Source organism: Daphnia pulicaria, chromosome 1, assembly GCF_021234035.1.
Source record: "Daphnia pulicaria isolate SC F1-1A chromosome 1, SC_F0-13Bv2, whole genome shotgun sequence".
NCBI lineage: Eukaryota > Metazoa > Arthropoda > Branchiopoda > Diplostraca > Daphniidae > Daphnia > Daphnia pulicaria.
Window position 1 is genome coordinate 35,974,648 of NC_060913.1, and position 66,543 is coordinate 36,041,190.

General features: G+C 40.0%; 10 protein-coding genes and 9 long non-coding RNA genes across 25 annotated transcripts; 10 read left to right on the forward strand and 9 right to left on the reverse strand.

Moving 5' to 3' along the window:
• Nucleotides 1–676: 676 nt before the first annotated feature.
• Nucleotides 677–1,442, reverse strand: LOC124312306. The gene is made up of 3 exons (XR_006910466.1): nucleotides 1,401–1,442; nucleotides 1,202–1,332; nucleotides 677–1,126 (listed from the first exon to the last, which is right to left on the reverse strand). It is a non-coding gene; the product is annotated as an uncharacterized LOC124312306 (long non-coding RNA).
• An 804-nt stretch (nucleotides 1,443–2,246) lies between these two features.
• Nucleotides 2,247–2,778, reverse strand: LOC124312443. The gene is made up of 3 exons (XR_006910500.1): nucleotides 2,583–2,778; nucleotides 2,392–2,511; nucleotides 2,247–2,323 (listed from the first exon to the last, which is right to left on the reverse strand). It is a non-coding gene; the product is annotated as an uncharacterized LOC124312443 (long non-coding RNA).
• A 1,249-nt stretch (nucleotides 2,779–4,027) lies between these two features.
• Nucleotides 4,028–4,738, forward strand: LOC124312289. Its single transcript, XR_006910463.1, has 3 exons — nucleotides 4,028–4,260; nucleotides 4,340–4,619; nucleotides 4,701–4,738. It is a non-coding gene; the product is annotated as an uncharacterized LOC124312289 (long non-coding RNA).
• A 286-nt stretch (nucleotides 4,739–5,024) lies between these two features.
• On the forward strand, nucleotides 5,025–5,729 carry LOC124323297. Its single transcript, XM_046784325.1, has 3 exons — nucleotides 5,025–5,091; nucleotides 5,164–5,415; nucleotides 5,479–5,729. Exons 1-3 carry the CDS (start codon nucleotides 5,025–5,027, stop codon nucleotides 5,727–5,729), a joined length of 570 nt encoding a protein of 189 aa, XP_046640281.1.
• Nucleotides 5,730–8,221: 2,492 nt separating this feature from the next.
• Nucleotides 8,222–9,773, forward strand: LOC124323313. The gene is made up of 5 exons (XM_046784326.1): nucleotides 8,222–8,389; nucleotides 8,507–8,661; nucleotides 8,732–8,933; nucleotides 9,014–9,265; nucleotides 9,331–9,773. The coding sequence occupies exons 1-5, from the start codon at nucleotides 8,380–8,382 to the stop codon at nucleotides 9,771–9,773; spliced, it is 1,062 nt and encodes a 353-aa protein (XP_046640282.1). The 5' UTR covers nucleotides 8,222–8,379.
• A 2,568-nt stretch (nucleotides 9,774–12,341) lies between these two features.
• On the forward strand, nucleotides 12,342–14,190 carry LOC124312082. Its single transcript, XR_006910284.1, has 8 exons — nucleotides 12,342–12,462; nucleotides 12,539–12,723; nucleotides 12,795–12,954; nucleotides 13,026–13,184; nucleotides 13,311–13,398; nucleotides 13,535–13,686; nucleotides 13,745–13,910; nucleotides 13,984–14,190. It is a non-coding gene; the product is annotated as an uncharacterized LOC124312082 (long non-coding RNA).
• A 278-nt stretch (nucleotides 14,191–14,468) lies between these two features.
• On the reverse strand, nucleotides 14,469–15,879 carry LOC124312087. Its single transcript, XR_006910285.1, has 6 exons — nucleotides 15,759–15,879; nucleotides 15,498–15,682; nucleotides 15,267–15,426; nucleotides 15,037–15,195; nucleotides 14,689–14,910; nucleotides 14,469–14,625 (listed from the first exon to the last, which is right to left on the reverse strand). It is a non-coding gene; the product is annotated as an uncharacterized LOC124312087 (long non-coding RNA).
• A 1,334-nt stretch (nucleotides 15,880–17,213) lies between these two features.
• On the forward strand, nucleotides 17,214–19,987 carry LOC124312194. 3 transcript variants are annotated; one of them, XR_006910335.1, is made up of 6 exons: nucleotides 17,214–17,446; nucleotides 17,528–17,696; nucleotides 17,779–17,881; nucleotides 17,958–18,346; nucleotides 18,410–18,577; nucleotides 18,645–19,987. It is a non-coding gene; the product is annotated as an uncharacterized LOC124312194 (long non-coding RNA). The 3 variants fall into 3 exon arrangements; XR_006910344.1 differs by having other exon boundaries at nucleotides 17,783–17,881; XR_006910330.1 differs by lacking the exons at nucleotides 17,214–17,446; nucleotides 17,528–17,696 and having other exon boundaries at nucleotides 17,770–17,881.
• A 10-nt stretch (nucleotides 19,988–19,997) lies between these two features.
• Nucleotides 19,998–20,931, forward strand: LOC124312219. The gene is made up of 2 exons (XR_006910411.1): nucleotides 19,998–20,398; nucleotides 20,460–20,931. It is a non-coding gene; the product is annotated as an uncharacterized LOC124312219 (long non-coding RNA).
• Nucleotides 20,922–23,064, reverse strand: LOC124312027. Its single transcript, XM_046776424.1, has 5 exons — nucleotides 22,891–23,064; nucleotides 22,197–22,810; nucleotides 22,055–22,138; nucleotides 21,633–21,992; nucleotides 20,922–21,575 (listed from the first exon to the last, which is right to left on the reverse strand). Exons 4-5 carry the CDS (start codon nucleotides 21,963–21,965, stop codon nucleotides 21,450–21,452), a joined length of 459 nt encoding a protein of 152 aa, XP_046632380.1. The 5' UTR covers nucleotides 21,966–21,992; nucleotides 22,055–22,138; nucleotides 22,197–22,810; nucleotides 22,891–23,064; the 3' UTR covers nucleotides 20,922–21,449.
• On the reverse strand, nucleotides 22,055–22,795 carry LOC124323329 (maternal protein exuperantia-2-like). Its single transcript, XM_046784327.1, has 3 exons — nucleotides 22,574–22,795; nucleotides 22,197–22,481; nucleotides 22,055–22,138 (listed from the first exon to the last, which is right to left on the reverse strand). Exons 1-3 carry the CDS (start codon nucleotides 22,793–22,795, stop codon nucleotides 22,055–22,057), a joined length of 591 nt encoding a protein of 196 aa, XP_046640283.1.
• A 400-nt stretch (nucleotides 23,065–23,464) lies between the features above and the next one.
• Nucleotides 23,465–25,671, reverse strand: LOC124312205. Of its 3 annotated transcripts, none has more exons than XR_006910370.1 (5): nucleotides 25,349–25,671; nucleotides 25,108–25,268; nucleotides 24,857–25,023; nucleotides 24,608–24,766; nucleotides 23,465–23,550 (listed from the first exon to the last, which is right to left on the reverse strand). It is a non-coding gene; the product is annotated as an uncharacterized LOC124312205 (long non-coding RNA). The 3 variants fall into 3 exon arrangements; XR_006910362.1 differs by having other exon boundaries at nucleotides 24,608–24,772; XR_006910380.1 differs by lacking the exon at nucleotides 25,108–25,268 and having other exon boundaries at nucleotides 24,608–24,772; nucleotides 25,349–25,668.
• A 4,246-nt stretch (nucleotides 25,672–29,917) lies between these two features.
• On the reverse strand, nucleotides 29,918–33,898 carry LOC124312067. The gene is made up of 3 exons (XM_046776509.1): nucleotides 33,830–33,898; nucleotides 33,560–33,698; nucleotides 29,918–30,151 (listed from the first exon to the last, which is right to left on the reverse strand). Coding segments are annotated over exons 1-3 (327 nt in total). The 5' UTR covers nucleotides 33,832–33,898; the 3' UTR covers nucleotides 29,918–29,965.
• Nucleotides 33,899–42,916: 9,018 nt separating this feature from the next.
• Nucleotides 42,917–44,218, reverse strand: LOC124311752 (speckle-type POZ protein-like). Its single transcript, XM_046776105.1, has 2 exons — nucleotides 43,197–44,218; nucleotides 42,917–43,125 (listed from the first exon to the last, which is right to left on the reverse strand). The coding sequence occupies exons 1-2, from the start codon at nucleotides 44,132–44,134 to the stop codon at nucleotides 43,017–43,019; spliced, it is 1,047 nt and encodes a 348-aa protein (XP_046632061.1). The 5' UTR covers nucleotides 44,135–44,218; the 3' UTR covers nucleotides 42,917–43,016.
• Nucleotides 44,219–44,663: 445 nt separating this feature from the next.
• On the forward strand, nucleotides 44,664–48,286 carry LOC124311623 (collagen alpha-1(I) chain-like). 2 transcript variants are annotated; one of them, XM_046776095.1, is made up of 13 exons: nucleotides 44,664–44,872; nucleotides 44,935–45,157; nucleotides 45,224–45,344; nucleotides 45,410–46,259; nucleotides 46,333–46,789; nucleotides 46,912–46,980; nucleotides 47,061–47,141; nucleotides 47,215–47,313; nucleotides 47,385–47,447; nucleotides 47,547–47,618; nucleotides 47,681–47,761; nucleotides 47,892–48,023; nucleotides 48,108–48,286. In XM_046776095.1, exons 4-13 carry the CDS (start codon nucleotides 46,248–46,250, stop codon nucleotides 48,176–48,178), a joined length of 1,137 nt encoding a protein of 378 aa, XP_046632051.1. In that variant the 5' UTR covers nucleotides 44,664–44,872; nucleotides 44,935–45,157; nucleotides 45,224–45,344; nucleotides 45,410–46,247; the 3' UTR covers nucleotides 48,179–48,286. The 2 variants fall into 2 exon arrangements, with proteins under 2 accessions (XP_046632051.1, XP_046632050.1); XM_046776094.1 differs by having other exon boundaries at nucleotides 44,668–44,872; nucleotides 46,870–46,980.
• Nucleotides 44,721–45,552, forward strand: LOC124323345 (solute carrier family 66 member 3-like). Its single transcript, XM_046784328.1, has 4 exons — nucleotides 44,721–44,872; nucleotides 44,935–45,157; nucleotides 45,224–45,344; nucleotides 45,410–45,552. Exons 1-4 carry the CDS (start codon nucleotides 44,721–44,723, stop codon nucleotides 45,550–45,552), a joined length of 639 nt encoding a protein of 212 aa, XP_046640284.1.
• Nucleotides 48,287–50,836: 2,550 nt separating the features above from the next.
• Nucleotides 50,837–52,040, reverse strand: LOC124311942 (cold and drought-regulated protein CORA-like). 2 transcript variants are annotated; one of them, XM_046776319.1, is made up of 3 exons: nucleotides 51,956–52,040; nucleotides 51,253–51,808; nucleotides 50,837–51,070 (listed from the first exon to the last, which is right to left on the reverse strand). In XM_046776319.1, exons 1-3 carry the CDS (start codon nucleotides 51,965–51,967, stop codon nucleotides 51,054–51,056), a joined length of 585 nt encoding a protein of 194 aa, XP_046632275.1. In that variant the 5' UTR covers nucleotides 51,968–52,040; the 3' UTR covers nucleotides 50,837–51,053. The 2 variants fall into 2 exon arrangements, with proteins under 2 accessions (XP_046632275.1, XP_046632268.1); XM_046776312.1 differs by having other exon boundaries at nucleotides 50,837–51,808.
• A 4,763-nt stretch (nucleotides 52,041–56,803) lies between these two features.
• Nucleotides 56,804–58,410, forward strand: LOC124312126. Its single transcript, XR_006910306.1, has 6 exons — nucleotides 56,804–57,031; nucleotides 57,143–57,367; nucleotides 57,439–57,583; nucleotides 57,646–57,755; nucleotides 57,832–58,223; nucleotides 58,290–58,410. It is a non-coding gene; the product is annotated as an uncharacterized LOC124312126 (long non-coding RNA).
• A 7-nt stretch (nucleotides 58,411–58,417) lies between these two features.
• On the forward strand, nucleotides 58,418–59,398 carry LOC124323361 (FK506-binding protein 59-like). Its single transcript, XM_046784329.1, has 3 exons — nucleotides 58,418–58,459; nucleotides 58,523–59,025; nucleotides 59,212–59,398. The coding sequence occupies exons 1-3, from the start codon at nucleotides 58,418–58,420 to the stop codon at nucleotides 59,297–59,299; spliced, it is 633 nt and encodes a 210-aa protein (XP_046640285.1). The 3' UTR covers nucleotides 59,300–59,398.
• Nucleotides 59,399–66,543: the final 7,145 nt, after the last annotated feature.

Below are 66,543 nucleotides of genomic sequence, written 5' to 3' on the forward strand. Positions count from 1 at the left end.
GCCTAATCCAAGGGTAATAATAATTTGATGAAAAAATGGCTCACGATGTAGGCTACTCACGACTGAGCGGATGATTGATAGAAATGAACGAACGATGGGAACCAATAGGCCTATATGCTGCTGGAAACTTTGTTCAAGATAAACCTTTTTTTTTTTAATTCCAATGAAATAGCTCATATAGATTTCTGCCAGCATCTGGTTTTAACTCACAACAAACCTAATAAAAGTCGAAAAAACAACAACAATGTAATTTTAGAATCTTGGATACGCGTGCGCGGCTGCTGGATCTGGATGGCCGCTGAACCAGTATAACTTTGTATATAAAGTAGGCCTATAGCCTATATTTATTATATCTTGGAGGTGGCAGCGCACCAGCAGCAGCACCAGACATTGTGAGCAGCAACGACGATCCCTTGTCTTATTATAATACATGGACAAAGGAATAAATAAAACTACACCCTCAGTTACAATGCGGCAATAACACGATCAAAATTTCGTAAAAAATATAACTATAGCTAATAATTGAGAAAAAGAAACTATTTTGAAAGCACGACTTTGTCCACTGACAACATCATGCAGCCATCTGCCATCTATTTAGCTCATATATAGTCCATCAGACCATTATATAATATCGTCGTCGAATGAATCATTTAGGCTGTATAATGTACATCCGCGGCTTATTTAGGACCAACGACACGGACCAACTTCAAATCTTCAACGGCAGTTGAAAAATGTTAATCCACAGAGACACGGGCAAACTACAATTCAATAGTTCTTGATGTACTTCAGCTTCTTCCACATGAAACACGTACTCCGGAAACGGCACGGGGAAACACGATCGGTGGCTTGATCCGTCAGAAAAGCGAAAAGTCGCCCGTTTCGTCACTAATTCCGTCACTGTCCTCGTCAGCACTGCCGACGGCTTCGCGAAGTTTCCAACACGGGCGGAGATCGCTGCTCAATTTCCTCTTCTTCTTGGCCGTTTTATGAGTCAGCTGGACGACCGAGTAATGCTCCAAAAAGGCTGGAGCTTTAATTGTTTTCGTCTTACTTCGAGTATATCGCGCTGAAACAGCATCTGGTCGTGTTTCTCCTGCCAGTTGGCTGGCAGGGGTTGGTTTATGGCCTGTGGGCATCACATTACAATTTACAGTTAGACTTTTATTTGTTTTTAAGAAGTAGCCTTCAAACATGTTGATACCACGATATCTTCAAGAATCCAAGAGTATTTGGTGAAAAAAGGCTCTCGGCTGGGCGGAAGACTGGAAATGGACGAACCGAATGGTCGTTGTTGATGAATTGCTCGTCCAATTGCGGATTGAAATTCTGTTCCTAATAAAAGCAAAATTTCTTTTAGCTTTATGTTTGAAATTATTTTTCTAATTTTATCAAATACCGACACCAGACGATGTTTGGTGGAGCCTTCTTGGGCATCCTTCATGTCGAATGTTATCGGTTCCATCTGGAGAAATCTGAAAAAAAGAAAGAAAATGTTTTTGCTCATCAGCAGATTCCAATACTGAATTTCAAACCTCGAAATGGTTATGTGGTAGCTGGCGACATTTTCCACAGCCCACAAGAGTGGCGTTTCCTCGTTGTTGCGTTAGATGCAATTCTTGACGTGGAAAAAATCGAAAAAAGCTTCTCCATACTCTACAGAAACAAGGAGAAATTCAGATTCATTGTAAATAATAAAAAATGTTCCAGCGGTTCAATATACTGACCCAAATCAAGTATCTGTGAATTAAGGGCGTAGGTATAGTTGACGGCTCCGAGATTGTCGTGGAGTATGACGACGCAAAGAGAAGGTTGCCCTTTCTTGGACAGATGTCGATGGGTATAAATTTTGGTGGAGGAAGCTTTTATTTCAGCTGTCGGAGAAACTGTTAAAGAATATTCTGGAAAATAGCTAGTGAACAAAATAAAATACTTTTAAGGCCCAGTCGGAGCGAGGCTGAAGGAGGCCGTGGGATTATTCTGGTGGTGAAACTGGCGCAGAGGAAGAAAAACAACGGCGTCTTTTGCATGATGACGGACATCGATCCCTCGCCAACCAGCACGCAATACGAGCAAAATACTCGATTAATTATTTAACAAGAAATCACTTTGAGTTCTTGAAAGAAAAACTATTTAGAAAATAAAAAAGTTTTACCTGGAACATGAACTATTTTCGCATACCAGACAATCTCCTGTGGAACCACAGATAGCCTATTAAAATTGATGGAAGAAATTATTCTATTAAACAATTATTTTCAAAAAAAATGAAGCGCTTACGTGAATATCGGTCCTCGCCAATGCTGTAACTCGTTGTCAGAAGTTTATTCTGCAGAAGAAAAAAAAACCAACAGTCAGCACTCATAATTAATTGGGAAAAAGAGAATAGACTATCACCTTGCATTCGCGATTGCATAAACTTCCAGAGAAGAGCGGATGTTCCATACATACGGGCCCATAATTTCCAGATGACAACCGAGACAGAAGTAATCCATGTCCAAAGTTTCGGCCTTGATCCTGTCCACCACAACTGTTGGTTGAGTTTTCACGCAAAAATAAAAGATACAATTTGTTAGACGAAGATTTACCAATGACATAATCCCGCGGACCGTAAGTGAGATCATCTTCTCCGGAATGGTTTTTCTTCTTTTCCTTCTTGTTGTTGGTGCCCTGAAACACTGACAGGCTCTTTTTTCTTTTTAGCGATCCTCTTCAACTTGGTGTTGGTGTCTTTGATCCGGTGGTCGATGCTGGAACGTTGCAGCCATTCCGGGAACTCGTCCAAGACCAGCACTGGAATTATTTTAAAGACATACATATATGTTGTTAATAAAGGTTGACGTAGGCCTATTCCTAGAAAAATAATTAAGATCTCAACTGTTGTTGCTCTTTGACGACGCCAAGAGTTTGATAGCCCACGTCTTCAATTTGTCAGCCGTGCCTTTAACTAATTTCTTCTGATCTCTGTTAAAGGCGACTGCCTGTGGATTTAAAAAAAATAATAAAAACGTTTGATGTCAAGAATTGGCAATAAAAATTTGTAGTCGTTTAAAACCCGCAGGGCTTCCAAGACTCCTCTTTCATAGAGACTGCTGCAAGCTTGATTTAACAGACTGGCCAATGGGTCAACATCTGACACGGCTTGATGGCCGCCGAACCCAAAATATCCAGTAACTAGTCGGTTTTATCGGAGGTGGCAGCCCACAGTCATTGTGAGTAACAACGATTCCTTTATGGTGGTTATCGACAAATGTGAATAAATAAAATAACACGAATAACATTATAAAAATGGCAAGACGATCAGAATTTCTCAAATGATAATTAAAAATTCCGAAAAACAAAACAAAAAAAAAAAAAAACAATTTAATAGGCCCCTATAAAAGCGTGACTTTACCAGCCATCTAACTTAGTCCAGATGATTGTCCCCAGTCGAATGCAAAGGAGTTCCAGCATTTAAATTTTATCCACCCTGATCGGTCATTGTTACAGCGCCATAATATTTGTCATATCGGTTCATTATATTCTTAATAATAAATAAAAGTGGGCTCTATCCCTTAATTATATACTTGAACCAACAACCACTCGATCCATCACAATTTCTTAAATTAATAGTAAACCTTGAGTCCATGACCTTCTCATTATATTACCCTAAAACACGAATATAAACGACAAGGACTCAGAATTATTATAGGCTACACACGCTTGCCTTATGATTGGGATATATGAACAATTAGTATAATCTAAGCTATAATGTATATGGACAGTTATGTTGCAATTATAGTAGCCTCATGCATACATACATTTTTTATCTATACGTTATCAGTCTTTACGCGTCAGCCTTTGTTGCAACACAACAGAGGCAAACAGTGATTTGACTTTTATTAGTTGGTGCATTCATGTCGACATAATTGGTCACACAAAGAAAACTTTAAAATGTCATAAAAATAAAAAACCCGGGGGATTTTTTATTTTTGAATATCTTATTGATGAATTAGACAATTTGAAATTTTAAAAAAATCATATCGCTCACACGATACAAAGTTAGATTCGATTTCTCTATAGCTTCTTGTCCTATGTATAAATACGATACAACCACCAATGCAAAATAACAAAACCTATTCGATCTTTCGTCGATACAGTGGCTAAGTTGTACAACACCGAGACACTCGCGTCTTCTTCTGCGCTTTTTTGTTAAGCGTCACAAGTGGCCAACATCCGAATCACTTGCCGCAAACGAAAGACGACACTAATCTTCGTTTAGAATACGTATGAAATTTTGCATTATAATTTTTTTTAATAATTATTATATAGGCTACATTTCTTTTATGTTTGGTTTTGTTTTTAGGAAACTTTGAAAACTCGTTTTGAGGAGTTTGTTGGCGCCGTTGAGATTCAATTTGACCAACTGAAAGAGGAAATTCGACAGTTAAAAACGAAGGTCAGCGACAGCGAAAAAGATTTACATAATACGGGTGATGTCGCCTCATCTAAAGGTGGAATTCCAAGATCTTGTCATGAAGCCCGATTGGCTGACCCTTCATTGTCCACCGGCGTTTACTGGATCGATCCCGACGGCCAAGGTGTTGGAGACGACCCCATCCAAGTAAATTGCGACATGTCCTCAGGTATACGTTTGTGTTGATTGTTTCGTATACCGATAAAACTTTTTACTTACATTATTGCCTTCCATTTCTTAAATTCGACAGGAACGACAATTATTGGACACAACACCGAAGTAGCGACTAACGTTAGCCATTGCACGGAACCCGGGTGTTATACGACGAGACCAATCGTGTACGAAGCCTCACCAAAACAGATCGCAGCGGTAACCAAAATAAAGATAATTTTTGTGATCGAAATTATTTTATTTAGCAATCAATCTCATAAAATTACAGTACGAGTGCTACTCAGCTCCACTGCAGTTTGATGGCATCGAATATTCCTGGTGGAACGACCGGAACGGTAACGAGCAATATTACTGGCACGGTAACGATAACTCCACGCATATGTGTTCGTGCGGAATTGCAAAAATGTGTGTCGATCCTAGCAAAAACTGCAACTGTGACGCGATCGTTCCCGTTGACTTAGTCGACGAAGGTAATATTATGGAAAACAAAACAGAATTTATTTTATTGAACGCGTTTCAAATATTTTTTGGATTTTAAACAGGTGAGATAACTGCGAAGGAAAGTTTGCCCATTACACGTTTGAATTTTGGAAGAACGACCCCTGCAGCGTCGAGTGGGATTCACACTTTAGGAAAATTGAAATGCTCCGGCCAGAAGTTGGTCGACGGAATGCCAACCTCTTGCGTGGAATTGTGGCAGGTCGGTCATGTCCTTAACGGCTTATACTTGATCAAGGGCGCGTCTCAAGTAGAAACGGTTTACTGTGATTTTACCAAAGCTTCAACCGACGCAGGTTTGTTCAGACTTGAATTGAACTTAATCAGCCTGAAATAATTTCAATGGTTTTACGCAATAGGATTTGAAACGTGGATTGGTTTCGCTGATGTTAAATCATCATCTGTCTATTTTTATGTACAGAAGAATACGGTTTTCTCAACTATTAACTCTGTCATTCCATTCGAAATCACAAGAACTAATGTGGGGAATGCCATGAACCCTTCGACTGGAATATTCACAGCACCTAGACCGGGGAAATATTTTTCGGTTATTCTGGTATTGCTAATAACATTGAAGGGTCCCATGCTGCACGCGTTGATTTACTGTTGAAAGGTGTTAGAATGGGACAAGCATGTAGTGTAACCAGTCTCGATACATTTGCACTCCAATCCACTTTGGAGCTTAAAGAAGGAGACCAAATAACACTGTTCTTGGTAGTCGGAGGAATTTACGACAGCGCCGCTTACTATACAAATTTTGTCGGCTGGTTGGTTGAAGAAGATAATGTGTTCAATGTGAAGTGACAGACACAGCATATGCCGAAAATCCAATTGTGACGCGGAAATATAGTATAGCCTACATGTTTCGTGCGTTTCCGCTGCTAGGGTAAATTGAGTAGAAATTTGGCCGTCAATTAATTTTTAAATAGTTGCTTTAACTGATATTATTCGATTGAAAAATAATACATCAATAAATCAAGTGTTTCCGGTGGTAAATAGTTCTGATGATTTTTTAAGTTTGGGTAAAATATTGGGTCACAGTAGCCTAACCCACGGCAGTAAATGTAAAGTCGTGGTTCAACGGAATTAAGTTTCAATAAACTCTGAGATAATAAGAGTTCATTATTTATTTAATAAAATATATAAACCAATTGTGAATAAGGAACATCACGAAAGCGGCCATATTACGATCCCCAGCAGCTAAAAAAATAAGATATGATAATATATGAGATGATCACGCGCCACGACAATTAAAGTATATGCATCACCCACAATCGCAAGCGTCCACGATGAATTATTTCTCAGCAATTAAGTAAGCCATTTCAGCGTCCCGAGCGTGCCTAATAAAGTCGATTATCTTCATGCACTCCAAAGACAGACAAACTTTTGGCATATTTGGGTGGCGGACTCCTAATTTCTTATAATACAAAGTACAGGCTATGTAAGGTATTATTCTGTGATCTTTGAACATCATTGAACTGGAAATATAAGTATACATCACACTAAAAAAAAAACTGTAGCCGGTCTATAACCCACTATCAATTTATTCCGTTTAAGTGGCCAATAAACTCATTGCCGCGCATTGCCGTTTTTTTTTTCGGTAATAAAAATACCGGGATATATCATTTTCGAACCTGTTTTGCGGGGATTTTTCGTTAGATAATCGCGGGAACAATTTTTAATATTGTACAAAGAGCTTTCAGTAAACAAAGTCAAACAACATTTTTCAGTTGTTGGCGTGCTGAGTTCCCATTTTTCCTGGCCGATAAAGTTAGTTAGTTACCGTTAGTTACCGTTTCAAAAATTGTAACCATATGCCATCTATTCGTATGCCATATAGAAATATCGATGTGTATATAGTTATCTATAACAATAAATCATCAAATCTTTCATTTTTGCTTGTTCATCATGCGCATCGTTTTCGTTATCAACATTTTTCAGTCAGCATAGCCTAAATACCCATTTCTTTTTATACTTATAATTGTTTATTGCCTCATTCTGTATCCGTAAAAGAACGACTATAATTATGCTCAAACATCCGCACCACGGCAGCCTCATTCATCCGAAACATTGCTGTGATTGCTGTCCGCGTTGTCATTGTTGCAGCGCATTATAATTATTTATCATGTCGTTTCATCGCTATTCGTCATGGGCGCTTGTATACTCTTTTATATGAAACCGCTCGATCTAAGTAGGCTATATCCCAATTTCTTAAATTAATAGTATGGGCTAAACCATGCATAACCCGCAATTGCTCTTAAAAAACAAAACCAAAAAAAGACAACGATTCAAAATTATTCCACATGATTTGTTTCGTGGGTCGGATATATGTGAACAACTATAGCGATTCAGTTTTATAATCTAGCCTAGTATCTTTTGCTGGACAGTTATCTTGCAATTATATAGTGTTCATACATGTACAATTCTTTTGTGGGCTATAATATGCTTATTAAGTTGTTATTAACAATTATTAACTCAGGACAGTCAGGGCCCTATATAGACTTACAGACTAGAGGACCAGCTCATAAAAACTGCACTGTACTGATCACCCACGGCAACGTGAAATCCCGGCGCAAACCGGCATGGCAATATCATAAAATAAACAATCTTGTTTGATGTGTTTTTTAAAATATCTTATCGATAAATTGGGATATTTTTGAATGTTTTCTTTGTTTACATGATTGGCCAACAGATAAAGTCCGGCTGCTCTCTATTTAAGTCTCTAAAAAGGAAACCACTGTAACAAAGTAAAAAAGAGAACCCATTCGATATTTTGTGAAGAAAATGGCCAGCAGCCAGTCATCGTATCAGAGAAAGACACTTGTCTTATTCTGTGCTTTTTTTGTAACCGTGGCAAGCGCCCAACATCCAAGTTACTTGCCATCAACTAAAGACGACACTAATCTCCGTTTAGACTACGTATGAAACTGCTGAATACAAACATTTTAGTAATTATAATATACACGAATATACATCAGATTTTTTGTTGGCAGGAAACTTTGAAAACTCGATTCGAGGACTTTGTTGGTGCCGTTGAGATTCAATTTGACCGACTGAAAGAGGAAATTCGACAGTTAAAAACGAAGGTCAGCGACAGCGAAAAAGATTTACATACGGGTGATTTCGCCTCATCTAAAGCTGGAATTCCAAGATCTTGTCATGAAGCCCGATTGGCTGACCCTTCATTGTCCACCGGCGTTTACTGGATCGATCCCGACGGCCAAGGTGTTGGAGACGATCCCATTCAAGTAAATTGCGACATGTCTTCAGGTATAAAATATATAGCCTATTAGGCTATTACCTATATAATTGCTGACCGTTTTATATTTATCTTGATATTTATGGTACACAATTTTCACTATAAGCTGCGTTTTCTATATTCGACAGGAATGACAATTATTGGACACGACACCGAAGCATCGACAAACGTCGGCCATTGCACAGATCCCGGCTGTTATACGAAACCAATCGTGTACCAAGCATCATTAAAACAGATCACAGCCCTTACACAACTTTCATCAGATTGTCGCCAGTCAATTAAGGTTCTTTTCAAAAAATAATTCGTCGATCATAATATTTTATTCGTCAATTAAATTTTATGCCGGTATACAGTACGAGTGCTACTCAGCTCCTCTGCAGTTTGATGGCGTCGAATATTCCTGGTGGAACGACCGGAACGGTAACGAGCAATATTACTGGAACGGGAGCGATAACTCCACACATATGTGTTCGTGCGGAATTTCAAAGACCTGTGCCGATCCGAACGAAAACTGCAACTGTGACGCCGCCGTTCCCGTCAATTTAATCGACGAAGGTATGCTGAAAAAAGAAAAATTAGGCCAAAATTGATCCTGTTTGAAATCTGTTTTACTCTTGGATTTACCATATAAACAGGAGAGATAACTTCGAAAGAAAGTTTGCCCATCACACGTTTGAATTTCGGGAGAACGACCCCTGAAGCGTCGAGTGGTATTCACACTTTAGGAAAATTGAAATGCTCCGGCCAGAAGTTGGTCGACGGAATGCCAACCTCTTGCGTGGAATTGTGGCAGATCGGTCATGTCCTCAACGGCTTGTACTTGATCAAGGGCGCGTCTCAAGTAGAAACGGTTTACTGTGATTTTAGCAAAACTTCAACCGACGCAGGTTTGTTCAGACTTGAATTTAATTGAATCAGCATGAAATAATATCAAAGGTTTTACGCAATATAGGATTTGAAACTTGGATCGGCTTTGCTGATGTCAAATCTTCATCTGCATATTTCTATGTACAGAGGAATACGGTTTACTCAACTATTAACTCTGTCATTCCATTCGAAATCACAAGAACTAATGTGGGAAATGCCATAAACCCTTCGACTGGAATATTCATAGCACCGAGACCAGGGAAATATTTTTTTGGTTTTTCTGGTGTTGCTGATGTCACTCAAGGAACCAATGCTGCACGCGTTGATTTACAGTTGAATGGTGTTAAGATTGCACAAGGATATAGTCATACCACCCTTGATACATTTGCACTCCAATCCACTTTGGAGCTTAAAGGAGACCAAATAAGACTGTTCTTGGCAGCCGGAGCTATTGTTGACGGAACTGGTTTGCAACACACTACTTTTGTTGGTTGGTTAGTCGAAGAAGATGATGTGTTCAATGTATAGAATGACCGCTGACGCAGAAGACCAAAAATCATATTTTGATTTGGCATTTGGAAATATGTTTCGTGTCTCTATGGTAAATTGAGTCGAAAGTTTGTGTCAAATTGCCAAATATCTTATTTACTTAAAAAAATTATGCAATAAATCATGTGTTTCTGATGGTAAATTATTCTAATATCGTCTGATATTTTTGTCATTATTGCAATGAGCTAAGCAAGTCATAGCGAGGTATAATGCAAAACTGTATAATTGAGATTGTCCGTATACTAGCGTTGCAGCTTAACCCTCCTGCGCCCTCCTGGAACTTGCAAACTCTAAGTTGTTGCTGGATGCTGGGCTGGATGACGACTGAAAAAAGTTTTATATCTTTTATGAAAAGAGAAGAGTTTTATAATAGCTAATTCTCCTCACCCTGGATTGGAATAAATACACCCGTTGCGAATGCTTTTGTATAGGACGGACAGAAAACAATTCGATTCAAAACAAAAACGAGAAAGAAAGAAAAACAAATAGCGACGTTATTTAGATAGAAATATTGAATTTCTACAGAAATTTATCATTGAAGATGGCCGGATTGACTACACAATTGTCAATTGATGGGTAAACAATAACTGCACACAAATGAATTTTGTTCTTAAAGTCGACGATTCTCATGATTCGATATTAAATCAATCGACATATAAACGTATACACGTTCTAGGCTTCTAGCCCATTTCATCGACACGGATGTCGCTATGGCGTGTGCAATACTAATAATCAAAGTTCAAATTAATCTTCAAAAAAACAAACAAAGAGCTCAAACGCGGACCAGAATTACCAGCGAAGTGGCGAACCAAGCGTCTGAAAGCCACAACTAGTCTTTTGCGTCAGCGGTTTTGGGTTTTGCGTATTCTCAGTCTCACATTCTGTCTGCTAGGATTTGATTGTCAAACAAGTCAGTGTTTTTTTTTTTTTTAAATCGTCAATTTATTATTTGTTGTAGACTTGTAGACTTGTAAGTCACATTTTGACAGTTCGGGCCAACGTTTTGACATTCAGGCCCGGGCCTGCTCATAAAACTCAATTAACTCATCAAACAACTGGATGTCCGTTGTTTGGCCAATGCCTCAACTTTTTTCTTTGTTTACTAATACCCATTGAGTATTGGGGTCTCAATCCAAGTAAGTTTTATAATACTGATTGAACACTTTTTAAAGCAATAAATAATTTCAAATAAATTCTACATTCTAACAGCCAATGAAAAATGCAGATTGGCGGAGATATAGGACCGGTCGAAATAGGCCCCGACGAAATAGGCCCGGCAAATAGGACCGGACGAAATAGGACCCTACGAAATAGGCCCACTTTTAAAATATTTTTAAAGCGGTCCTATTTCTCCGTCAAAGTGGGCCTATTTCTCCCAATTATTTCTAAGTTCCATAAGGTACTCTGAAATATTAAAAAATAAATTCGACCTACTCTACATGAGTGAGAAGGCGGAATAATTTACGAGAGATCCGCCACCGTATATATTCATTGCCGTAGCTCAAACCACGATGATTGATTTCACACATTGCCGTTTCGTTTTTCACATGTTAGGCAGCTGATTCCCGTCTTTATTTTTTGATGAACGTATTCCCCTTTATCTTAACTGTAAAATTCATTTTTTACAAACGTCGTTTTCACTTATTAACTATCGCTAATTTTAAAAAAATGAACAAATTTCCGTGTTTTCTTCGCCATTTATTTGTTCCGTAGCTCGATCCCCCCTTCAGCGGCTCAGCCTTGAACGCGTCTCTCCCCTTTCAGCGGCTCAGCCTTGAACGCGTCTCCCCCCTCTACCTATGCCAGTACTCAGGTGAAGTAAGAAATGAACATGTTTGATGAAATAAATCTTACGGATTGATTTCAAACATATCCATAACAATTTCATGTTTTTTTTTAAGCAACAAACGCATATCACTTTTAAGTTTCTTGTTTTATGGGGCTGACGCGAGGTGCTGCTCAAGCCGGCCAGAAGGGTGGTCGAGCGGGGGAGGCTGCACGCACTCATGGGAGAGGGGTGAGTGAAGGGGGGTTTACCTGGGCCATACCATACACACCCATGTTTTCCCTTCTCCATATATGTTAAAGGATGGACTAGTAGTTAGCAACTCGGGCTATGAATCTCAAGCGCCGGTGTTCGAATCTCGGCCATGTCGATAAAGATTTTTATTTACAAAATATTTTAGAAAATTAATAGCTCAACAGCATAAAGCGGTGTGGAACTATCCTGGCGAAATTGATGGTTTTTTCTTTTTTTAATTGATTTAATATACAGCACGAAAAGGAAATTTCTATTATAGTTGAATACCAAATGTGGTTTTGAAGATTTCCATCTATCGGTGATAGTAGCGTCACTAGCGTGGTTCAATAGCGTCATGAAGATGGCGTCATCTGCACATCGTCAACTTCAGCGTTTAATTTACAAATAAGAAATAGAAATCTTATAAAAAAATTAAAATAGCTTCAAGATGTGTACATTTTATTTTTAATCATTTTAAAATTTGAATTGCAATTTTCGTTACATTTGATCTGTAAGAATTCGATTCTGAATCATTCTCATTTCAAATCGATTCACACACATAGCAGACGCTAACACATCAAGCGTCATCAATAGCGTGGTCTATGGTGCAATGCTATCACTGGAGTAAGGCGTTTATCTTCTATTCGGGTATGTTAGAGAACTCTTATCATGTTATTTTCAATCTTTAGTTTCTAATATTGTAATTATCAACTTGTGTGGATAGGTAGCGTCATGATTGGCCTACCCTGATGGCGTCATGATCGCTGCTGATTGCCTTTCAAATAGGTTTTCAGCATTCTGCTTACACCTTTGGCATAGAGTCACATATTTCACAATCCAACATCAATTGGTACCAACAGCAGCCCTTCTCTCCATCATCCAGAAGGGTCTGAGATCAGTGTTGGAGATGTGTGTGACAATTTTAATATGATGAAATTTATCTACCACCAAATTTTTACTCTTATGTTTTTGTTTTTCAGGATGGTTCGGAACAACCCATGGAAAGCTTATCACTCATTGATGCTGTGATGCCTGATGTTGTTGCAAGTCGTCAACAGCAAACCCAGAACAAACAGAAACCACAAGTGGTAAAGACAGAACCACCAAATTCCAATGGAGATGAACCCATGCATTCCAATCGTAAGATAGTCACTACTTTTTTTTGATCCCCTGAACTGCTTACTTATTTTCCCTTCAACTATTTAATGAAGGCTGGGAAGAGGAAACAGGACTAGAGATACCTGCCAGCAAATCTACTGTACTTCGTGGCCATGAATCTGAAGTTTTCATCTGTCTGCGCCTGAACCCAACAACATTCAGAAGGGTGGAACTGAAGTTCCGAGCAACAAAGATGTCACCTCACTTGACTGGTATGTAAGTTGTGCTATGTAATGCTATGTGTAATGTAATGTGTATGTAAGCAAGTGCTTTTGACGGAAGTGTAAGTTTGGTTTTACTATTTCATTCGATTTGTTTTAATTTTATTTCATTTCAAGGTATTTGCTGGGATAACTGAACAGAAGTTTTAAAGAAAGACTGAAACAATTGACAAGGCAAAAGATTGGGAACCTGAATGCTATTCAGGTAACTAGTGCCAATACATTTTATATATCAATAAAAATAAGATAATGTGTTCTAAAATTCTTCGTCACGAAAATGTAATTAAGTATCTCTACATTAATATTTTTTGTTTCTGATTTTCTTCTTTTTATCTGAACAGAGTGCAGGCGAGAAGCTTAAAGCTGCACTTGAACATACAGTGACGTCCTTAAGATTGTTAAGAAGCATTGTAGAAGAAATTCGTACTAAAGAAGATACTATACAAAAACTTCAAACGCATATCGAATCTATGCCACTTTCAGTACTAACAAGGTAATAAACTTTTGTTATCCACTTGAGTAACGAGATAGTTGTATCTCTTTCTTTTTAGAACATTTTATACTCAAAGAATACTGAGTATCGTAGCCAACGTCAAAAAACAAAATGAAGAAATGCATCTGGTGCTTGAAGATGTAAAAAGTGTGCAGCGTGAAATCAATTCAATACAGGGAAAAGTTGAGCGTACGTTTACCGTTACGGATGTAATTATTTTTCGGGTATCTATTACTACTATCAAAATGCTGATATTATTAATTAAAAAATGTTGTTACCTTTTTCTTTTTTTATTAGATGGCCAAATCGGATGAGACTGCCCGGCGTATTTACAAGTATTTGATTTCATTGCAAACTGATTGCTCTGACATCCAAAAATTAGTGAAAGAATCTGGCAACTTGTCACGAGAGATAAAGGATTTAGAAGATCAAGTATGTTTCGCTAATTTTTGTTTGTTTGTTTGCATTATTGTCAAATAATGTCAAATAATGATGCTGTTTGTTTCGTAATCAGCAAAGTGCAAAATCAATCATGCAAAGTGACCTCGAACAGATACGGACGGAAAATCAGATTTTAGAAGAACGAGTCGGTACTAAAATTTAATTATTCATCTTAGTTTATTTCCAGTCAGCCTCACTTTGTTCAAATTAAATTTTTCTCACTTCAACTATCTCATTCAGAGGCCATTAAGTGGATTGTACATTATACAACGCTACTATAATGCATTGATTGTAACCTTATACTTCGTTTAAACAAGAGGCTACCAAAAAATTAATTCGTTACGATGCAAGTTACTAACGACGATAAGTTAAGCTATTAAATAAGCCATAAATCAGGTTTCCTTCGTATTACGTTGGAATTGTTGAATTAAATGATTAATTGTTCCATGAATGCATTCTGCATTGACAACATTTTCTCCTTTGCTTCAACTAGAAATCCTGAGAAAAAAGTGTAAAAATTAAGTAAAGAAATTACACGTTTCAGTAAAAATATTAACAGACCTTTCATAAAATCGATAAGATCGGGATCTGCAACTAACAATTCCTTCTGAAGGTCATCAATCTGTGATTTCCATTCTCGAACTTCTGTTGCCAGTGTCTCAAGACTCAGCCTGCTCGCTTCTTTTACAGAAGCCAGTTGGACGGTGATATCTAGAAGAGATGGGTCTTGTCAATTGTTTCTGTCTTTCTTTAAAACTTCTGTTCAGTTATCCCAGCAAATACCTTGAAATGAAATAAAATTAAAACAAATCGAATGAAATAGTAAAACCAAACTTACACTTCCGTCAAAAGCACTTGCTTACATACACATTACATTACACATAGCATTACATAGCACAACTTACATACCAGTCAAGTGAGGTGACATCTTTGTTGCTCGGAACTTCAGTTCCACCCTTCTGAATGTTGTTGGGTTCAGGCGCAGACAGATGAAAACTTCAGATTCATGGCCACGAAGTACAGTAGATTTGCTGGCAGGTATCTCTAGTCCTGTTTCCTCTTCCCAGCCTTCATTAAATAGTTGAAGGGAAAATAAGTAAGCAGTTCAGGGGATCAAAAAAAAGTAGTGACTATCTTACGATTGGAATGCATGGGTTCATCTCCATTGGAATTTGGTGGTTCTGTCTTTACCACTTGTGGTTTCTGTTTGTTCTGGGTTTGCTGTTGACGACTTGCAACAACATCAGGCATCACAGCATCAATGAGTGATAAGCTTTCCATGGGTTGTTCCGAACCATCCTGAAAAACAAAAACATAAGAGTAAAAATTTGGTGGTAGATAAATTTCATCATATTAAAATTGTCACACACATCTCCAACACTGATCTCAGACCCTTCTGGATGATGGAGAGAAGGGCTGCTGTTGGTACCAATTGATGTTGGATTGTGAAATATGTGACTCTATGCCAAAGGTGTAAGCAGAATGCTGAAAACCTATTTGAAAGGCAATCAGCAGCGATCATGACGCCATCAGGGTAGGCCAATCATGACGCTACCTATCCACACAAGTTGATAATTACAATATTAGAAACTAAAGATTGAAAATAACATGATAAGAGTTCTCTAACATACCCGAATAGAAGATAAACGCCTTACTCCAGTGATAGCATTGCACCATAGACCACGCTATTGATGACGCTTGATGTGTTAGCGTCTGCTATGTGTGTGAATCGATTTGAAATGAGAATGATTCAGAATCGAATTCTTACAGATCAAATGTAACGAAAATTGCAATTCAAATTTTAAAATGATTAAAAATAAAATGTACACATCTTGAAGCTATTTTAATTTTTTTATAAGATTTCTATTTCTTATTTGTAAATTAAACGCTGAAGTTGACGATGTGCAGATGACGCCATCTTCATGACGCTATTGAACCACGCTAGTGACGCTACTATCACCGATAGATGGAAATCTTCAAAACCACATTTGGTATTCAACTATAATAGAAATTTCCTTTTCGTGCTGTATATTAAATCAATTAAAAAAAGAAAAAACCATCAATTTCGCCAGGATAGTTCCACACCGCTTTATGCTGTTGAGCTATTAATTTTCTAAAATATTTTGTAAATAAAAATCTTTATCGACATGGCCGAGATTCGAACACCGGCGCTTGAGATTCATAGCCCGAGTTGCTAACTACTAGTCCATCCTTTAACATATATGGAGAAGGGAAAACATGGGTGTGTATGGTATGGCCCAGGTAAACCCCCCTTCACTCACCCCTCTCCCATGAGTGCGTGCAGCCTCCCCCGCTCGACCACCCTTCTGGCCGGCTTGAGCAGCACCTCGCGTCAGCCCCATAAAACAAGAAACTTAAAAGTGATATGCGTTTGTTGCTTAAAAAAAAACATGAAATTGTTATGGATATGTTTGAAATCAATCCGTAAGATTTATTTCATCAAACATGTTCATTTCTTACTTCACCTGAGTACTGGCATAGGTAGAGGGGGGAGACGCGTTCAAGGCTGAGCCGCTGAAAGGGGAGAGACGCGTTCAAGGCTGAGCCGCTGAAGGGGGGATCGAGCTACGGAACAAATAAATGGCGAAGAAAACACGGAAATTTGTTCATTTTTTTAAAATTAGCGATAGTTAATAAGTGAAAACGACGTTTGTAAAAAATGAATTTTACAGTTAAGATAAAGGGGAATACGTTCATCAAAAAATAAAGACGGGAATCAGCTGCCTAACATGTGAAAAACGAAACGGCAATGTGTGAAATCAATCATCGTGGTTTGAGCTACGGCAATGAATATATACGGTGGCGGATCTCTCGTAAATTATTCCGCCTTCTCACTCATGTAGAGTAGGTCGAATTTATTTTTTTAATATTTCAGAGTACCTTATGGAACTTAGAAATAATTGGGAGAAATAGGCCCACTTTGACGGAGAAATAGGACCGCTTTAAAAATATTTTAAAAGTGGGCCTATTTCGTAGGGTCCTATTTCGTCCGGTCCTATTTGCCGGGCCTATTTCGTCGGGGCCTATTTCGACCGGTCCTATATCTCCGGCTTCCAAAATGCAGCATGGAGGTTGATCAACCTGTTGTTCAAGATTGAAGAAAACAAGAGCCTTACAAACCTGCCCCACAAGCTGTTGATCTTACTCTGTCACTCCTGACAAATGTGGTGTTTTGAAAGAAATCAAGCAGGCAGGAACTGGCAATGTGCAGCTCAGTCTACTACACAGGCTGTTTGACGAAACATGGAACTTGATTCTACGGACAGAGGGGAGAAATTAAAATTAAACCTTGGCAAAGGTACTTGGCATAAGTTATTATGGAATGTGATGAATTTGTGGTTGAATTTTATGAAAATATTTTGTGTGGAAATCTCTACAGGCAGGGTAATAATGCCGTGGAACCTTACTGGTGCGTAGCTATACTATTGAAGTGTGTGGGGAGGTGATGGCAGTCTTGTATAAATTGTAAATCTAATAATCAGTCTGCAGTGAGAATGGAAATCCACCAAAAATTCCTCTTAAATGCCACAACATTGCTGGTGTTTGAGGTATGATTGCATCCATCCATACTGTTCATTTTTATGTAAATTCTGTACTAATTGATATTTGTGTTTTTGTTTATGTTGGAAGTTAGAAGATCTCACCAAAGCAAGTGGTGGAGAGAATTTTAAATCAAACCTTGAAAGTTGGCAGTGGTTATTCAAGTCCTAATGAAGAATGCACTTTGTTGAAGGTATACTCTCTTAATAGAAATATTTAATGTTAAAATTTTATAGTAGTTATACCTTTTCCTCCCTCCATCATTGTAGTTTCACTGGTCGGTCGACACGGGGACAGACACAGTATATTTGATCAACGGTATTTAAGCTTCAATCTTCGAGAGGTTTAGAGCACAACATTCCCGACGGTGTTGAACATGCTCTGTTGAAATTCAAGAAGCAAGAGAGGAGCTTGATTAAATTGACACCAGCTCTGCCAGTAACGAGCAACTCGGTGTTCCAGTACACAACGCCAACCTCGAATGCAAGATTGAACTCAAGAGCGTTGAGAAGGCCAAAGAGAGTTGGAGCATGGACACCGAAGAGAAGCTGGACCAGGTTAAACTCTGCAAGGAAAAAGGAACCAATCATTTCAAAAGGCCTAATACGCGGCCAACAAACAGTACTCAAAAATCGTCCTCTCCTCGAGTTTGAAAAAAGTAATTTTTGCTTTTCACATCAATTTGAATTCATTTCATTAAAACATCTCATTTCCACTTTAGCTCTTAGGATGAGAAAGCTACAGAGCGGGAACAACTTATGCTAGCAACATACTCAATCAGTCCATTTGCTGTTTAAAGTGAAGCGATTTCTGTGCAACTCGTGATCATTGCCAAAAGGCGCTCGAAATGGACCCGAAAAATGAAAAAGGTTTATTCCTCATTGGCCAAGTAACGTGCAATTTGAGAGCACCTTTTTTTGATTTATTACTCACAGATTTTGTCTCTCCATTTGTAGGCACTTGTGGGCATCTATACGAGCCGGAGGAAGCCAAGAAACATTTCGAGGCGGTTCTCCAATTTGATTCGAACATCAAGGCGGCCACCAATCAAATGGTGATCTTCAAACGCAAGATTTTCGAGCAACGCGAAACGGACAAGAAATTGTACTCTAGCATTTTCAACAATCGTAATTATATGAACGACAGGTAAACAAAAAGATTGAAGGAAAATGGCTTTACGGTTGGTGGGACGAGTCGACGAAAGGGGTCTAGCTATACGCTGATCTGAGTCAAATCGAACGAGATAAACAATAAGCTGTGGAACATTTAAAGGTCGATCGTAGGAAAATTAATGCAGATTTTTTCAAGTGCTACTGGCAGGAAAGAGGAAACCCAATATCGTATCAGTCGACGGGAAGCCGCTGAATGTGAATGAAAATGAGGGCTTTAGAAAATAGTTAAATAGCCTCGACAGAAGCATCAAATGGCAATCAGATGATCTTCGTTAAAGGTTTTCGCGATGCTTTTGCACTATTTAAATTTTTTAAATTTAATTTTGTATCTCATCTTTTCAAATAAAAATTCTGGATTTGGCGGGTAAATTTAATAATTGAAAATGGAGATTCTATCGCAGTTAACGAACCGAAACCTACCCACTAATGAAAAACTTTTTAGGAAATGCTGCCTCGGTTGAAGCTGTCTCAACCACCGTCCTATATTTGACTTCTGATATGTAAATTAATATCACGCTATAATGTCATAATGAAGGCATGGCGATGGAAGCCAATTTCGTGTATTATTCAGCTTAAAATAACAAAACAAAACAAAATTAATTTAACTCAATCCTCAGTATAAGTGTAAATTTTTTCCCTCTTGCGAGATGGTTTTCTATGGCCTTTCAAAGTGGTGTTTAAGCTTTAAGTCTACCAATCCGATCACTTACTAAGTTTTAACTCCTCGGTCAGTGTCATCTGTAAACGATCCTTCACTTTAACTTTAGTTTTGATTTTTTTAAATTCTATATTCACAGCTTACATCACCAGCAGTCATGCTTTCTAAGAAGTGATTGATAGAAGCTAGATGACTAGAGATGGTATTTGACAACACTGTTACACAGATAAGTTAATGGAAATATAGGCGTCGGATAATATCCTTCGCAATCTTATCATTAAGTTTCGTCGTTGAATGCCCTTTTTTTTATATAATAGAAAAAGGAACAGCAATGCCCATCGTTTTTTATTCACAATCTTCATTCAACAAATCAATCATAATATGACACAAGGCTATTCAACGTTATTGTGACCTTACCCTTGCTTGAACTTTATTTTCTCAGTATCGCTTGACCTCTATTTTGTACATCTTATCAATCCGATCCCTTGCTGCGCGCGCGAGTTTCCCGATAGGAGTGGTCCAACAATTGGAAAATAGTTTTCTCAAGTCTATATTTTGATTTTCCGATTTTTCCTTTATCCTTTATGGTAAAATTTATTGCACTCCGGAGCGCTCTAGTGTCAAAAGAGGCTAATGCATTCCGGAGATCTCTAGCGTCTATTGTGGCTGTTGCACTCTCACAAGTAGCAGTGAGAGAAAACCGCCTCCCGAAAAAGTAATAATGTGATAGTAGAGAGGGCTGTAACCGACTAACCGCGACTAACCGTACGTTCACCAGTGAACTTTCCAAGTTGGAAGGACAGATCAATTTGGACATCATCGTGCAGACAGGAACCAAATGTTCATAATCAATGTCAAGGAATCAAGGAAATCATCACTGGTCTGTTGTATTTTTATCATATTTCACCACAGAGTAAAACATTTCTTTATTTTTATTTTAGACTTGCTGAGGACAATTATTAGAGACCCTGAAAAGCCCAACACGTTAGAAGACCTGTTGGTTATTACAGATGAATCTGTTCAAGTAAAACCATTTGAGGAAAATGGTTACTTGGTTAGAATAGATTTCAATCCTGCAGTTCCTCATTGTTCACTTGCCAGCCTTATTGGCCTCTGCCTGAGAGGCAAGATTTAGAAAAATGTGATGGAAAGGATCAGATTGGACATAGTTATTGCAGAGGGCACAGAAGAAGAGAGTAAGCCCTAATACCATATTTAAATGTTCAAAAAAGCTTTCATAAAATATTCTTTTACTTTATTCCCATCCAGTTAATAAACAAATCAACGATAAGGAAAGAGTCGCCGCCGCCTTAGAGAATCCCAACTTAAAAGAAATGTTCGATAGTTGCATAAAAGATGAAGAAGAAAAATTTTGTTAAGAAAAAAAAATAAAAGACAATAAATTTCCTCAGAGTATTTTGTATTCCATTCCATGAGATCAACTCACAAGTATGAAAGTCACTGCAAAGGCACTGCAGAGACAATTTCATCGCACATATACACCCTGGATTGATTTTAGTGGAAGACTAAAACAATTACCTAAAAGCTCTCTGGTATATTTATAAATTTTGCAAGTGTTATCTCTGGTAAGAAGAAAAGCATAACCAAAAGCGACAAGCAAGTTTGTTTCGTGTGTGAAAGACTTGTAAACTTAAAAAAAGATCAAAATTTTTCAAAAACGAGACAAGTTAAGTGAATAACACAAGGGAAGTGGGGCGGGAGGCAGTAAGTAATTTCAGGCGGGTCGAGGAGAGAGGGACTTTTTAAACTTCGGACAGGACCGCAGGAGTTCTGGGAATAACATCCATAATCACTTTGACAGGGTCGTTGTTGTTTTCCTCGGGCTCGATCTTGGACGCAGGCTGCTGCTTCTCCAAGTCCGTGGCAGTGCAAATGGAACGAGTGCGGGGTGCTCGACGGCCGCTACCGCGTCAGACGGGCTTGGCTGGCTGCGCAAGGTGTTGATTCAGCAGCTTGATGACTTCCTCCACGTCGGCTTCATTCTTGCCTTTGATGTTCTCTTTGATGACCTCGACCACACCGTCATCTTTCTTGTCCTGCAAAAGAAATTTCAATTATCCGGTTAAGAATTGAAAATAAGAAAACAAACTCACCTTGAATGTTTCCGTAAGGCCTGCATAGGTGATGCCCGACTCGACGAGCATATGGCGGAGGAATCCAGCACGCAGGCGAGGCTTGATACCTTGACCAAACATGTCAGCGAATACAGGTCTCCATTGAGCCTCCTTAGTCAATTCTTCTTTGATCTTCTTGACTTGGTCGAGCAAATGATCGCAACTGATGAGGTTCCCCTTAAGTACCCTAGTGTTGATGCGGCCGCCATGCACCTTGCGAAGGATCTTGTGAAGTGCTTGAGCACGTTGAACAGCGCTCTCCAAAGGTGTGTCGACTCCAAGGTGGTGATCAGCCAAAGCTTTAAGGACCATGCGATGTTCATTCTTCAAATCATGCACCTGTTTTCGATTGAAACGTTAGAAAATCTAACCAGTTCACGTGTTACTATTTTAGTTGTTACCTATTGACGGAGCAGATCCCAGCCATTAACACATCCAAGCAAAATCTTGTTGACATCATCAAGAAGACGGTAACGTTCCAAAGCCTAAAACAAACTGAAAGTTAGAAACGAGTCTAATAATAGAAACGAAATGGCGATATACCTGGAAGAGCTGAAGGATCTTGGAGTGGCGTGGTTCAAAGAAGACTAAGACAATTTTCCTGTCGGTGAAATTATCTTTTTGGAGCTTGATGAGCCAAGAGGCGAAATCGTTGCAGGCAGCCACCTCTCTCTTGGACTTGAGCATTCTGCTGTTTCGGATCTCCTTGAGCATGCGGTAACGACCCGTGTCAACGATGCGAAGATTGTAGTTGCGAATTACATTCAGCGGTAGCTTGCCATACGGCATGACGTACTCGTTGAAATCGTGCCCTTCTGCTTTCTCTTCCTGTGCCACGTAGAATGATCCATGAAGTGCTCTTTGAAATCGTGCCCTCCTGCTTTCTCTTCCTGTGCCACGCAGAATGATCCCAGGTTGACCATCTCGTCGATGAGGCGTCGACCAGTAACGGTGGCTTCCCACATGACCACAGCAATGCTGTCATCGTGTTCAGGCATTGGCTGTGCTGGCTGAGTGGTGATCACAGCAGGGGGAGCATCAGATTCAACCTTGGCCTCTGGAGTTGGTGGCTGAATTACCACCTCTATGATGGTCTCCTTGGTGGAAGATGAGGTCTGTTGTTCTTCACTGTTGTTGGTCATTTCTGTAATTTTATTCTGCAACACAAAAATCAATAATCAAACAGCATTCAACAACAGTGTAGTGGTTAAAAACAAAATGCGAGCAAAGAGAATACTTAGACTGTGCTGGCTGAGTGGTGATCACAGCGGGGGGAGCATCACATTCAACCTTGGCCTCTGTTGTTGGTGGTTGAATGACCACCTCTATGATGGTCTCCTTGGTGGAAGATGAGGTCTGTTGTTCTTCACTGTTGTTGGTCATTTCTGTAATTTTATTCTGCATCTGTAACACAAAACACTATCGATAATCAAACAGCATTCAACAACAGTGTAGAGGTTAAAAACAAAATGCGAGCAAAGAGAATACTTAGACTGTGCTGGCTGAGTGGTGATCACAGCAGGGGGAGCATCAGATTCAACCTTGGCCTCTGGAGTTGGTGGCTGAATTACCACCTCTATGATGGTCTCCTTGGTGGAAGATGAGGTCTGTTGTTCTTCACTGTTGTTGGTCATTTCTGTAATTTTATTCTGCAACACAAAAATCAATAATCAAACAGCATTCAACAAAAGTGTAGTGGTTAAAAACAAAATGCGAGCAAAGAGAATACTTAAGACTGTGCGGGCTGAGTGGTGATCACAGCGGGGGGAGCATCACATTCAACCTTGGCCTCTGTTGTTGGTGGTTGAATGACCACCTCTATGATGGTCTCCTTGGTGGAAGATGAGGTCTGTTGTTCTTCACTGTTGTTGGTCATTTCTGTAATTTTATTCTGCATCTGTAACACAAAACACTATCGATAATCAAACAGCATTCAACAACAGTGTAGAGGTTAAAAACAAAATGCGAGCAAAGAGAATACTTAGACTGTGCGGTGTCCACCAGTTTCGGCACTTTTTTTCGGCACTTCGTTTTCGTCGTTTTCGGCACCCCATGCAAACCACACTTCCTCGATTATGAAAAAATATTGTCCATTTCGGCACCAAATTTGACCGTTTCGGCACCAATTTCGATCGTTTCGGCACCAACTTCAACCGTTTCGGCACCCAATGCACACCACACGTCCTCGAACATGAAAAACTATTGTTTGTTTCCGCACCAAATCCTCTCCAACTTTTTGACCACGTCCACCACGTCCACCACGTCCTACATGTCCATTTCCCCCACGTACTAACTTCCCTGAATCCTCGCCAAGCTCAAAATCGGCAAGCCGACTTGGCTGCTTTCTAACTCTGGTTGGTCTTTCCATTGCACTTAAGAAAAATCGACGGTTACACAAAAGCACGACGTACAAGAACAAAGTGCGAAAAATTAGAGAAACTAAAGATAATTTACACGACACCTGGTGGAATACAAATTTTGTGACGATGCCGAAACGGAAACTAAAACTGTAACGGAATCCGAAAACTAACATCCCGAGTCATCGCTAGTCTAACCAACTTTATCAGATTGAAATGTCTAGTTAGTTGAGTGGTTTAAAGCATCAGCACTCCAATTTGGGTTGTGGTACTAGACTATACGCAGAATAAGAAAAGGAAAAGAGTTTCAAAATGTGGTGTTAAAATTTTAGTTGGTGACAAAATTTTATTAAAATCCAATAAATAAATCTAATAATAAATACAATAAATACAATAGTGCCGAAACGGAAAAACATAGTGCCGAAACGGAAAAATATAGTGCCGAAACGGAAAAACACACACGCCTGGCAACCCTCCCCAAAACATGACGCCTGGAACTAAATCTGGCGGCGGTGCCGAAAAAGACAAACACAGTGCCGAAAACGACAAAAACAGTGCCGAAAACGACGAAATCAAAGTGCCGAAACAGGTGGCAACCGACTGTGCTGGCTGAGTGGTGATCACAGCGGGGGGAGCATCACATTCAACCTTGGCCTCTGTTGTTGGTGGTTGAATGACCACCTCTATGATGGTCTCCTTGGTGGAAGATGAGGTCTGTTGTTCTTCACTGTTGTTGGTCATTTCTGTAATTTTATTCTGCATCTGTAACACAAAACACTATAGATAATCAAACAGCATTCAACAACAGTGTAGAGGTTAAAAACAAAATGCGAGCAAAGAGAATACTTAGACTGTGCTGGCTGAGTGGTGATCACAGCGGGGGGAGCATCACATTCAACCTTGGCCTCTGTTGTTGGTGGTTGAATTACCACCTCTATGATGGTCTCCTCGGTGGAAGATGAGGTCTGTTGTTCTTCACTGTTGTTGGTCATTTCTGTAATTTTATTCTGCATCTGTAACACAAAACACTATCGATAATCAAACAGCATTCAACAACAGTGTAGAGGTTAAAAACAAAATGCGAGCAAAGAGAATACTTAGACTGTGCTGGCTGAGTGGTGATCACAGCGGGGGGAACATCACATTCAACCTTGGCCTCTGTGGTTGGTGGTTGAATTACCACCTCTATGATGGTCTCCTTGGTGGAAGATGAGGTCTGTTGTTCTTCACTGCTGTTGGTCATTTCTGTAATTTTATTCTGCAACACAAAAATCAATAATCAAACAGCATTCAACAACAGTGTAGTGGTTAAAAACAAAATGCGAGCAAAGAGAATACTTAGACTGTGCTGGCTGAGTGGTGATCACAGCGGGGGGAGCATCACATTCAACCTTGGCCTCTGTTGTTGGTGGTTGAATTACCACCTCTATGATGGTCTCCTCGGTGGAAGATGAGGTCTGTTGTTCTTCACTGTTGTTGGTCATTTCTGTAATTTTATTCTGCATCACAAAACACTATCGATAATCAAACAGCATTCAACAACAGTGTAGTGGTTAAAAACAAAATGCGAGCAAAGAGAATACTAAGGAACTTTCAACTACAGGAACTCTTCAAGAACAGTTCCCCTTTTCTTTAACCAATGTGGTATTGAATTAGTTAATTAATTCTACCATTGATGTGTGGCCGCTGGTTGATGGAAGTGATACCATTACTTTCGAATGAAGACTGCAAATGAAGACCGAGTTGACTAGATAATAGGCTGTGTTTATATAGCACGGCCTTATAGCAATGCGTCAGAACTCAGAACCATCTAACGGCAGTTTAATAAAACACGAAAACACAAATTCGAGTTTATAATTATGATTTCGTCGCAATATAAAAATCTAAATGCGACGGCTCCATGTAAAACCTTGTCTTGCACAACATGATCATAATTTTCTAATTAATAAACTCTAAGAAAAAAATCGTATAAGACATTAATGAAATAAACAACTTTCCTATCTCTCTGAGAGGAACAACGCCATCTGTTGGTGTGGGTTGGGTTGGGTTGGGTCAGGAAACAGGTCTTTGGCGATAGAATCCCTATCGGGAAATTTTTGCCTTCCTAGAACTTTATTTATATTTTTTTAACACGTAGAATATCAATTCCCTTGGCGGCAATAAACTTGGCTGACCTCATTGGATTCATTTAAATAGTTGATTGGTTTCCGATCGCCGGCACCCCGGCTGTAGCATTCAAAGACGTTGACGTGACCAGTCGCATTTAAATTGAGACGAAAACGGTCCTCTCGTTAAAAGCCTAGTTTTTTTTTGCCAGTGATAAGACAACGAACAAGCCGGCAGACACCAGATGCATGCTAATTCTAGATGCATTCAATTCAACCAAATCTTGCCACCCTTGATGCCTTTAGCTACGATCGTGCGAAAGAACTGCATCCGATTCCAACCCCTTCCAGTTGAAAGCACTAATATAAATTAGTCGAACCTTTCAGCTGGAAGACTAGGATAAGGACGACTCTTTCACACGGTGTCAGCGATCGGGAGCAATGGAATATCCAATTGTAGTGGAGTAAAGTTATCAGAAAAGATAGGCTTACCTGAAACTAATTGAAGTTAAAATTTTTCTCATGAACTTTGTTCATTTGTAAGATATTAGTCACTGATCAAAACCCTCCCGAGAAATATTAGCACTATAAATGAAAAAAGATATATAAAAAAATTATAAAACAATAACTTATTATACCTCTGGCGGACAGCCTCTCCGTAAAATGATAAAATACATACGATCTACAACTCCAACTTTTTCTACTAATCTCTAAAATTTAATAATAAGCTAGCGCACAAGACTAGAGGATTCATTTTCTATTTTTACCCCAGTAATTCTATGTTATTTAGCTTATTATAGAGCGCATTTTCAATTGTGGTTACCGAAAAATTCCGCCGCGTTTAGGCGTATTTGGTATCTTCGCTATGCAAGATACGCCAAGCTTATGCGGCGGATTTGCCCGTAACTACAGTTCACAATTGCGGTCGAAATTTTGCTAAATAACTTACTATTATTGGATTAGACAGTACCTACCTTAAGTTTGGGAACGCGGGCGCGCGCGCGGGAGAGAATCTTATGGAGTTTGGCTTTTTTCTGGACGATCCGAAAAATCCAATTTTCGTCGGATCGCGATGAATTTTTTTTGGCCGTAGTCATTATAGGTAGCAATAAGCTGATTTTTTTTCAGATTTTTCCTATCAAGGGGATGGTAGGTTTAAAATGGATCCCTAAGTTTGGGAACACGCTATAGTGCTCCATGCAAATTAGGGTACTTTGAAGAGGAATAACTAATGAACGGGTAGAGCTAGGAAGACGCGGAAAACTCTGAAATGAAGAGCTTTGCAAGTTCAATAGAAGTCTTAATTTTCAGATTTTTCTCGTCATATTTAATCTAGTCAATTGTGAATTGAAAAAGATTTTTATTTTATTGCCCGTGTTTGTCCTTTTCTTTCCCCCCATTTCCACCCCGCGCGCCTTTTTTTCTGATAAACAGAGAAATCGCGCGCTTATGAGGGGGCGACAACCCGGCGTGGGTGGAATGGATGGGGAAGAAAGGGACTAGAACGGGCCATAAATAAAAAAACCGTTTTCAATTTCCAATTGACTAGATTAAATATTAAGCAAAAAATCTGAAAATGAAGAATGTTGTTCGGCTATTGAACCTCTTCATTTTAGAGTTTTCCGCGTCTTCTTAGTTCTACCCGTTCTTTACTTATTCCTCTTCAAAGTACCTTAATTTGCATGGAGCTAAGCAAAACTATACTGACAATTTGATGATTCATGTAGAACTTTTGAAACATATGGTACCATATGGTAACCGTTCAATAGTTAATAGCCAAAAACTAGACCTTCGGAAAAGAAGTCGCTCTCGTTGGTTCCTCCTTGGCGAAGAGATGTTGTCCTAATTGTGTTATCTTTCAATTTCAGAATTTCAGGGGCGTACCAATTATCGGGTCGTACTTTGGGATCAGTCGTCGAGAAATTTCCTTTTTCCTTGCCCGGCTTACTAAGTCCACAGTCGGTCCATTTCAACAAGACTCCTCTAGTCGGATTTACAAAAACGAGGATGCTTTTGGCTTGGAATCCTGTGGCTTGGAATCAATGTGGCTTGGAATCCCAGTAGGCTATAGCAATTTTTTTTTCATGGATGTGTGAAGATTCTTTGGCCAACTGAAGTAACACTTCTTTGTCTGAGGGCATGGTTCTATTATATTTTTTTGCGTCCTTCAAAAGTAAATGATTCATTGACGCCTCACAAAATTCCAGCGCATTATATCTAATAATTTCACATTGCAGAGAAAAATGTAATACTATTTTCATCATATATACGTCAACTTGAAATATTTGTACTTGAAATTGTCGTCGGTTCGAATGTAGAAAAGTTTGACGACATTCATATGATCAATTTATTGCATAACCTCTTCTTCTTGCTTGTTGTTATGTGTGTGTTCCTTTTAAATTCGGTTAACGGCCACCATTTTCCCCTTATAGGTTCTCAGACGACGAATTCAACTGCGCTTCTCCTTTCGGCGAGCCCAGGAAGCTTTGCCTTACTTGGCGGTAGGGGCGGTCCTGAAGGGGGAGAACTACTGGGAAATGAGGAGTTTGTGTGTGAATCTGTTTGTTTGTCAGTCCGTGTGAGCGCACGCTGTGATTGGTCCACGGGCGACTACCTGCGAAAGGGTCGACATCGCCCGGGGCTACGACTGACCTCGCTCGGCGACTTGACCAAAATGCCGCCTAAAAGCTCTAACAAAGGCGATCGCTCGCGGGCAAGGGATCCACGGGCAAGGGGGAACGGCACGGGCAAGGGAATTTGCATAACGGGCCTTTTACACTAGCCCAACTAAAGACCGGCCCTGGACGGGCATAAAGTTACTAGTCCCTTGTTTATAAAACGAAAAGGGGGAAAAGGGGGAGGAGCTTGTTTGTGTATCTGTTTGTTTGTCTGTAGGTGTGAGCGCACGCTGTGATTGGCTGACGGGCGACTACCTGCGAAAGGGTCGCCATCGCCCGGGGTTACGATTAACCTCGCTCGGTGACTTGAACAAAATGCCGCCTAAAAGCTTCAACAAAAGAGATTGCTCGCGGGCAAGGGATCCACGGGCAAGGGGAAACGGCACGGGCAAGGGAATTTGCATAACGGGCTTTTTACACTAGGCCAACTAACGACCGACCCTGGACGGGCATAAAGTTACTAGTCCCTTACTAATAAAACGCAAGGGCCCAAAATGGGGAGGAGTTTTGTGTGTATCTGTCTGTTTGATTTTATGTGTCGTTGCGCACACGCTGTCATTGGTCGACCGTTTTCTACCTGCGAAAAGGGTCAAAACACCCGAGGCTACGTCTGACCTCGCTCGAAAAAACGACAAAAAGACTAAAAGGTCGACATCATCCGGGGGGGGGGGGGGCCGGGGCTACAATCGTACAGGGGGACCGAGAGTTGACAAACACACACACCTCGGGCAATGTGGGAGAAGGGTGGGGTAGAATTTTTCCATTGGCAATTTCAATGTCCTATATTAAATTTTTTGGCGAATGCTGGGTTTGAACCATGGCTTCGAATACACGACGAAGATGATTGCGCGGCCAACATTCCCTTATCGAGTACGCTAATCACTACACTATGAACGGATATGGAATAGTGAGTTGGATTCTCAACCAACTCTTGCTGTTGTTGCATTTTGAGGATATCGCTCGCGAGCAAGGGATCCATCACGGGCAAGGGAAAAAATAACGGGCAAGGGAATTTGCATAAGTGGCCTATAATTTACACTAGCCCAACTAAGGACCAGCCCTGGACGGGAATAAAGTTACTATTGTTGAAATAAAAACAAATATAGAATAATGAACTTGTGAAACGTATCAAACTGTCATCAAACAGTAATCAAAATGTATTACAGTGTTTCCTATAAATTCTGAGCGCTACGACCGGGGATGAAACCGCAAACGGCGCCCGAACTATGCATTTCAACAAAGCCTCTATGATTTTTTTTGATGCAACAGGTTCCATCATTATAGGTAAAATGAGTGCATGCCCGGTTGGCGATGCATACTCCTCCGCATTGTTCACCTCTACTGGGCATACATTTGATGTCGTGGCCATTGAAATCGCAGTTAAAGTCCCAGCGAACCAAACCGCCGTCACCAAATTTCCAGTCACGAGCGGACACGGTTGTCATCGACACGGCCACAATGAACAAAACAATCGACAAGATGGACGAAACCTTCATCCTGTTTCAATCAATCAATCAAAAAAATTTTAAAATAGGATAACAATGATAGCCTAATATTAATATGAGAAGGAATTGTACAGCTCAATTTGATTTATATAGTTGATGTAATTTATATTGATGCATACTTACATTTTATAACTCGACAGGAGATGATTAGAAACAGTTGAACAAGTGCTGAGATGTTTCTTGGTTGAACATTCGGATGGAAATGACTCCCTTTTATATGTGGGCTGATTCGTTTTAGCATCTCCTATAGGGCTCTTTCGGATATGTTTTCTTTTGCCGTTTTATCTGGCGACGCCAGCATAGTGCACCTTGGTAGCGCGAGATCGGGGAGAAGAGGGAGAATGGGGGAGAAGAGTAAACGTGGGTCCCCTTTTTTTCGTACGCCCTCCTCCCTCCCATTCGTCCCATTCTCCCTCTTTTCCCCGTTCCCCCGTTCTCCTTCTCTGGCTGTGTGTGTGTCTATGTCTAGTCGTAAAAGGCGTACATAGCCAGAGGGCATCACATGTTCCCATTCTCTCTCTCTCTTGAGGAATTCTTCTTCTTCTTCTGGAAAAATGATCGGGGTCATCCGAGCCGCAGAAAGGGCGCAGAAAGGGCTCTTCAGATTTCTAAAGTTGTGCAAATAAAGCGAGAATTCTTTGCTTCGGGTTTCCAAAACTTTCTTCATTTTTTCTGGAAATACGCAAGGGGTTGGCAACTCCAGATTTGGGTGTACGAAGATTCAGGATTCTACTCCCACAATTCAAATTGAATCGATTCGAATCAAATGCAATTCGGGTGGGATCGCTAAACTTGACACTTTATTCAACGTCGTGGCGTTTTCTGGCGTCGGTTCCGGGTTCCGTACCTTTTATACTTAATTGCTCTCATCCAAGTCCCGAGTACAAATGTACACAGACAGCAAAGATTGGTTGTGGTTTTGTTTGAAATCACGACATGCAGGCCCAGATGAAGGTTATAGGACATGAATTTCTGTTGAAACCAAATAACCAGATTTTCAATCTTGTTGTTGCCTATTGTAAAGCAGTTCTGACACAATCGGTCAAATAACTATATCTGCTGATGACTATAGGTTATCTTACTTTATAACACAATAAGCTTGCTCTTATTATCACATATATTAATTTATATTCTTTCGAGCAGCAACAAAATAAGTTGGAATTTGCCGTTGAAGAATCTCATTTTCTTTCGACTCCCACTAAGTTGTAGAAGCTTATTCGCACGCATCAGCAGCGAGCTCCAAATGTATACCCGATTGCGGATGAACTCACCTGCCAGTTGCCTTCCCTCACCTGAACAGATGCCAAGTTGGAGAATTGTTGTTCATGTCAATAACAGAGTTGTTTTTCTTCTTTTTGCGTCTCCACTATATTCAATGATTTGCTATCAAACAAGCTATCAAGTTTGGCATCTATTCCACATTTTTGAAAATTGACGGGGAAATCCAGTTGCGATTTCGTTGCACAACATTTCTAAACATAAACCAGCGATTTCCAGAACTTTAAAATCCCCTTGCTCCCAGAATAAGAAACCCGAATTTCAATCAAAACAATGTTCCCATTTTGATTGTTATAGGAAACTTGTTTTTATTGCGTTTCACTTGATAATATGATACCTATAACCCAAACTCTTATATTAGGCTTACTTACCTTCCTTTCTATCGAAAACATGCACAGGCGCCCACCTCCCAACAAAATGTTTGACGCCGTTCCTGACATAAGCAAGCGGAAAGTATCAGGTTTTCCCCTGTGCTTGCATATTCCACCCGTTAGCTTCGATTTTACTTTAGAAACATAATTTAAAGCAGGATATCCAGTTCAATATCTCATATCAAAATCTGAATGTCTATATACTTTTGCGGGGCACTCAAATAATAACACATTGTTCCCTGTGACCAGTTTACCTTGGCCATCCATTAATAATCGAACAAGAATTCCGAAAAGTGTATACCCTACTAACACAGCGATGTACCATGGATATGACTGCAGCGTACTCCCAAGGATAAGGGAGATACAAACAGCACATCCATGGAATGCTTCATGTTGATCCTTATTGCCCCTTCCCCACACGTACCATTTGTATGTCCCTTGAATATACCGGTTTGTATATACCCAGTATCCTTAAATAACATCCATCTTTGGATAGGATTTCTGTTAGAAAATAAAAGATAAAAGTCTCACCCCAGAATTAAACTACTGACCTTCAATTCCGTAGCTCATATCTCTGACCACTTAACCACCTGTTCTTCCATTTTAGGGACAAAGGTTTGGGAGTAATGAAAATTGAGATATTTTTTAGCTTTTTCGTCCACTGTGTACCTAATATGGTTATACTGTGATACACATTCTGTGTATGTACCAAATGGTATCACAACAAAATTATACCCCCGGGTATATTACTTTGACGTACAATCAGTATATTAATGAAAATACACTGGTGGATCTACGATGAATATTCTTCATTTGATCCCATCCTAGATCCGAATAAATTTATACCTACGCTATACTACCGCCCCCCAATTGCGACCTGGATCTATTCATCCCATATTTACCTACATCTTACATTAAGTGGATGGGCCGTGTTAGTAGGGCAGCCAGCCGGCCGATCTCTCTCTCTGCTTATTCTTTCCTATATACGAAGTTATTGGTGTATTAGACTAGTCTATAAAAAGAAAACGAACGCCAGCGACTAGTCACTTTATTTTTCCCTGAGGAATTTTATTTCTACGTAGGTACTTACAGTAGCTACCGAAAGTTTGTCTAACAGCGTCAGCTTATTTCTAGTTCGGGTTTGCTGCTGCGCAACCGCTCAATATGTTTTGGAATTTGAAACAATCTCATGTGCTTCCCAGCAGACTTCAATAAACTGCTGAAAGAGTTTTTGAAAGACTTATTGAACATGTTGAAATAAAAACAAGTATAGAATAATGAACTTGTGAAACGTATCAAACTTTTATTTTGCAGTAAAGTTATATTTCAAATTTCAACAAAACAAATTGTTCCTTGAAAGAAGCAACAAATTGCAAAGTCCCTACAACATTGAAGCCACTAGAAATAGTCATCAAAATGTATTACAGTGTTTCCTATAAATTCTGAGCGCTACGACCGGGGATGAAACCGCAAATGTCGCCAAAACTATCCCTTTCATGAAAGCCTCCATCATTTGTTTTGATGTTCCATCCTTATGGGTAAAATGAGTGCATGCACGGTTGGCGATGCAAATTCCTCCGCAATTTTCGCTTTTACTGGGCTCAAATTTGATGTCGTGGCCATTGAAATCGCAGTTAAAGTCCCAGCGAACCAAACCGCCGTCACCAAATTTCCAGTCACGAGCGGACACGGTTGTCATCGACACGGCCACAATGAACAAAACAATCGACAAGATGGACGAAACCTTCATCCTGTTTCAATCAATCAATCAAAAAAATTTTAAAATAGGATAACAATGATAGCCTAATATTAATATGAGAAGGAATTGTACAGCTCAATTTGATTTATATAGTTGATGTAATTTATATTGATGCATACTTACATTTTATAACTCGACAGGAGATGATTAGAAACAGTTGAACAAGTGCTGAGATGTTTCTTGGTTGAACATTCGGATCCCTACTAACACAGCGATGTACCATGGATATGACTGCAGCGTACTCCCAAGGATAAGGGAGATACAAACAGCATATCCATGGAATGCTTCATGTTGATCCTTATTTCCCCTTCCCCGCACGTACCATTTGTATGTCCCTTGAATATACCGGTTTGTGTATACTCAGTATCCTTAAATAACATCCATCTTTGGATATGATTTCTGTTAGATATTAAAATATAAAAGTCTACCCCGAGACTTGAACTACTAACCTTCAATTCCGTAGCTCACCTCTCTAACCATTTGACCAACAGTTCATACATTTGAGGAACAAATGTTTGTAGGTAGTGGAAATAGAGATATTCTTTAGCTTTTTCGTCCACTGTGTACCTTATATGATTATACTGTGATGCACATTCTGTGTATGTACCAAATGGTATCACAACAAAATCATTCCCCCGGGTATGTTACTTTGACGTACAATCAGTATATTAATGAATATACGCTGGTGGATCTACGGTGAATATTCTTTATTTCATCCCATCCTAGATCCGAATAAATTTATACCTACGCTATACTACCGCCCCCCAATTGCGACCTGGATGTATTCATCCCATATTAACCTACATCTTACATAAAGTGGATGGGCCGTGTTAGTAGGGATGGAAATGACTCCCTTTTATATGTGGGCTGATTCGTTTTAGCATCTCCCTACTAACACGGCCCATCCTCTTTATGTAAGATGTAGATAAATATGGGATGGATAGATCCAGGGCGCAATTGTGGGGCGGTAGTATAGCGTAGGTATAAATTTATTCGGATCTAGGATGGGATCAAATAAAGAATATTCATCGTAGATCCACCAGCGTATATTCATTAACATACTGATTGTACATCAAAGTAATATACTCGGGGGTATGATTTTGTTGTGATACCATTTGGTACATACACAGAATGTGCATCACAGTATAACCATATTAGGTACACAGTGGACGAAAAAGCTAAAAAATATCTCAATTTGCGTTACTCCCAAACGTTTGTTCCTAAATTGTACGAAAAGTTAGTCAAATGGTTAGAGAGGTGAGCTACGGAATTGAAGGTCAGTAGTTCAAGTCTCGGGGTAGACTTTAATCTTTTAATTTCTGACAGAAATCATATCCAAAGATGGATGTTATTTAAGGATACTGTGTATACACAAACCGGTATATTCAAGGGACATACAAATGGTACGTGCGGGGAAGGGGAAATAAGGATAAACATGAAGCATTCCATGGATATGCTGTTTGTATCTCCCTTATCCTTGGGAGTACGTTTCATTCATATCCATGGTACATCGCTGTGTTAGTAGTGCTCCTATATGGCTCTTTCGGATCTGTTTTCTTTTGCCGTTTTATCTGGCAACGCCAGCATAGTGCACCTTGGTAGCACGAGAATGGAGAGAAGAGGTAGAATGGGGGAGAAGAGGAAACGTGGGTCTCCTCTCTAAATTATTTGGAGTTGAAATTTGGGCGTATTTCCTGGCAATACGATTTGTAAAAGCAAGTTCAAGAATTTCTTCCGCGAACTTTTGATTTAAGATAATTTGGGGTAAGTTGGGAATATGGCCTTGTGTCAGGTGTTGAGTCTTTGGAGACTGGGATCCCCCCTTTTAATTATAATAATAATACCCTGTGCGTGTGAGCACTGTTCTTTCCCTTTTTCCGTCATGCAAGCTCATTGCTACTTGAGTTTGTTTGTTATTCTTTTCGCTGTTTCGCTTTTCCCTTTAGCATTAAATGGATTCCCGATTTGGTTGGTTTTCGTGAGCGCTTGTAAAGAATCCTCCAGTCAAGAGGAACACAGTGGCGCTATCCTACTTTCATGTAACTGCTAAACGGTACCCAGTCTACTAACAAATAAATTGAAACTACTTCTATATTCTTCTACCTTTTTTTACTTGCCTTACTAATTATATTAGAAACCCCTATCCGGTGTTCAGCTTACTTCTGCTTTTATTACCCACTCCTTACTTAAAAAGTTTTGCCCACTCAATTTATGACATTGACATCAGGGGTTTCTCCATACTAACAGTTGTATTCTACTGAAATGGTCAACCTTACTTTACTTCTATCTAAATTAGACCATTTCGAATATGTCTTTTTTGGAAAGAAGCTTTCATTATTCCGGGAATTGAACCTGGACCTTCTATGTGGAAGTCTAGAGCGATACAGGCAAACACAGTGTTATATATATATGCTATTATTCTAACGAATACTACTTATTCCTTGTAAGTTGTAACCTACTAAACCGCAATGATGTGAAAACATACTACTTACAGTTTTGTTTGTTACTAACCTACAATTGATGACTTTTTTCCATCAAACTGCTAGCCATTCCTACTGAACTTTTGGAACTAGTGATCAAAGGTACTGAATTTTTCACACCACTTATAACAAAAGTACTAAATTTTTGTAAACTACTAGCTATAACCTACATTGCTTTTATTATTGATTACTTTTTAAAGTCAAACTACTAACCCTACCTGAACATACTGCATTTTTCAGACTACTAACTAAATCTTTACAAACTGCTGGACCAACCTACTGAACAGAACTATGCCTACTAATAGTTTCACTAGGAATAACGTAAAAAGTAGGCAAATGAATGGTTAGTAGAGAAGTTGTACTTAAGCAAGTACAGTAAAATACTGAATTGCGTTTCAGTACCATACTGAAGGGTACTGAAACTGTAAGGGGTGTGTAGGTACTGGAAATCGGTAAAATAAGCAGTTTAACGCGGCTGTGAAGAAGCGTGGCTGAATTGCAATCTTTTAGCGGGAGTTTTTCCTCGCGTCGAATAATTGTCAAAAAAAATATCGGGTGACGGCAAGGAGTGGATGGTAGTGCAAGAAAAAGGGAATTTGATTGACGGTAAATGGTTCCATTTTTTTTGAATGAAGGAGAAATTATATGTGTGGGAGCAGCGTTTTATCGCGATTTGCTGCTATTTGACGGAATGAATATAGTTTTTGTCTGAACTGGTCTCATAGTTCCTCACTTTATTTTCTTCTTTCGTAAATGGCACAAAAAGTGTTTCTATAATGGCTAATAACCCGTGCCCGAAAAATTAATTTTAAACCCATCCTCATAGGGGACAAGATGAGGAGAAAGAAAAAATGTTTGCACGAAAATGATTCGTTTCCTTTTGCTACTTCTGTGGTGGGGACGCAACGATTACCATTTTAACGACATCTGTTCTTCTGCCTTGGTGTTTTGCATTCAACAACTGCTTTTATTTCTGCTATTTGTGGCGGTTGAATTCCCGTTTCGTATTTTTGGAAAGAAGTCTTGACCCAAAAATTGAGTTTTTTCTTATTTTTGTTTTGATCGCGACGGCCATGAATCGTTGTATATCAGTTTTTCTTCTGTGTTTTTGATTTTTTTTCTTTTATACAATGAACCGCTGCAGTGACCCCGTACCCAAGCAATTCAAGGTGCGAACACCCGCTGGTCACACTTTCCAAGGGTCCCTAAACTGCCAGCGCCTTCATTGTTGGTGTAACCGTTGTCTGATACACACAGTCTGGTTGGAGTCCAAAAATTTTTTTTTTCTTTTGTCTTCACCCACATATTCCATTGACGTTTGCTGACAGCCAAATTTAGGAGAACGCATAGGATGGCAATTATCATCCCTTTTCCTTTGTGAAATATCCCAGTAATTTTACTTTATTCCTCCTGTCTCTGACTTTTGATACCATCCTGGTCGCTGTGATTGTTGACAGCGCCAACCTAGCATCACAGTGGTCAGAAACAGTACGCGAAGAAAAAGAAACTCTCGTTTTTCATCTTTATTCCCCTCCTATTTACTTTGAAGTGTTTCCCAACCCCATAATACCCCCGCCCCCCCCAAAAAAAATAACAGAGACGTGAGTCAACCACTGGACCACGAATTAAGCGAGGTGTTTACGTTTTTCCATCCATTGGTTCCATGACTGACTGGATCTAATACGTTATACTGAATGTAAATCTCGTAAACAAAATAGTAGGAGAAGTTGGTCTCATCCCCTTTTCCTTTTTACTATTGTTCCATCCTTTCCTTTAAGCTGTCTGTCGTTTCAAACTCATTTTACTGTAAAGTAGGGGCATTACAATGTTTTCTCCCCTTATTTTGTTTTGTAATATTGCAGCAGGAGCACATCTTTTCCCTTCCCTTCCCGGCAACCCGTTGATTAAATCCTGGCATACCTTCTTTATCGTTAATTTAATTTTTGTTCCCGGACGAATATCCTACTTCAATCCGTCTTGTTAATTAGTTGTAAAACTGGAGCTGTGGTTGTCGTGTCGGGGAATCCCTTGACAACAGGATAACATGTACTTGACGTATTCTTAGGGTATACTTAATACATCCCCCGAGAGAGAAAAAAATGGCTCGGGTGGATTGGAGACATGTCATTTTTCATTTCACTGTGGGCTTCCTCCTTCCCTGAAGAGTCCCTTACCCCATTAAATCCCAATTTACCCTCGTTCCCTTTCGATTGTACCTTGTTATTGCCTCCGTGGAGCGTGTGCCCGCCATGACGAGGAAATTTAGCGATACAATACTTTTTGTTACGTCCCCTTATTCCTCCCCCAAAAAATAAAACTCACAAAAACAAATTCGTACAGGGTAATTGTTTTGGTGACAAATGATGACGAACGGATTTTTCGTAATGAGAGAAAAAAAAATATATAACTTCACAAATCAGTCGTAAATTTAATCCGTCTGTCTGAACGACCATACCAAGGTCGGTGGGGCGTGTCTCTATCTTACTTTCGGTTTTTCGTCACAATACTAGAAAAACAATCCGACTGTGGCATATACTCTGATATATGCCGTGTTTATTCAGCTATTTTTACGTTTCTCTGCCCGTTTCCACAAACACCGATTCGCCTCTAACAAATTTTGATGGGAAAGAGAGAGAGTGCTTGTTTACCGTCACCATTTCTGTTGTTTCCCTTTTGTTTTTCTTTTCAGTTCGTCCACGACGAACATCGATTCGCCACTAAATAAATGTGTGGTTGTGTGCTCTATCCAACGGATTTTTAACATGTGCTGCGGGAGATCAATTCCTCCTTATTTCCTGTCAGTAGCATTTCCTTATCTTTTTCCGTGTTGCACTCTGTCATTCAACGGTTTTTTATTCATTATCCGTCGCCCAGCGTGCACTGGATCGCTTTTACCACTTTATCGAGGCGGCGATTTTACGAGCGTATTTCCCACATTTCGTTTTATCTTTTTCCCCCAAAAAATATCTTCGAATCAGTGATAGAGAGGGAGAGGAAGTAGAGAGAAGAGAGACAAAACAATATAGGCGTAGGCCTATGTTGTAAAAAAAACAGAGCTTTTTTTGACGGGATAAGATACGAAATGGTTGAAGAGAGAAAAAAAACGTTTGAGTAGCAAAGAGAGACAAGGGAAAAAGAAAGGACGACAAATGCAAAAGGTATGCATAACGGTAAGTATGGTGCTATTCTCTCATTTTTTTTTTTCTTTGAAGTCGTTTTTTTTTTTTTTTTTTAACTCGCGACGGGGCCCTTGTAGTCGTTGCATTGAGTGAGGGAGAGAAGAAAAAAAATTTAAAGAAGAGATGGAACGCGATGGAGAAAAAAAAATTCGTTGCACACAGGAAGTGAGAAGGGGGAAAAAAATATCTTGAACGAGAGAGAGAAAAAAAATAGTCAACTATATACAGCTTCCCATTTAAATTGATGAAACTATTTGCCCAAAAACATTCTTCAAATGGGTGTAAAGAAAAACCATCTTTGCCTATAGTATAGTTTTTAAATTTAGGCTCTGGTCCGCATTTTGTTTTTTTCCATTCCTACCAAAATATTTTCGAATTTGCACTGTTGCACTAAAAAGTAATCACCGTACATTTTAAGTCGTTGACACATCAGTAGGTTATTTGCACGCGCTGCTAATAGTCCGTTTTGCTCCGCGAGCAGCATTAAAGTATATCTGCGCACTTGTAGATTACCGCAATATATCTTTTTTATTTCTTTTTCTAATACGTTATCACTGACCATGGCTTGATTTTCCATGTATTGATGATGCTGTAGTAGGAGTGGTTGGCCGTCGTTCATCTTCCGTTTTATAGGAATATTGGGGTGGCCAAATATCCATTTTTGATTTTTCTCTTGATTGCAATCGCTCAATGAAGGCTGTAGGCCTTCTTTTGCTGTAAGACAACCTTCGCGGTCGTCGACCATACCAGTAATTTCTAACGTCTCGCTATTCCAGCGAAAATTAAATTTTTGTCTACATTGTGATGATTTTACATGAAAATAAGTGGGTTTTGGCTTGTCCGTCGGGATTTTTTCTTTTCTTATGGGAGAACGGTAGCGAGAATAGTTGATAGCGCATATAACTTCGCTGGCGCTATACAATTAGCATGCACTAAACCATGTTCTTTATTATTTATAGCAATTTTGTTACCTATTAAAATGAATTCATGTGGTTTTTGACCATCACACGGCGCATTTTGCATATTAATATCTAGACAAATTTGGGTTTCCATATTGTAAATATGGGACCAATTTTGTGCGATTATATGGAGGTATGCGGCGTCAAGATTTTTTAGTTTACGTAGTGGTCGTTTGCAAATATTTTCTAAATTTTCATGATAAAAGAATTCTAGCTGAGCCGTATTATCTACTAATTTAAATGAACTTGTGTCGACTTTTGAGACTAAACCTTTCCCATTTTTAAGTTCTTTCAAACGGCATTGGTCAGATATGTTTGATGCATCCCACACAATGATTGAGTTGTGATGTCGCACAAAAGACACATCTGAGTTATTTGTTAGAATGCCATATGGGGAACTAATAGGACAATTTAAGCAATCTTTTCTTAGCGTTATTCTCTGTAGCAGGAAGTTAATTATACCGTATTCTTTGGTCTGCATCCAAGCTCCCTCACCCACTGGTGAAGCTGTAAATGCAAAAGAATCTTGCGCGCCTTCCATTCCGTTTTCGAAACATCTATGGTACTGTACCATTTCCCAACATTCTTTTTTCGCCAGATTTGGAGGTCCCGTTTCGTTCTAATTTCGGCTGGAAGCTGTAGATCAATTGAATTTTGGGTAGCTTCTTCAGGAACTGAATCAGAGTCTGGGTGTTCTCTAGAAGTATCTTCCGAAATGTGTCGAAGGATTCGAGTAGGAAATCGAACATGAATTCGATTGGATGAAGTAAGAACTCAGAAAAGTCCGGTAAGGTTTTAAAAAAAGATGGCGGGTTGTTTCCAATAGAGGGCGGAGGATTCACGTTAACTGAAAACTATAAGAGATGTTTGCCTCGGTAGCGGCGGCGGTCCCAGAGGGGTCGATGGATCCAACCAGTACAATTTGGGGGAGGGGGGAGGTAAACTGGTTCGCTGCCACCATATGAAAGACTTCTCCCGTCTCCCGACCTGCTGTCCTAAAGGCTTGACCGCGTGATCAATACTTTCGGCCGGCAGGTATGAGGTTGGGTTCGAAGGCTTCATGTGATGTTAGCTATTATAGAAGGCACAACCATTTCGGAACTTAATGCCGGTACATGTTACGACAGAGGGGCGGCGGAGTCAAGATGGGGCGGTGAAAAAGGCGATCTAGCGGGCGGTGGTGGTTATGGTTGGCGCCAGATGAGAGTGAAGCGGCGGTCGGGACTGGGTGAAGTGGTGGTCGGGACTGGATGATGAAGGCGAAGCGTTCACTACAATCTGGATCTGTGTTAGCGGAAGCGGAATGCACGGCACGGTTTCCCTCAACACTAAAAGTTTTTTTTTTTCACTAATGGTACAATCACAAACACAAAACTATTTGAGCGACGAGCGCTACAGCCACCCGTGCAGTACGCGTATCGAAAAGGGACTGGATCATCGGCCAAAACGACCAGCTATTTATTTAAAGTCGCAAGGTCAGATGTTTTTAATCGCCGCCGAGGGAATTGATATTCTGCGTGCTACATATTTTGTTATCAAAGTTCATGGAAGGTCAAAATGTTGGTGTACAATGGACAAGGTTAGCGATAAGAAAGTTCAACGGAGGGCAAGTCATAAAAAGAGGGTGTGAACAATTAGGGTTTGAGGCTTTAAGCGAAACAAGGTGTGAATACTCCGGTCCCAGGGGAACCGGTCAAGACTCAGTCATCTGGCCTTGCCATATGTTAAGAAGGGTAAACCGATACAATTTATTCATTTGGACACACTACAACTTAAATTTAAATGCATTAAATATTAATGTTCAATCTTCGCGACGCTTGCGGTCGATGGATCCACACGGTAGTTTTTTTTTCAAATTAATGTTTCCCTAATTTTATAAAACATGATAAAACAAGCGAGTGGTTATGGTAACCAACAGCCTAACATTATGGTATCCGAACATGAGTTCAAAGCTCTTTTAGCAAGCAAAACTTTTAATGCACATAATAAAAATGTATTCATTAAACGATCAGAAAATTTATTGTCGAAGTATGTATCGTAATTTGTATTCATAATTTAACTAGCTCACAAAGAGCGCCATTTAATTCTCATCACCAATGAATAATGAAAGATTTCACAAGGCCAGTATTATTCGGTTGAATGACTCGTGCATGTCAACCATCAAGTGCGCATTGCGATTTGGTAATCTCAGAAAATATAACATTTGGAATGCCAGATCGAGCTGATGCTTCTAATATGGCCGGAAATTTATTTTCCTCGCGACTCTAAAAAGAAAATGTTATATATTTGTCGCAATAAACAGCAAAATTCCAATTTCGTGAAACGGTTCCAATCTTATTTAACCAATGCAGACAAGCTTTTCGATTAATTATAAACACCATATTCTATTTAATTTGTGTCGCTTTTTAATCACCGCGTTACTTATACTTAATTCTCAATTAAAATAATGGACATAAGAGTCCAAGTAATAACTTGGCACAGCTAGAATATTGGAGTGTAGTTTAGAAAAAGAAACATTTGTATTTCTTGATGAATCCTCATTCCAATATACCAAGGTACATTACCAGAACAACATAAATTTTAATTCCCGATTGCATAATCTCAAAAGAAAATTCAACTTTCCGAACAACCCATCAAGAGAGAATCAACAATTTGTCAAGGACGGGTCGAAGTGAAAGCAGCTTGCTGGATGTCACACAGCCAAGTGGAGTGATCCCGTTTCGCCGTGCTCCATCCATCTGTGGTCATCACCTCGTTCGGGAAACTGCGAAGAAAGTTCAGTGCGTTCCGCTTCAAGTAATCTGCGCAATGGCCATCGGCAAGAATGAGCAACTCGATGCAATTGTCTGCCGAGATTTCGTTGACCAAATACTTTTCGCAGGCCGTCATCAGACTCCCGAGAAGATATTTCCCGGCAGCCGCCAAAAGTCCAGTCGTCAGCGTCTTCATTTTGATGACAGGTATCCGGCCCGTGTAGACGAAACGGAGCAGTTCTTGAAACACTTCCGGGTCCACGTCGTTGATTTTCACTTGGTGAGATAAGTTCTCGGCGGTTTCGTGATCGAACATGGCGGCGAAGACGGGACTTCTGGCAGATAGAATGGCCTTGTGGGCCTCAAACTTGCAGCCGCGAATGGTGAAAGTGACGTCACTGAATTTCATGGTTTGATGCAATCCGCCTAGATGTTGGATCAACTCGTCGTCGTTGAATAGGGGCTGATCGCGAAAGTTCTCCGTCCGGCCCGTTAGCGCCGCCTTGGCCACCCAAGTTTCGATTTCGCAGTAGATGGCCAGATGGGCGTTGTCAATCAGCAAATCCTCCTGTCTGTTGTTGGACATATCAACCAGATGAAAAGTGTTTAGAGTGCAAGGCAATTCAGTGCCTCTCGGCCAATTGAGTTCCTTCTGCGAGACTTTCTCGCGCATTTTGTTGACGATTGCAAATTTGACTCGAACTGGGATTAGAATTCGGGATAAACTGGCACCGGCGGGAGTGGCCGAAGAGAGCTTGACGACCACACCCGATTGTTGATTGGAGGCGAAAAGAGCTTGCAACATCCATTTGCAATTTGGAATTTCTTGAGCTGAGAATGGCTCCGATATTACAACTCCTTGTCGATTCAACTCGTAGCGCAGAACGTGGTGAATGGTCCACTCGAAATCCACTTTGACCAACTGAGACATGGAATGGCACCAGTTGCTTGCAATCGGCCGGGAAAAACCAACAGGTAACGTGTCTTCGGCCTGCTGATCAGTCTGTGACGTAGCGGCACCAGCAGCTTCGTTATTTGATTCTTGACTGGCACTCATTTCTTTTAAAACTGATAGAAAACTTAAATTGATTCGAATAAGCCTTCCTTTCACAGAGAAAGACAAATACTGACTGTGCCCTCGCTCCTCTGGCCCTCTTGCACTGTGAGCATGATAGGAGAAGGATGGGGTAGAAAATGGGGGGTTGAACTCACAAGGGAATATTGCGCGAAATAGCTGAAGGAACTTGCTGGAACTTGGCATACAAACGTTTTTCAGACGTTATGGCTTCGGGCAATTCTGTAAAGGCATTCAAAGTGGAATAAACAATTTAGAATTAAGATGATGTCATTAAACAATCTAAAAATTTGACAACTTATCTTTGGTAGTCAAAGTCAGTGTAAGTCCAACAATGTAACGCGTCAAAACTATTTTGTCTGCACTCTTTGATGTAGTTAAATGGAGTAGGTGTGTCACTAGAAATCCCGCGATAAGTGGTTTGATATCCTTAGAATATCGGACGAACTAAAATGCTTAACTTGACATGACCTTGATCGACCTTGATTAAGCAACCAAACGAAGTCTCAAAGTATATTTTAGAAGCCAGTCGGCCAACAGCTTTCAGCCTTTCACGTTGTTGACAGACATGGCTGATTTGTATTCATTATCACTCAGCTTTGCCAACATTTCAAAAACTGTTTTGTGTGTCGTTTTAAAGGTGCCACAGATCATTAGTTTGGTGAACAGCAAAAGCACGACTGGATTGAGTCTATCCGGCACTCTACTTGAATTGACTTCGTAAGTATTTTAATTCTATTCGTACACGTACACGTTTGACTCGGCCATTTGTATTATCATAGATTTACTATTGGGCTCTGCTACAATGTATTCAGCGGTTACGCACTTTCGTCCTATTTGGAGTATCCGATTCTTGTTGGGCAAGTTCTTCTTCTGTTGGCCCTTTTACTCCATTACAGTCGACGAATCGGTCCGAAATGGTTGGCCGCATTTGGAGTTTATTCAGCCGTCGTCTACGCCTTGTCCACAGGCATGTTTCCTGGCGCTCTGCTAGTCACGTTGATGGTGAAATATTTGTTTTGTTTTCTTGTCGAGAGATTAGATGATTAATTCAAAGATTGAATATTATAGAGTCTCTGCACGCCGTTATCTGCGGCGAGTAGACTGGTCCAAATTCGAACTATGCACTTCTCTCAAAACTCGGAGTCTGTCAGTGTTTTGACTTGGTCAATCGCCGTCTACACGTGCGTCAGTAAGCGTCGTTACACTTCTCTCAGTCTGAATAGAATTTAGGTTTTTGTTTTTCTATTTTCTCAGTGCGGATTTTTATTACTTTGGATCGCGGTTTCGACGCTCCGCTGTTGGCCAACTATTCAGTTAGTTTGATTCTTAATTTGGCCGTGATAACTTTGGCGTTGAAACTGAGACGGCCGTCGAAGAAAGACGAGAAAATCGAGTGACATTAAATTTGATGGCCAACAAATTCTATTTTACGCGTGACGTAATTATTTATCCGACGTTAATTATGATTAGTCCAGTGCAGATTGAGTACCGCCGATAGAGACAAAAAGGACATAGCTATAATAATAAATTGTTTAACTAACTAACTAGAAAGAGACTGTTGTGTTTAAATTCTTGCTCGTTTGAATATGGCATATGTCCTTTTGAGTTGTCTGCACGTTTCTCAGAGTTTGTTCATCCTCGTCTATATTCGATCGTACAGAAGCTTCTCTTTTCTAATTTGACATTTACCTGCCACTGCTGGTTAAATTGTAGTGGAAGCTCCTCGGCATCTGATATGGGATGACCTTAAAAGGGGCATCAACGTCAAACAACTTGTCAAGTCAAACGAGTGATGTGTTAACTGTCAGGGTGATTGAGAACTCCGTCGTTTTTTTTTAAATAAACGAACGTTTTCCTATTTTCTATTCTTATTTGGAATGTTTAACTGGAAGGCAAGCGTCTGTGCGCCTCTAAAGATCCTGTCACACGCATTCCTAATGCATCCGCCATGCTATCCCTGCATTTGTTTCCCAAATAACACAGTATACCTGATTCCTTTCTAATAATGGTCAGTCACACACAGTCAACAGGACGTATACATTTTTCAGTGGTGAATTTAGTGCCTTTTTAGTGGAATAAAACGTAAATCGTCATGAAAACATCGGTAATATTTTTTTAATGAAACCTCTCAATAATAATGTTTAACACAAAAGTTAATCTTTCACTTTTTCTTACAGGTGTTGGCCTTTTTCATCATGGTGTGGATGATGAAGCAGTCTCAAACGTATCCAACGCAACCGACAATGCGTCAGCCACAGTTCAAAATTACCGACGACGAATTCAATTGGTACAAGCCGGTTGCAGTTATCCTGAAACCAGCGTCGAAAAGAGATTTGCAACAGCGACTGCTTCAGGTTAACGTCGATGAATTCCTGTTAGCGTCTTATCCACCATCTCTACTTCCACCTTGGCCATTTGTCCAAGATTATTCGGCTTTATTCCGCCGCTGGATTAATTACCAATCGAGTGACAGATTAAGGGATGTGTACAGAAGATACGAGTTAGCTGGTGATGTCGAGCGTAGATTAACATCTCTGGCCAGGATGGGACTCGTTGCCATTCCGAAGGTGACGAAAATCAATCGCCAAAGAAGTGGAAATAACCGAAATCAGGAACAACCGATGCCAGAACAAAGTAAGTTTATTTTTTTTAAATATTACATTAACTAGCGTGTGTGTACTCATGTGCAAAGACTGGCGTGATTTTTCGTCTAGACGTGCGTTCCCGAACAGCCAATCCTTACGATTTCTTTTCAGGGAAAAAGGGTAAAGACAAACTGCCACCTCCGTGGTTGTATGAACTCGTCGGACCTCCTGGACCAGCTGGTACTATTATCTGTCGCTATTACTGGTATTTAATCATAATTCATTTTATTCATTTATTCTTGCGATTCTTTGGTGTGTAGGAAAAGACGGTGTCAATGGGAAGGATGGTAGAGACGGAATTCCCGGAGCAATTGGTCCGCCCGGACCTCAAGGTTTAATGGGTGTGAATTGTTTCATAGGTTTTTTCAATATTTATTTCGCTTGAGAATTTTCTTCATTTGGTTATTTATATAGGTCCCCCTGGGCAAAATGGAATGAATGGCTCACCGGGTTCTCAAGGCCCTCCCGGAATACCTGGTGCTCAAGGAGTTCAAGGGTCGCAAGGCCCACAAGGTCCGACAAGTTTAAACTGTTAAATTGTTATTCCACTTAACAAAAATGCGTCAAATGTAATTTCCAAATAGGGAGCGACGGAAAGGATGGTTCCGATGGAACGCACGGGAAGGATGGGACTCCTGGTGCTGCTGGTACGGCGAGTTTGTCAACAAATTTGAAATTTAATTGTCAAAATTGAAATGAAAAATGCCTGATTAGGAAAAATTGTTTTAATTAACTGCATTTCAAAGGGCCTTCTGGTACACCAGGACAGAATGCAAAAGACGGAAGAGATGGATCAGCTGGACCACCCGGTGCACCAGGTATATAATAATACTCCGAAACTATATTTATTAAATGACACAGATATTTGGTTTCTTGAAAGGTCAACCAGGAACTGCCGGACAAAATGGGAAGGATGGTGTTGACGGGAAAGATGGTCAAGACGGAGCTCCGGGTGCACCAGGTATATAAAATGTGTTTTGTTTGTTTTTTATTTTAAAATTTTATTTTAACTTTTTTTTTATTTTGGGGAAATTGCTCGCTTCTGTTAAGTCTTAGTTAATTCTGTATGATTATCCTTCATACTCTTATAGGTCCTCCTGGAAAAGACGGCCAAGATGGAAGGCCCGGAACGTATGGCCAAGATGGTCAAGATGGATCGGTAGGAGCAGCCGGGCCTAGCGGAGTAGCTGGATTATCAGGTGCCGCTGGCGTTAGTGGGCCAGGTAAAATAAATATTTGCAAACTATATGCTTTAGTGTTTGGTTAATAAAATTGACGACGAGTTTATGTTTTCATTATTCTAATAGCCGGAGTACCAGGAATTCCCGGAACGCCAGGGACCCCTGGTGTTCAGTGGCCATCAAGTTCAATCGGCTAACGGACGATTTCAAATACATTTATTCTAATTTATACGACATAGAATTCAATTTTGCTCAAAGTAAAATAGCTAAATACTCTGCTGGCACTAATACATATGTAATATCTTTATAACTGAACATTTGTCACTACATCCTCTTTAATGCACCCGTATTTTTGGTGATATAGTGTTTTGCAAGTTCGTTGATTCCTAAAATCCATTCCCTCTATAAGACTCGCGTTAGTCCCATCCGGCGCAATAAAATCTGCCTCACAGGAATCAAAACCGCACAGAAACTGAATGGATTGGGAAAATGAAACGTAATTTCTGCCCTGAGGGAAATAATAGGGAATTCAAATTTCTTTTTTTATTTCGTTTTCCGTTCGTAAGGGGTTGAGGTAAAAGTCGAGGGGTGCGTCCGCCCAAGCCCCCAGGTACTCTCGAGGTCTCACCCTGAATTTATTGACTTTGGCCACACCAGTCAGTATAGTGAGATGTATAGTCAGCACCATATAATACTTGAATATCGGTAATCATTAGTTTAAATTCGGTGCTCGTAGATGTTTCAGTGAAGTAAATTTATGCCTTGGGTCATACTTTTCATTGTATTTCTTCTCGTTTTCGGCGGGAATTTGAAAGATGATAATGCTGTTGGCGTTTGGGCAGAAATGTTTGAAAAGGCTTTAAGCTTTGACTTTCGATGTTTTCTCTTATTTCCCTAGCAACTAATTTTCTTTGAAGGGAGGACCAGGTGTAGCCGATATTGGAGTCACTAGCTGTGGCCTCGTCAACCGGTAACGTTAACGTCAAAGGGGTTATAAATATAAAGCCGCTGGTAATTTTGTACAGAAATATATGCTGGATAGCCAAATCAGCCTCGCCATCTTCCCTTGACAAAAGCTGATGTTTCATCGCAAGAGATGGCCAACCGTGTGTAAAATTTCACGGAATCTTTTTTGCTGACGACTGGATGGAGTCCAACACGATAGACATTCTCCGTCCATCCGGCGTGGATAATTTGGTACTATACAAAAGCCTTTACACATGCTATGAATAATGGTGGGATGGTTATATTGCCCTGTGGTTACAGCTCAATTATGGTGCAATGAAATTTTAATTGTTAATCAAAATTTGCCAAGTTTGTTAACCTTTTTGCGCCATACAGGGTGATTCGGTTGCGGTCTGTGGCGGCGATGCCGTGAACGGCTTAGTGTTGGGAACCAAATTTGAAACAGTTTTTTCTGGTAACCAATCTCTCCACCTTGTTTATAGCAAAGCTGGTGGGATAGGTTTCTTGAAACACTAATACGTGTTGGGCAGTCACATTTCTAATCCGCTCTCTCAACCTATTGGAAAGGTAAATTATATTTATCACGCAGGTTTTTTAGAAACACGTTGATTCTTAATTCAAAAACCGCAGGTGATTGGGTGATGCTGTGTCAGTTAGCGGAGTGTTCATCGTCGATAATCTCCAGCACGATACCTCAAAGTCCAAAGGCCACCTAATAATATGACCAAATTCCATTTTCTTTCTTTACTGTCAACGATACGATTGACCTAACCACAGGTGCGGTATTGGTAATTTAAGTTCCTGAAATAAATTGCTGAAATAAAAAAATAAAAATTATTTGAATAACAGAGGAAGTTCACTTATACGCCAATAACTAGAAGATCGTCCCAATAGCTGGAGAGGAATGGTTTGAAGATGCGATTCCATCGGCGGATATTTTCTCAAGTAAGCAGCAATCACAATGGTGCCAGACGAATCGACGGCTGATAGATTGCAAAGAAGTTAATGTCACTTGCACGTCTATTGTATATCTGCTGCTGTCTTTTTTCGACCGACTGCAGGCTGTCGCGGATTCGGATCGGAAATTCCCAATGATCCAGCAAAAATATATGTCGCTTCCTTCAGTAACATGCTAGCTTCTATCGAGGCTTCTATTTATATAAAACTCATTGAATTTGATTCTGATGAGCTTACAGTGAATTAACAAGACACGACAAAACGAAAACGTCTGAAATTTTTTGGAGTAAATATGATGGCTAGCGCGTAGCGGGAAATGTATTTTAATTCTTTACACCTTTTATTTGACAAATAAACAAGGCACGACGACGACTTAATTGACAGCGCGAGAAATTATTTTAGGCGTGATATGAATTGGATCCTCTTATCCTCGTAGAATAAATATCGCAGTAGCTAAGATGTTAGCGTGTTGACGACGCTGTCGAATGGCCGTATTCATACTGGGATCCAATCTGATATAAGAGATAATAAAATTTATAGTAACACAGTCCCAGCTCCGTTCTAATATATCGAAATTGTTGGCAACGGCGTTCAGCCTATGGCTTTCTGTGGAAATCATTCAGTTCTGTACGACAGCTTGCATTCAATCTGGGTGTAATCGCTGCGTATGCACTGGTACAACTATTAACTTAGCATCGGTTATTTTTTATTGAGTCTAAGAAAAATACAACATGAAAGACGAATGGCGACTCACTGATAGACGCCACTACATAAGCCCTTTCCGTGTCCCTTGTCAGTGGGCCTATAGCCTATTAGGTAGGCCTAGCACAAACTCAACTTTAATAGATTTATAGCAGTTAAACTCATATAGCTATCAGTAGCTATGAAATATTAACCAACCACCACAAGTTCGATATTAAAAAAGACAAAAGTTTTTGAGAGTTTCGCCAAATTGTATTGAGTCAATAAGAAGCGCATATCATAGGAATGCAACACGTCATCGACCAATCATAAAGGTCTTATAGGTTACAGGTATATCCCTGTATACCAACAACATAATTTGGGTAGATGTTATGGGTTTTGAGATGAACAACAAACGTTATCGAACATTAAGAATCCAAAAATGATCAAGGCAAAAATCCCCCCAAATTAGGACCGTATACGTTAGGATTTCCGAATAACTGGTTGACAACAGTTCCCTGCTGACCACCTCCTCCGCCTTATTGGAACTTGGATCACCATAACGTTCCGAAGCCCGAAAAACCGTAGCCCTCGTCATGTTGTGCGGCCACATCTAAATCGGCAGAGTTATCGACGACGGATTCCTGAACGGCGATTGCTGCTGCTTGGATTTCTTCAATAGAGCGGCGCTTGCGTCCCCAATCTCCGCCACCGTAATGTCCGCCTCCGTTATGACCGCCTCCGCCGTGGTGACTGCTTCCGCCGTGGTGACCGCCTCCGCCGTAGTGACTGCTTCCGCCGTAGTGACCACCTCCGCTGTTGTGACTGCTTCCGCCATGATGACCTCCATGGCCTCCGCCGTTTGTCCCATGATGATCTGCGGCCACGTCTAAATCAGCAGAGGCATCGACGACGGATTCCGCAACGGCGATTGCTGCTTGGATTTCTTCAATAGAGCGGCGTTTGCGTCCATATTCCCCGCCTCCGTAATGTCCGCCTCCGCCGTGGTTACTACCTCCGCCGTGGTGACTGCTGCCTCCGCCGTGGTGACCGCCTCCGCCTCCGCCGTAGTGACCACCTCCGCCGTGGTGACTGCTTCCGCCATGGTGACCTCCATGGCCTCCGCCGTGGCTCTCATGATGATCTGCGGCCACATCTAAATCGGCGACAATTGGCCTTAAGATTTGGGCGGCGGCCAGCGCTGTCCAGCACGCTAATATAATCTGTTGATTCAAAGAGAGAAAACAATATTCAATAACCAAAATTTCAAACTATATATGAGTTCTGAAGCCATCACATAAATAATAATTAGAACCGTTCAAATGTTGGCTGCTGATGCTCTCTTTCAAAAGTCATAATCAAAAGCTTACCACGACTTTCATGATGGCTCGGTTTTCAGCTGTTATGCTGATGATCTTCTTATGTTGCTGTGAATGTTGCGATGATGAGACTGCTGGTGTTGGGTCTCTTGTTCCGCGTCTTTTATACAAAATTAGCCACGCCCTCCGTGAATGCCAAATATTATGCTCCATCCCTGCAGCAAGTGCAAAAATTTAGCAAGAGCTGCAAAAAAGTCATTTAGAAAGTCGATGGAAACAAGGTGATGGTTGATGGGGAGAAAATAAGAAAGGCAAATTTGCAATGGCAAAATGCAAATTTTTTGCGCGTGTGGAGCCCCACTCGTTCTGGAAAATGAAATCGTTGACTATGAGGCCTCTAGCTGAGCTAGTATAGAAGACTTTTAAACAACAGCGCTTTCACCAGGTTTTCCAGGGTTTTCCCCACTTTTTCCAGCAGTCATATTTTCGCATCGCTGTATGTCATACTCGGGCGGGGACACGCATATGAACTCATTGATTTTAACGCTTTAAAAAACTTACAAGTTCATTTTTTTTTATTTGAACATGTCTAATTAGTAATTATAGTCTTTCAAAAACTCTTTTTCAGTTTATTGCGATCTGGGAAGCCCATGAGATCGTTTCCATACGGTTGGCAACACGGAAAAACCCACGAACTAGAAATACTGACTGGTCAGGCTAAAATAAGGGCAACAAAAATTATGGTGAAAATGATATCAATTCAGTCGAATTCGATCCGCCTTAAGTTGCAGCTTATTCGTTATTTCGCAGCACGAAACGGCTTCCACAAAGTATATCCGAGGGCGGAGCTCAACGTCGGGGGCTCTCTCTCTAGTGTCGACAACCACGCTATAATTTAACTTAAATGAATCACGGACAAACGGAACAGCATGCAGAAATCATTAATGAAATGTTTAACGCTAATTCAGTCTAATTCATACAACATCGCAATATTTGCATGCTGGCCTCAGCTGAACATATGGGGCTTCCAAGTTGGAAAATTGTTGTCGTCAATAACAGAGTTATTTTTTCTTCTTTTAATTTTGCAATTTAACTTAATATTCAACAATTCACTATCAAACAAGACATCAAGGATTTTGCATCTATAATTCCCACGCTTTTTGTAATTTTATGGGAAAATCCAGTGCTGGTGATTTCATTGCACAACCTTTCTAATTCAGCGATTTCTAGAATTTCTGGAAATTCCCTGACCCTAAGAAGAAACCAGAATTTCAATTTAAAGCAATGTTCTCATTTTAATTATAGGAACTTGTTTTATTGTGTATGATGATATACATATGATCATATGATATATATACGAAAACTGCGCATTCGGCCACTTGAACTACAACAACTTATAAGGCTTCAGAAATTTCAGAATTATTATGCCTATATATTTCTCTTTAATTTTAGACGAGTTTTTCTGTTTCTGCATGTCTTTCTACGACTACATAAGCGACATTTTTTAAATGCAAATCAAATTTCTTTAAACCTGTTGGTGAAATAAAAATACTCAAACAACTAGATTCGTATCACCATTTATAGTGTCGAAATCGTTTTATTGAACCCAAACGAGCATTTGGATGCCACACTCAATTTGTATTTCCTCTTTTTCTATTCTGGGTCGGTCCTCCTCTGTGTCCCCCGCCATGGCAATTCGCGGCATTAGCGAATATTATTAGCGAATCTATTAGCCATAAGCCATCTTTAAAAATCGAAAGGAAAAATTAAAAATAAAATTGACAGTAGTGGTTCGGCGGATGCTGTTTAGCCTTTGTTAATTTTAATGGCGCCACTTGTCCGACCACTGTTTAGCCCTATTTCCCCCTTTCCCCTGTCATGGACTACTTAAGCTAGAGGACGGGTCTCTTCGACAAATCCTATGTCGGCTACCATTTTTTTTTTGTTACTTTAATGAATCGAGCTTCAAAAATGAGCTAGAGTCTATTAAATTATCCCTATGCGGGAATTATTTAATTTCGGTGATATTTTAATTAGAAATTGACGTAGGTGTTCGTTAGTTGTCGCCGCCTAGCGGTGATTGTTGGTTTACCACTCTATGATTCTCTGGTTTTGTTTTGGTTTGGTTTAATTAGGTGCGTCTGCTATCTGTGATTCTCTGGTGATTCTCTGGATTCTGTTTGTTTCTAAAGACCATAGTTTAGAATTCTTAGCGCTAGGTGGAGACAACCAACGAACACCTCTCCCGTCCCCTCAAAATTTAACCGCAAATATCTTTTAATTTAATATCTTCACAAGAAAGGTGCTTTGGAGACTTAGAATAGCTTTTTAAATCTCTATCGATTGACCCTTCTTTAAAAAATATGATTAAAAATCCACCCGACAAGCTATAACACGGCGGGATAGGACGAGAGACCCGTCCTCTAGCTTAAGTAGTCCATGCCCCTGTCAATCAAAGTCATCTTCTTTGTGATATCGTCCTTTCCAATTTTTCTGAACTGAAGTGACTCTTGCCCTGACAGATAATTACTTGTATTCGCGTTTTGAGTATTGTGACCAAATTGTTCTGACGTGCAGTCTCAGACGTCGTCGACACATGCAATTTGTGACAAGGTGGCAATTCCCACACCTCCTCCCAGGTTGTGTGTGTGTTGTGTTGTATATGTGCATGAGTGTGTCCAGGACGGACCACTCTTATTTTCCATTTCCCCATCGAAGACTGGTCTCCAGGTATTTTTACTTCTCGTGCTTTACTTGAATTGTTAGTGACTTCCTTTTACTCGAATAGGATTGATGATGATGGATGACTGATTATGTGTCGATGCTCTGATTCTGACAGTGACTTGATGTTACACGACAGACATTGAATGTTTTAAATACAGTCCACTACTACTTGTCCAGACCGAGTTATCAAGTAGGAAATCAGCTACCTTCGCTCGGTAACCGTGGTAGCAAGGAAGGGCTGTTTTAATAATTTTTTTTTTCAAAAAAAATATGATAAAAAAGAATATGACCTGCCAGGATGACGTTGAGGTTTTGTTGAGAATAAATTCATATCTGTATTTGCTTTCGCTTCTTATTTTTTATTAGACCTTCCTTATCCTCATCCATATCAAAATACAAAATTAAGATTCATATAGCAAATTGAGTGGTGTGAATGCGGTTTGATCCTTGGAGGACGGCGTGTTAATTCAAGCCTAAATCACTGAGCCACTATGTAATACAATTGAAAAAACAAACATTAGTAGCAGACATTGGTATATCTTCTCAGCCAATACTGTTTTAGGATATGATCGACTTCCGGAAATAGTAAGGACCGGATATGCGGCCATGGTATAATGGATATAGCATCTAGCGTTGTATGAAATTGTCTCGTGTTCGATTCCCACTTCCACCACATTGCCCTCCATTATTGTCCCTCATATCGCCCTGTATAAAATAACTATGCATGTTCTAACACTTACTACTTAACCCTAACTCTAATCGACTAATAACTAACACCAACTACTTAACCCTAACTCCCAACTACTAATACTAACTTCTAATAACTAACAATAACTGAACTAACACTTTAACACTAACTATATACTAACAATTGATATACGCGGCAAATCATAAAAAACATGAGATAAATTCGTTGGGGCAAGTCAGATCAATTATCATTGTAAGACGTGGGACAATCTTGTACGCCGCAGTACTCCAATGTTGGCTACTGCTGTAATAGACCGGTATGAGAGATGACGAACCCTGAACGACAAAACCTTTTTTATTTTTATTTTTGAACGACATTAATGAAACCTTTAACTAACTCGGCATAGGAGATGCGCTAATAGGTTTATTAATGATGATAACGACGCTTAAGGCTGACGTTGAAGTCCCATTACATAAATTTCTCGAGTTTTCATTGAATAATTTCTCCTCTGGCTTTCATCTAATAGAAAATAAGAAGTAGGAAAAAATCGCCACAAAAGCACTGCGAGAGCGAGAGAATAAAACTCCGGCCGTGTATAAGAATGTATAGAGGAAAAGACGAACAGGATACATATCTCGAACACTTCCCCTATGTAGATATTCTCATTTGGCTTTTTTGGGGAGAGATAAGGAGGGGGGTTACATATACCTGTGGACCGTCCAAATCGACGTCGATTTGTCCAGTTTCTTCAACGGCTGTGGCAAAGGCCACCATAAACACGCTAGTGCGCGCGATCTGATCGGATTTTGCTGGGCAGAGACAAAAAGCAGAAACAAAATTAAATTAAAGAAATAGTTATCATCACAAAGAATGCATAAACAGTAAATGAAAAGAATTATTTGGGTTTTACCATTTATGACTGCTGCTGATTCTTATAGAACTTGCTGAGTAGCTCAAGTGATTGATATGCTGCCGATGGAAGGTTTGCCCTTGTCTTTTATACAGATTCATCTTCACCGCTATGCTGATGGCGTTCAATTATATTAAAAGTAACTTGATGCCATCACAACCTTAAGGTTGTGATATGGCCCGGATATCGGCCCCCGACAATTTCGAAAAACGAACGAAAGTTCGGCAAACTTGAAAAAAAACAAAAACAGATCCACTTAGTTCTTAAAAAAGGGCCTCCTGAGCAAGATTCCCTTTGATTTTGTATTAGGGCGAACAGAAAAATATTCGACTCAAAACAAAATCGAGGAAGAATATTGAAACCCATTAAGTGTGGTACTATCATTATTCGGATAGAAACGTTGGATTCCTATAGTAATAAATTACCGATGAAGATGGCCTGACTATTCAACACGGATGTCGTAATGAACTAATGAACTAATGACGTGTGCAATAATCAAGGTTCAAATTCTTTCTCAAAATGGAGCTCAAACGCGGCACGACATTACCAGCGAACCAAGCGGCTGAAAGCCACAACTAGTTTTTTGCGTCAGAATAATGGTCAGATTGGTTTTACGCAGATTTATTACGTATATCTAGCTCACTGTTCTGTGACTGACTGTCTGCTAGGATCTGATTGTCATTGTCAATGCTGGTCAATGTGTTGCCGTCACGATTTGACAGTTTGGGCCCAATTTTTGACGTTTTGACACTCACGCCCGGGCCTGCTCATCGAACGTCATCGATCAACTGGGGTCCTAATCCAAGTAAGTTTTATGAATTATGATACTTATTAAATACTTTTAAACCAATTATAATAAGCATTTTAAAATGAAATTCTGTGATGAAACCAACTAAATGATAACAATACATAACAGCCAATCAACAAAGCAGCATGAAAGTTGGTCAACCCATTGTTCAAGTTCTACGAAGACAGAGCCTTAAGCCTACACATTTGCCCCAGCAGCTGTTGATCTCACTTCCAACAAAAGAAGGTGGCGTTTTGATAGAAATCAAACAGTTGGGAACTGGCAAGGAGCAGCTTAGTCCAGTCAGTCCACGCAGGCTTTTTGACGAATGGCATGAAGCTTGATTTTCCCAAGGTACCTTTTAATGGAATGTGATGAATGTGTGGTTGTTTTTTTATTGACATTTTAAATGTAATTCTCTACAGGTAGTGTAAAAAAGACATGCAAGACCTTACTGGAGTAAATACCATTGAAGTGTGCAGTCTTGTCTTGTTAATCCAGTTATGCTTTCGGTGAAAATGGAAGTCCACCTAAAAATTCCTCTTAAATGCCACATTGCTGATGTTTGAGGTATGGTTAGATCCACACTGTTCATTTTTATACAAAATTCTGTAATTCATATTTGTCTTTAGGTTGGAAGATAGAAGATCTCACCAAAGCATGGAGGAGCATGATGGAGGAATTATAAATCAAACCTTAAAGTTATTCAAATCCTATAATGAAAAGGTGCTTGTTGCTGAAGGTATGCTTCCTCGACTGAAGTATTTAAAGTGAAAATTAAACAATAATTTCCTTTTTCTCCCTTTTAATTGTTCTAGTTTCACTGATCGGTCGACACGGAGACACGGTATTTGATCAACTTGAGTTAAGCTTCAACCTTGGAGAAGATTTAGAACACAACATTCCCGACGGTGTTGAATAGGCTCTGTTGAAATTCAAGAAGCAAGGGAAGTTGACACCTGCATACGGTTTCGGCTCTGCCGGTAACGAGAAACAAGGTGTTTTACCCAACGTCAACTTCGAATACGAGGTTGAACTCACCAGCTTTGAAAAGGCCAAAGAGAGCTGGAGCATGGACGCCGAAGAAAAAGCTGGAACAGGCTAAACTCTGCAAAGAAAAAGGAATCAATCATTTTAAAACTGCCAAATACGCTCTGACCAACAAACAGTACTCCAAGATTGTCACCCTCCTCGAGTTTGAAAAAAGTAAGTTTTGCTTTCCGCAACAATTTGATTTCATTTTGTAAAAAAATTAAACATTTCGTTTCTATTTCAGCTCTTAAAGACGAGAAAGCTACGGAGCGAGAACAGCTCATGCTGGCAGCATACCTCAATCAGGCCATGTGCTGTTTAAAGTTAAATGATTTCTGTGCAACTCGTGATCATTGCCACAAGGCACTCGAGATGGACCCGAAAAATGAAAAGGGTTTATTCCGCATGGGCCAGGTAACATACAAGTTGACCAGCAATTTGATTTGATTATTTACTCACAGATTTGTCTCTCCATAGGCACTTTTGGGCATTCACGAGCCGGAGGATGCCAAGAAACATTTCGAGGCGATTCTCCAATTCGATTCGAACAACAAGGCGGCCACCAATCAAGTGGTGATCTGCAACGCCAAGATTCGGGAGCTACGCGAAAAGGACAAGAAATTGTACTCTAGCATTTTCAACAAGATGGCCGAAAACAATCGACAGGTAAGCGAAAAGAATGGAGGCAAATGGCTTTACGGTTGGTGGGACGAGTCGACGAAGGGTGTCCAGCTGGACGTTGATCTGGCTCAAATCGAACGAGATAAACAAGAAGCTGTGGAACAGTTGAAGGCCGAACGTAGGAAGAGCCAAGCAGATTTCTTCAAGCGTTACGGTGGCAGAAAACCCAACATTGTGTCAGTCAACGAGAAGCCGCTAAATTTGAATGAAGATGAGGGTGAAAAAGATGATGATAAAAGCTCTTCCAACCACCAAAATGCGGAGTGGACAGAAACACCATCAGTCATCCAACGATCTTCGTAAATGTTTTCGCGACTCTTTTCTGCACGATTTCGATTGCGGAATGAAAACACCCACCCTCCCGTCGAATGCGAATCCTTATAACTTTACATGGAACATTTATACTTATAGAATGTCATTTGTCTGCCATTTTTGTGTTAAGGGCCGCAACTAACTGGGTTTTGTTTTATTTATTCTATTTGCAGAAAGCCTTGTGGAACAAGGCGATATAAATGCCGGAACCAACGCAGTGGGACAATGAAGACTCGGAGAACACGACCGCCGTGGAATTGAAAGATCCTTTGGACTCTGTGCCATGTACAGAGTCGGAATACTCCGAAGGGTCGGATGAAAACTAATCTTGATTATCGTCATTGTGATTCTCGACCCATTTTTTTTTTTAAATTTAATTACCGAGAATTGATTGTGTTTTTCTTTCATGCCTGTTCTCTCTGTTGTTATAAAACAACAATTTCTAAACCAACACAGACTAAGGTCATATTCAATTGATTGTGTAATTATCGACTGCTGCCCTCAATCGTAAAACATATCTCATCTTTATCAAATAAAAATGGTGAATTTGACGGGTAAATTTTAATCTTAGTTGACGAAACCAAATCCTCCCTGAGTGATAAAGAAAATGCTGTCTCGGTTGAAGCTGTTCTACCCATCTTCTTTGAGACCTCTGATATGCAGATGATACCACGCCATATAGGAGACATGAAAATTGAAGTTAACATAGCTATCAGTAGAAAATGACGATAGAAAAATAACTTATTTAATCCTCTGTTTGATTTTACATATTGTTCCTTTCTAGATAGTTCCCATACTTCCCAATGGCTTATTAATGATTTAAGTTGTGGGTATTTATGTCAGCGTCATCTGTCAACTTCTAAATACATAATAATCAAACGCATTAACTGTCACTTGGTTTATTTATTCTGAATTCACATCCCATAAAAAATTACCAAAAGAAACGGACCTTCACTTTTATATTAATTATGACTTTCTAGAACATTGCGTACAGCATTAACAATGAAGGTAGAAAAAGTTTGACAACATTTACATGAAGTTAATAGACGCCGGACATGCTTCGCTATCTTGGCATTCATGCATGAGTTAGTTTCCTACCATGGCGCCGTTGCTCAACTTTCTATTTTATTCCCAATCTTGTTTTAATGAAACATTCACCATGTAAAGATAATGCAGAGTTTCTATAAGAATAGATTAATACAGTAATTAATGCGCGAAGTAAATAGAAACAATACAACTTGAATGGATGATGCAAATTGATGCAAATATAAGTAATACGAGAAATTTATCAACTGCTATTGTGGCTTTACCCGGCTTTACCCTCGTTTGAACTTTATTTTCCGTTATTTCCTAAGTATTGCTTGACCTCCCTTTTTGTATGCTGCATTTATGACCTTCCTAGAACTTTCAATATTTTTGGTACACGCAGAATTTCAATTCCCTTGGCGGAAATAAACTTAGTTGACCTGGTTGAATTCCTATAAATAGATGGTCAGTTTCCGATCGCAGGCAGTTGCATTTAAGGACGCGAGGGGACCAGTCGCACCTACAGAGCTTTGGAAAGTTACAAAAATTTTGCAGAGGCAAAAGTCATGCGACTTATCGACAAATGCGCACCGTAGCGGGGGTTGGCGGTACTTTACTGCCAGTTTTGTCTGACAGAGATACGCGTTTGACGTTTTTGATTGGTTTGCTAGTCACGTGTTCTGGTAGACCTATTAAAAACGCCAAAACTCTGTCAAACAAATTTAGTAACTTACAGCAAAGTACCGCCATTCCTCGCTACGGTGTGCATTAGTCGATAAGTCGCACGACTTTTGCCTCTGCTGAATCATTTAAACTTTCAAAGGCTCTAAACAGAGACGAAAACAGTCTTCTCGTTATGCCTAGCTTAAGCCAACGTTATAACAACGAACAACAAGCCGACACACAACTATATGTCATTGCACTCAACCTCAGCCATATCTCGTCACCCTTATTGCCTCTAGCTGTAATCGTGCGTAAGAACTCATCCGACTCTAACCCCTACCGGTTGAAAACAGTAGACATTAGTCGAACCTTTCAACTGGGAGAGTGGAAGAAGGGTGAGTCCTTTATACGGTTGCAGCGATGGGATATCGTGTGGTCGATGAAATAAAGGATAATCTAACGTTGGATAACTCCCGTGATGGAATTGGCTTGTCGAAGTTGGTATGGCAGTTCCACACCGAGCACAACCTTCCTTCCCACAACATGATGAATGTCGAAAGATTCTTATGCAATGTTTGGTCCGACGCTATTGGGACACAACATTGATAACGATGTAAATTACTAAGCAGATAGACCGAGTGGCTTCTACACTCAACACAAACGCAAGACTTCTCTAGCATGAAACTGGCAAATACATTGCAGATTAATAAAATAAAAACAAGAAAAACCCAAGAGAATTTAAGGTGGAATACCTTTACAGGAGATGAAGCAACAAGAGGGGCTAGTTGAATGTTGTATTGTTACAGATAGATTACAGTAGTAACAGCAAAGGGAGAGTGAAACGAAAAATTTTCTTCGCCTCTGACTTGTCGTCAGATGGCGCATGTTGAAAAATCAAAAATAGAAATTGAAAGTTAAAAAAAAAATTTCTTCGCCTCTTACTTGTCGTCAGAGGCGCTTTTTTTATAAGCTCATAAATTCCTTATTTTTATTCCTTATTTCTTCCTTCTATTATTTGGCTCTTTCTTTACTCATTTTTTTTGTCGACAACAGTTCCTGGCAGAATTTTACGTATCAAATTCTAACATTCGTTTGTTTGTTTTTCCTTTTATTGTTTTTTTTACCAAAAAAAAAATATGCGTTTGGGGCAATAATACAATTTAAAAAAGTCAACAAGATTGATGGGATGATGTGATTACTTTTTGGTCTGGGTGTTCGAAGGGCCCGGCTGGATTTCCGCTTCCAGATCGCTCCCGTCGGCTTCAGGACAGTCTTTGATTTCATGGCCCCGTTGACGACAAGAATAACAAAGACGCCTTTCACTACCGAATTGTGGCGCTGAATCGTTCCGTCGCGGGCGTTTCGGCTCCAGTTATGCAGCGTCACCTTCTTGTAGTTGTGGAAGTGGTGATGGAGATCGACGACGTAGCGGGTCAACATCTAGGATCTGGTCAAATATTTCTTTCGCCGTTGCCAAATTCTCCCACTCGATCGCATGGTCAAGTTTGTGCCGGAGTCGTATGGTGTGGTTGTCTTGCACTCGCGGGTCTTGACGGTTCAGGGCCACTTTATGGCTCTCTCCCGGTTGAATTACAATTCCCGCCGCCATGGTGTATTTCTGGTAGAATTTCCGGATGTGTGGTTGTCGGCAGGCTTCGTCCGATAACTCCGTCGGCATCTGGATCGTTATCCCCCGGTTCCTCAAGGTTCGGAGCCGTGACGACTGGTCCTGAACCTCTTGAAACTTGGGGATATTAACACCGCCGTCGGGGAAGAAAAGGCTCCCGATGAACTCTGTAAGGCCGGCCTCCTTGCGAGCCGTCCATTCTTTCGCGTGCTGGATGGTCCAAGCGATTGGTGCAACTCCCGAGAAGTCGTTGGCACGCGCTTCCCAGAAGTGGCAACGGTCGCAGATGAAGATATTTTTCGTCCTTTGTCCAAGTCGTCCTCTTCAGAAGAGGGTTGCGAATCGTCTACTTGAATGGCGTCAGTTGGTTGGGGCAATTTTGGTCGTCTTTGAAATTGTTTAGGCGATAATTTACTAAAAATTGACCCTATACTTCTCAAAAAGCCTGGTGTTCCTAATTTCTCCTTAGGAGTGTCGAAAGTTACTCCTTCCATTCGGTCATCAACCTTTTCTGATTGTTTGGTTAAAATCATTAACCAGATTTTAAAAGTCTACTCATAAAAATTTACTGTGAAACGCTCGGCGGTCGTTATTATTAATGAAATTGTAGACAGAGTCGGCTGAAGACCAAAAAAACTGCCATGAATGATTGTAAAAAATGTTAGCGGTAGAGTTGGCTGAATACCAACAAGACTGCTATGTTTTAATAAAATAATAAACAGGCAGAGTTGGCCGAAGACCAACAGAACTGCTATACGAAATGTGTGTTTTGCTCATTATTCCCGTTTCTTAATTATTGGAGGGTTTGTTTTATATTTTTTGCTTTCTTTTTGACATAATCAATAAGAAGGATTTTTGATTGACTCGTTTGAATTTTTTCTGAAAGCCAGAAAAATACTCGTGATCAATCCCTTATCGACTGCCAAGATCCACGCCGTGTTCCTGGTACGATCGCTAAACCTTCGACAGCCGCTTCGAATGACGTAAGACTCGTATCTTACTCATTCGGTACCCACCACACGAGGGTTCTGGGACCAAAAATACATGAACGTCGATGACTGTGGTTTTTACATCCAATAATAAATTATTGGAGTCCGCACCTGACGTGATGGTACACAGTTGCGAACATATATGAAAAATAAAGACACACGAGTTCGGATAGATCGCTGCCACCAATGTAATAACTTACGCTTCGTGATTGCGTAAATTACTAGCATAAGAATTGAGATAAGGTTAAATGAACACTTGTATTTACCTCATTTTCTAATACACTAAGAATGAAAGAGGGAAGATAGGCTGGAAGAGTTTCAAGCACGGATGATGATAAGACTTCTCGGTAAGTTCGTCCAGAGAGAGAGTTTCGGATAGAGTAGAATCAAGTAGTGCAGAGAAAGAACAGTTTAGAAGGAACTGGCGGAACTGAACTGCCGGACTGACTCTTCTTTTTACTTGCTAGTTCTCTTTATTACATTTTGAAATGTTGAAGAATGGGGCGCATTTTTAGTAGCGTCAGCTTTTGGCCTTGGCTGACTCATAAACAAAGGGGAATTTTTAGAAAGGCATAAGGTTTAAATTGTTGTGGAAGTTATGGGTCTAGTTTGTGTCGGTTACTCTTGGCCTTTACTCTTTTCAATAGCAAGGGTGACTATAGAAAGTCAAGTGTCCCTTTTTACATGCTGTGAGCCTGGCGGAATCCTTACATCACTCCCCCTCCTCTTTTGTTGCGTCCCGCAACAATTAATCTTTGCTTCCGAATTTTTTGAACATCAATTGAATGTGATTCCTTGCTTACGACTAGGGACACGATGTTATGGATACAATTTCCCATGACTGATGAATTCAGCAAATACATTTCAATTTTGACCGCTTCATTCCTTTTATTTTGGAAACATCAATGAGCGAACACAAAAAAATGTGAATTCGTTTGAGGGGGTAGGAAAAAATAATAATAGAGGAGTGTTTCACTCCTCTATATTTGGGGGTATGGTTCCGGAAGTGCTTGGGCTGGGGTTGCTTTTTTCGACGACGGAATTGTCTAAATTAGCGATCCGTTGCCGCTTCGGCTCCGGTTCTTCAGCGTCACCTCCGTTGGCTTCGTTTTGTCTCGAACGTTTCGGCTCCGGCTCTTCTTTTTCACAATTTTTCTGTTCCGTTACGGCTTCCGTTGGTTGTCTTTCGTCAGGTTGTCCTCCCCAGTTGTCGAGGTCTTCCTCGCAGTTTTCACAGAAGAAGACGTATGGAGAGTCTTCTTCCCTTTCTTCCTCTTCTCCATTTTGAATCCAATAGAAGATTCTTCTATTGGTTTCCTGGATGCAGTAACTTGTTTCCTTTGCTCTCCCTTCGGTACATACAGGACACTTCGTCCACATGAAGGGAGCCATTCTAACTTGATTTAAGGATAGTGGAACGGTGGACAATTGTCGACTGACTACTCGATTATTTTAGTCGCCTTATATAGTTGTTTTTCTGGGGGGGACGCCTCTTTTTCGAAGCGTTGTTTGTATAAAAAGTAGAAAGTTTATTCGTCCATCAAGACGTCTTTGAACTTATCAGGACGGCGTGTCACTCTTTTTGACCTTTTTTCTTTCTGGTTGAGTTCAACTTTATTATTTTGCTCTGATTCGAGTTGGGCGACACACGGTTGAGTTCCAATTTCTGCGGGTTTTATTACTTTTTGCCTGAACTGGTTTGGCCTTTTTCTTTCTTCAAGAGTATTGCCATCAATAAAAGTTTCTGGTTCTTGACCTGCGACATCGCTCTGTCTATTTTTATTTAAGCCCGTTATTTTTTCGTTATTTTTATTACTTATTTTATCGTTATTTTCCACCTCTTTGTCTTCTTCTTCATCTTCTTTTTCCAATTCTTCTTCTTCCGATTCTTCTTCTTCCGTTTTGCGATCCCGTTGTCTTTGGCGACTCGTTTTGCCTCGCTACCCTCGCCCACATGTAATGTGACGAATTCAGTAGTTTCTCTGACATCTCGTCTAAAGTGAACAAAACTCGGGGTGGGATTGGCGTGTCCATCCATTTGTGCGAGTCACGCATGGAGCACATCCCTTCTTCCCACATCCCATGAAATGGGGTGTTGGACCGCATACGGTTGTCGAATTCACGTTGTGCTTTTGATGAAGACATTTCTCGAAAATCGATTGAACGTTTCCGTTTACTCTGTCCTGCTGGACGTAAGAAAAAGGATTGGCTATTAGTAAAAAATGTTTGCTCTTTTAAGCTTTTTTACCAACGCGGATCGGGATGGGAAATGGTGTATGTTGACCTCCTGATTTCTTCTCCAATATTTTGTTGCCTAGATCTGCTTTCCACCCGTCGGACAAAACCCAAATCTAGATTATTTTTCTTTTTTCCTTTTTGTTTTTACGAGTTTGCGAGTCTGGGTTTTTTTCCGATATCCAGTATTTTCAAATTTATATATTTTATTTGTTGATTTTTTTTTGAATGTTTTTTAGTTTTACTTATTTTTTTTGTTTGAACACGGTCACGTTGTGTAAGAAAAAGTCGACAAGGCTGCAAGGCTGACAGGAATGTCATGTCAGTATTGCAGTTGGCAAATTCGGAGCTGGGGTAGCGGGTGTAGAGTTCTTTTCTTGTCTACCATGTATTCATATACAGCACACACAAATATACGAGTACACAATAGAAAGTATGAGAAGGGTGATCTTACTTCTGGAGCTGGAGCTTGAAGGAGAGCTGAGAGAACTCTGACTTACTGCTACAGATTGGGGAGTATTTATACGGATTGCGCACGGTATGATCATGGGTCTGATGAGTGACAAGCACGGGTGTGTAACATAATTATAATCGTGAATGACAGATAACTAATGAGCTCGACTCTTGCTGGCAATCTTCCCGCTGTCAGTTCGCGCTCCGTCCCCGGGCTATTTTGGCTCATTACATTCCTTCCCCTTTTCTGAGGGAAAGAATTAGTCCCCTAATTGTTGATTTAGGCATATTCCATTACCAAAGGATAATTGTATAAATTGAAAGCATAACTTTGAAAAATAATGAAAGAGAAGTTAGAAAAAGAACAATGGATCAGATCATTGAAAAAGAGTGTCCCACAAAAAGATAAATGTTGCAAGACATTAATAGAGAAAATAGATATAAAACCAGCCAAAGGGCTGAGGGAAGTAAAAGAAACAAAGCAACAAATAAAAAAATACGGAATTAAAAAA

Excerpts from the sequence above, each read along its gene's own strand:
- LOC124323313 (XM_046784326.1), top strand. Across the intron at positions 8,662-8,731 it reads ATTGTCGCCAGTCAATTAAG|TACGAGTGCTACTCAGCTCC; the intron begins GTTCTTTTCAAA and ends GCCGGTATACAG. Across the intron at positions 8,934-9,013 it reads CGTCAATTTAATCGACGAAG|GAGAGATAACTTCGAAAGAA; the intron begins GTATGCTGAAAA and ends CCATATAAACAG.
- LOC124312027 (XM_046776424.1), bottom strand. The coding sequence starts at position 21,965 with ATGGTCCTTAAAGCTTTGGCTGATCACCACCTTGGAGTCGACACACCT. Across the intron at positions 21,576-21,632 it reads GCCTTACGGAAACATTCAAG|GACAAGAAAGATGACGGTGT; the intron begins GTGAGTTTGTTT and ends TTTCTTTTGCAG.
- LOC124311752 (XM_046776105.1), bottom strand. The coding sequence starts at position 44,134 with ATGAGTGCCAGTCAAGAATCAAATAACGAAGCTGCTGGTGCCGCTACG. Across the intron at positions 43,126-43,196 it reads CTGATGACGGCCTGCGAAAA|ATTACTTGAAGCGGAACGCA; the intron begins GTATTTGGTCAA and ends GCCATTGCGCAG.
- LOC124323329 (XM_046784327.1), bottom strand. The coding sequence starts at position 22,795 with ATGACCAACAACAGTGAAGAACAACAGACCTCATCTTCCACCAAGGAG. Across the intron at positions 22,482-22,573 it reads GACGCCTCATCGACGAGATG|GAAGAGAAAGCAGAAGGGCA; the intron begins GTCAACCTGGGA and ends TACGTGGCACAG. Across the intron at positions 22,139-22,196 it reads AGATCCTTCAGCTCTTCCAG|GCTTTGGAACGTTACCGTCT; the intron begins GTATATCGCCAT and ends AGTTTGTTTTAG.
- LOC124323345 (XM_046784328.1), top strand. The coding sequence starts at position 44,721 with ATGGCTGATTTGTATTCATTATCACTCAGCTTTGCCAACATTTCAAAA. Across the intron at positions 44,873-44,934 it reads ACTCTACTTGAATTGACTTC|ATTTACTATTGGGCTCTGCT; the intron begins GTAAGTATTTTA and ends GTATTATCATAG. Across the intron at positions 45,158-45,223 it reads CTCTGCTAGTCACGTTGATG|AGTCTCTGCACGCCGTTATC; the intron begins GTGAAATATTTG and ends TGAATATTATAG.
- LOC124312067 (XM_046776509.1), bottom strand. Across the intron at positions 30,152-33,559 it reads GCGATTTCAATGGCCACGAC|ATCAAATGTATGCCCAGTAG; the intron begins ATCAAATTTGAG and ends AATGGCCACGAC.
- LOC124311623 (XM_046776094.1), top strand. Across the intron at positions 46,981-47,060 it reads CGGACCTCCTGGACCAGCTG|GAAAAGACGGTGTCAATGGG; the intron begins GTACTATTATCT and ends TTTGGTGTGTAG. Across the intron at positions 47,762-47,891 it reads CGGAGCTCCGGGTGCACCAG|GTCCTCCTGGAAAAGACGGC; the intron begins GTATATAAAATG and ends ATACTCTTATAG.
- LOC124323361 (XM_046784329.1), top strand. The coding sequence starts at position 58,418 with ATGGACCCGAAAAATGAAAAGGGTTTATTCCGCATGGGCCAG. Across the intron at positions 58,460-58,522 it reads GTTTATTCCGCATGGGCCAG|GCACTTTTGGGCATTCACGA; the intron begins GTAACATACAAG and ends GTCTCTCCATAG. Across the intron at positions 59,026-59,211 it reads TCAGTCATCCAACGATCTTC|AAAGCCTTGTGGAACAAGGC; the intron begins GTAAATGTTTTC and ends TTCTATTTGCAG.
- LOC124323297 (XM_046784325.1), top strand. The coding sequence starts at position 5,025 with ATGTGTGTCGATCCTAGCAAAAACTGCAACTGTGACGCGATCGTTCCC. Across the intron at positions 5,092-5,163 it reads CGTTGACTTAGTCGACGAAG|GTGAGATAACTGCGAAGGAA; the intron begins GTAATATTATGG and ends GATTTTAAACAG. Across the intron at positions 5,416-5,478 it reads CAAAGCTTCAACCGACGCAG|GATTTGAAACGTGGATTGGT; the intron begins GTTTGTTCAGAC and ends TTTACGCAATAG.